At 63.9% G+C, this 64624-nt stretch overlaps 16 non-coding genes and 1 pseudogene across 16 annotated transcripts; all 17 read right to left on the bottom strand.

Annotated features, from left to right (window-relative positions):
• Window positions 1–2472: 2472 nt before the first annotated feature.
• On the bottom strand, window positions 2473–2591 carry LOC142872712 (5S ribosomal RNA). Its single transcript, XR_012920855.1, has one exon. It is a non-coding gene; the product is annotated as a 5S ribosomal RNA (ribosomal RNA).
• Window positions 2592–6130: 3539 nt separating this feature from the next.
• LOC142872701 (5S ribosomal RNA) lies at window positions 6131–6249 on the bottom strand. Its single transcript, XR_012920854.1, has one exon. It is a non-coding gene; the product is annotated as a 5S ribosomal RNA (ribosomal RNA).
• A 3543-nt stretch (window positions 6250–9792) lies between these two features.
• LOC142872690 (5S ribosomal RNA) lies at window positions 9793–9911 on the bottom strand. The gene has a single exon (XR_012920853.1). It is a non-coding gene; the product is annotated as a 5S ribosomal RNA (ribosomal RNA).
• Window positions 9912–13453: 3542 nt separating this feature from the next.
• LOC142872678 (5S ribosomal RNA) lies at window positions 13454–13572 on the bottom strand. The gene has a single exon (XR_012920851.1). It is a non-coding gene; the product is annotated as a 5S ribosomal RNA (ribosomal RNA).
• Window positions 13573–17098: 3526 nt separating this feature from the next.
• LOC142872667 (5S ribosomal RNA) lies at window positions 17099–17217 on the bottom strand. The gene has a single exon (XR_012920850.1). It is a non-coding gene; the product is annotated as a 5S ribosomal RNA (ribosomal RNA).
• Window positions 17218–20742: 3525 nt separating this feature from the next.
• LOC142872656 (5S ribosomal RNA) lies at window positions 20743–20861 on the bottom strand. The gene has a single exon (XR_012920849.1). It is a non-coding gene; the product is annotated as a 5S ribosomal RNA (ribosomal RNA).
• A 3531-nt stretch (window positions 20862–24392) lies between these two features.
• On the bottom strand, window positions 24393–24511 carry LOC142872505 (5S ribosomal RNA). The gene has a single exon (XR_012920762.1). It is a non-coding gene; the product is annotated as a 5S ribosomal RNA (ribosomal RNA).
• Window positions 24512–28052: 3541 nt separating this feature from the next.
• On the bottom strand, window positions 28053–28171 carry LOC142872645 (5S ribosomal RNA). The gene has a single exon (XR_012920848.1). It is a non-coding gene; the product is annotated as a 5S ribosomal RNA (ribosomal RNA).
• A 3523-nt stretch (window positions 28172–31694) lies between these two features.
• Window positions 31695–31813, bottom strand: LOC142872634 (5S ribosomal RNA). The gene has a single exon (XR_012920847.1). It is a non-coding gene; the product is annotated as a 5S ribosomal RNA (ribosomal RNA).
• Window positions 31814–35340: 3527 nt separating this feature from the next.
• LOC142872730 (uncharacterized) lies at window positions 35341–35441 on the bottom strand (annotated as a pseudogene).
• A 3527-nt stretch (window positions 35442–38968) lies between these two features.
• LOC142872623 (5S ribosomal RNA) lies at window positions 38969–39087 on the bottom strand. The gene has a single exon (XR_012920846.1). It is a non-coding gene; the product is annotated as a 5S ribosomal RNA (ribosomal RNA).
• Window positions 39088–42604: 3517 nt separating this feature from the next.
• On the bottom strand, window positions 42605–42723 carry LOC142872612 (5S ribosomal RNA). The gene has a single exon (XR_012920845.1). It is a non-coding gene; the product is annotated as a 5S ribosomal RNA (ribosomal RNA).
• Window positions 42724–46249: 3526 nt separating this feature from the next.
• LOC142872601 (5S ribosomal RNA) lies at window positions 46250–46368 on the bottom strand. Its single transcript, XR_012920844.1, has one exon. It is a non-coding gene; the product is annotated as a 5S ribosomal RNA (ribosomal RNA).
• A 3527-nt stretch (window positions 46369–49895) lies between these two features.
• Window positions 49896–50014, bottom strand: LOC142872590 (5S ribosomal RNA). The gene has a single exon (XR_012920843.1). It is a non-coding gene; the product is annotated as a 5S ribosomal RNA (ribosomal RNA).
• Window positions 50015–53615: 3601 nt separating this feature from the next.
• On the bottom strand, window positions 53616–53734 carry LOC142872579 (5S ribosomal RNA). The gene has a single exon (XR_012920836.1). It is a non-coding gene; the product is annotated as a 5S ribosomal RNA (ribosomal RNA).
• Window positions 53735–57261: 3527 nt separating this feature from the next.
• LOC142872567 (5S ribosomal RNA) lies at window positions 57262–57380 on the bottom strand. Its single transcript, XR_012920824.1, has one exon. It is a non-coding gene; the product is annotated as a 5S ribosomal RNA (ribosomal RNA).
• A 3601-nt stretch (window positions 57381–60981) lies between these two features.
• Window positions 60982–61100, bottom strand: LOC142872556 (5S ribosomal RNA). The gene has a single exon (XR_012920813.1). It is a non-coding gene; the product is annotated as a 5S ribosomal RNA (ribosomal RNA).
• Window positions 61101–64624: the final 3524 nt, after the last annotated feature.

Below are 64624 nucleotides of genomic sequence, written 5' to 3'. Positions count from 1 at the left end.
AGTACCCTGACCAGGTTCACCCGTGGGTGGGTGGCGAGCTAGCGGCATTCAGAAGAGCGAGGCCCGCAGTCTGTGCAGAAGACACCTGCACTCGGGTGTGTGTGGCGGCACGATTCACAAGCAGCTCCAGATGTTAAGCCAAGGAGAAGCCAGGGAGTTCCCAACGCCCCAGGTGTCCTCAGCCCACGACTGGCTGCTGGGGGAATGCGAAGCCCGGCTCCTTGTCTCAGAGCGGGACAACCAGGAGGTGTGACGTACACCCCGGGGTTCCCAGGAGGATCAGGCTGAAGCTGGGACTTGGCCTGAAAGTGTCCCCTCGCACGGCCACCCCCTTCCCCTTCCTGCTCCTCTACTCCTGGTGCCCCTCCATCCAGGGGCCAGACCTTAAAGAGTCACCCGCAAGAGAATCCTGGTCCCAAAGGAGCCTTCTGGGGGACCCGTGCTGAGAGAGGTTGTGGGCATGGCCCGCTGGGGCTCTGCCCGACCCAGGGCTGAGAGATGCAACCTCCCAGCTCTGGGTCCCTGCAGGGGAAGCGTTGGCAAGCACAGGGCCAGTCCTCCAAAGGCCCAGGTGCAGGGAGCCCAGGCCAAGCAGCCTGTGGAAGAAGCCACCCCGGGAACACGACTGCAGGCCACGGCCCTTCCCACCTCCTCCTCCTCCTCCTCCTCCTGCTCCTCCACCCCCCCCCGACCTCCCACCCCCACCCCCGACATGGCGCAGGGCTCAGAGACACCTCAGACACTTGCTACCCAAAGTGCAAAGGGCATCAGTTGCTCCTCCAAACCCCCCCCCCCCCGCCCAGCAGACCGCGTTGTCCAGCCAGCCCCCGGGCCTCCCTGGGGTGCCCAGCACAAAAGTGCAGACAACCACCGGACCCTCAATCTCAGTTTTCGGATGTTTTTGCCACTCTAAGGACCCGCAGGCCAGCTGGGCCTTCTGGCAGGACAGAGAGCCCCGGAATCCGACGTGGAGAGCTGGGTGTACGTCCCCACGAGGAGGCGGTCCCCACCTCCGCGGCTCTCCCCTTGCGGGGGGGAAAAGCAGCCACGGGGCCTCAGAGAAGACACCAGGCTGGGCGCCCGCCCCACAGTGGGGGCACGTCCCCCGCAGGCCACTTAGCGACGGCCGCCGGCCGGCGGACGGTTGGGTGGCGCGAGACGCTGCGGCCGCCCTGCTACCGGGTTCCTGGGAGGGCGTCCTGGAACCAGCGTCCACACCAAGCCCTTGGAAGGCCCAGGCGACGGAGGAGCCCCGTCAGGCAGGGGCCGAGGACGGTGACGGCCCGGGCGGGGAGGAGCGTGTCAGGCAGGGGCAGAGGACGGTGACAGGTGACAGGCCGGGCGGGAAGGAGTCAGTCAGGCAGGGGCCGAGGAGGAGACGGGGCTGGGTAAGGGTTAGGGTTAGAGTCAGGGCACAAGTCACAATCGCAAAGACCTGGAAGCGACCCGAGTGCCCATCGACCCACGAGTGCGTAAATGAAATGTGGCGCGTGGACACCACGGAGTGCTATTCAGCTAGGAGGAGCAGCGGTGAGAGGGCACCTCTCGTGGTTCTCCTGGCCAGAGCTGGAACCCGTTCCAGTAAGCCAGGTAGCCCAAGAATGGACACACGAGCACCACGTGCTCGCGCTCACCAGCAAATGGGTACGAACCGACGGACACCCAAGTGGACACAGAGGAATCACCTTCATCGGGTGGGTGTCGGGCGGGTGGGGGGAGGGGATGGGCATACACCTCCATTAGGAATGGGGTGGGTGCGCACCGACTGGGGGATGGGCGCACTTGAGGCTCTGACCCGAGGGGGGAGGCTGGGAGAGGGCAACGTACCCGACCTTAACATTGGTACCCCCACAATACGCTGGAACAACATCAGAGGTTAATGAATAAGAACACAGGGGGGAGGGGGGCACGGGCAACACATGTCACCTTAATACTTGGACTCCCATCATCTGCTTGAAAAGAGAGAGAAAAGAAAATGCAATCATAGAGATAAGAGACACTTTTTAAACATAATGAATCCGAAGAGAAAAGTAAAAGGAGGCCTGTGGAGCAGGTCTGGGTGTGACTCCGGATCCCCCAACATCAGGTGCCACCACCAAAGATTCCTACGTGTAGCCCATAGAACCCCAAAAGCAACGGGACGAGTTCTGGTCACATACTCCCTCAAAATGACATCCTGGCCTTCTTCTGGAACTCCCTCCCCTCTCAGACTCTCAAGGTTTCCTCCAGCGTGTCGGTTCCCACAGAGCAGACCTTTGGTCTGAGACCTGACAGTCCAGAAGCCACGCATGCTGCCGCGTGACGGCGGTGTCGCGGCTTGGGACAAGAGGAGGCCCCACGGTGCGGGCTGGGGCGCCAGGCACCGCGGCGGGCGCTGAGGGTGGGGGAGACCCCCGCCCCGGGCCGCCGCCTCGCTCCCAGAGAGGGGACAGAACAAGAGGCAAAACAAAACAAAAAAAAAAAAAAAAAAGAAGCCTACGGCACCCGGTATTCCCAGGCGGTCTCCCATCCAAGTACTAACCAGGCCCGACCCTGCTTAGCTTCCGAGACCAGACGAGATCGGGCGCGTTCAGGGTGGTGTGGCCCTAGACGGCGGAGGGCGCCCCTGCCCCGCTCAAGAAGCCGAGCCTCTCTGCGCTTCCCCGCCGCCTCCTCCCGCCCCAGGCCCCGCGCCGGCGCTGACCCGCACCGGGCGGGCCTGTTGAGTTCACCGGCCGGGTCCGGCGGGCTCCGAGGGACGGGGGTGACAGGCGGGGCGGGGCGGGGCGGGCAGGGAGCGGCGGGCCGGGGTGGGGGGCTGTCTCTCTATACACACACACACACACACACACACACACTCACACTCACTCACTCACACTCACACAAGATGCGCCTCCACGGCTGGACTCGCCAAGGTGGAGACCTTCCAGCCCCCTTCCTCTCCTCGCCTGGCCCACCCCCAGCTCGTGGCCGCCCCCGCCGCCGCCGCCGCCGCCGCCGCCGCCGCCGCCGCCGCCGCCGATTGCGCACGCGCGGGTCGCCCGCCCTTTGACCCCAGGCAGGGGCCGCCCTCCCCGACAACCCCTCTCAGCTGCGCCCCCCACCCTGTGGGTGGGCTGCCGCCTATTCCCCCGGGCCCGGGCTGGGGCACAGCGCATGGGGGAGGGGAGCGAGTGTATGGGGCGTCTCTCTCTCTCTCTCTTGGGATGTGTCCCATGGGTGGGGTGGCGTGGTTAGTGGGGCGCTGAAGAAATCAGTCCCCTCCATCTCCTACCTCTGGAAAACGCCCAAGCCCTTGGAGAACTGCCGGCAACGCGACCGTGGGGGCCGGGACCCTCCTCTGTGTCCTCCTGTGGCCCAGTCCTAGGGGCCTGGGCCTGGCCGGGGCTGCATTGGACCCCGACCCCCCTGGCGTGTGGACTCGCTAAAAATCGGCGATTAGATATTGGATTCCAGCTTCATTGAGGTCATTTCACTAATGAGTGCACCGGAAAGAGTTTCCTAATCCATCTGTGAGGGTGGCAACTGAAAGAGAATTTTAAAGCTGACAGAATAGGCGAGGAAAGGCATAGGAGATTTCCACACCCAGTAAGGAAGCCTTTCCCGAAATGGAAGAAAGAAAGGAGCAAACAGAGACACCGGTAGCCCGCCAGGATCAGAGTCTGCCCCCGAGAGAAAGTACCCTGACCAGGTTCACCCGTGGGTGGGTGGCGAGCTAGCGGCATTCAGAAGAGCGAGGCCCGCAGTCTGTGCAGAAGACACCTGCACTCGGGTGTGTGTGGCGGCACGATTCACAAGCAGCTCCAGATGTTAAGCCAAGGAGAAGCCAGGGAGTTCCCAACGCCCCAGGTGTCCTCAGCCCACGACTGGCTGCTGGGGGAATGCGAAGCCCGGCTCCTTGTCTCAGAGCGGGACAACCAGGAGGTGTGACGTACACCCCGGGGTTCCCAGGAGGATCAGGCTGAAGCTGGGACTTGGCCTGAAAGTGTCCCCTCGCACGGCCACCCCCTTCCCCTTCCTGCTCCTCTACTCCTGGTGCCCCTCCATCCAGGGGCCAGACCTTAAAGAGTCACCCGCAAGAGAATCCTGGTCCCAAAGGAGCCTTCTGGGGGACCCGTGCTGAGAGAGGTTGTGGGCATGGCCCGCTGGGGCTCTGCCCGACCCAGGGCTGAGAGATGCAACCTCCCAGCTCTGGGTCCCTGCAGGGGAAGCGTTGGCAAGCACAGGGCCAGTCCTCCAAAGGCCCAGGTGCAGGGAGCCCAGGCCAAGCAGCCTGTGGAAGAAGCCACCCCGGGAACACGACTGCAGGCCACGGCCCTTCCCACCTCCTCCTCCTCCTCCTCCTCCTGCTCCTCCACCCCCCCCCCGACCTCCCACCCCCACCCCCGACATGGCGCAGGGCTCAGAGACACCTCAGACACTTGCTACCCAAAGTGCAAAGGGCATCAGTTGCTCCTCCAAACCCCCCCCCCCCCCGCCCAGCAGACCGCGTTGTCCAGCCAGCCCCCGGGCCTCCCTGGGGTGCCCAGCACAAAAGTGCAGACAACCACCGGACCCTCAATCTCAGTTTTCGGATGTTTTTGCCACTCTAAGGACCCGCAGGCCAGCTGGGCCTTCTGGCAGGACAGAGAGCCCCGGAATCCGACGTGGAGAGCTGGGTGTACGTCCCCACGAGGAGGCGGTCCCCACCTCCGCGGCTCTCCCCTTGCGGGGGGGAAAAGCAGCCACGGGGCCTCAGAGAAGACACCAGGCTGGGCGCCCGCCCCACAGTGGGGGCACGTCCCCCGCAGGCCACTTAGCGACGGCCGCCGGCCGGCGGACGGTTGGGTGGCGCGAGACGCTGCGGCCGCCCTGCTACCGGGTTCCTGGGAGGGCGTCCTGGAACCAGCGTCCACACCAAGCCCTTGGAAGGCCCAGGCGACGGAGGAGCCCCGTCAGGCAGGGGCCGAGGACGGTGACGGCCCGGGCGGGGAGGAGCGTGTCAGGCAGGGGCAGAGGACGGTGACAGGTGACAGGCCGGGCGGGAAGGAGTCAGTCAGGCAGGGGCCGAGGAGGAGACGGGGCTGGGTAAGGGTTAGGGTTAGAGTCAGGGCACAAGTCACAATCGCAAAGACCTGGAAGCGACCCGAGTGCCCATCGACCCACGAGTGCGTAAATGAAATGTGGCGCGTGGACACCACGGAGTGCTATTCAGCTAGGAGGAGCAGCGGTGAGAGGGCACCTCTCGTGGTTCTCCTGGCCAGAGCTGGAACCCGTTCCAGTAAGCCAGGTAGCCCAAGAATGGACACACGAGCACCACGTGCTCGCGCTCACCAGCAAATGGGTACGAACCGACGGACACCCAAGTGGACACAGAGGAATCACCTTCATCGGGTGGGTGTCGGGCGGGTGGGGGGAGGGGATGGGCATACACCTCCATTAGGAATGGGGTGGGTGCGCACCGACTGGGGGATGGGCGCACTTGAGGCTCTGACCCGAGGGGGGAGGCTGGGAGAGGGCAACGTACCCGACCTTAACATTGGTACCCCCACAATACGCTGGAACAACATCAGAGGTTAATGAATAAGAACACAGGGGGGAGGGGGGCACGGGCAACACATGTCACCTTAATACTTGGACTCCCATCATCTGCTTGAAAAGAGAGAGAAAAGAAAATGCAATCATAGAGATAAGAGACACTTTTTAAACATAATGAATCCGAAGAGAAAAGTAAAAGGAGGCCTGTGGAGCAGGTCTGGGTGTGACTCCGGATCCCCCAACATCAGGTGCCACCACCAAAGATTCCTACGTGTAGCCCATAGAACCCCAAAAGCAACGGGACGAGTTCTGGTCACATACTCCCTCAAAATGACATCCTGGCCTTCTTCTGGAACTCCCTCCCCTCTCAGACTCTCAAGGTTTCCTCCAGCGTGTCGGTTCCCACAGAGCAGACCTTTGGTCTGAGACCTGACAGTCCAGAAGCCACGCATGCTGCCGCGTGACGGCGGTGTCGCGGCTTGGGACAAGAGGAGGCCCCACGGTGCGGGCTGGGGCGCCAGGCACCGCGGCGGGCGCTGAGGGTGGGGGAGACCCCCGCCCCGGGCCGCCGCCTCGCTCCCAGAGAGGGGACAGAACAAGAGGCAAAACAAAACAAAAAAAAAAAAAAAAAAGAAGCCTACGGCACCCGGTATTCCCAGGCGGTCTCCCATCCAAGTACTAACCAGGCCCGACCCTGCTTAGCTTCCGAGACCAGACGAGATCGGGCGCGTTCAGGGTGGTGTGGCCCTAGACGGCGGAGGGCGCCCCTGCCCCGCTCAAGAAGCCGAGCCTCTCTGCGCTTCCCCGCCGCCTCCTCCCGCCCCAGGCCCCGCGCCGGCGCTGACCCGCACCGGGCGGGCCTGTTGAGTTCACCGGCCGGGTCCGGCGGGCTCCGAGGGACGGGGGTGACAGGCGGGGCGGGGCGGGGCGGGCAGGGAGCGGCGGGCCGGGGTGGGGGGCTGTCTCTCTATACACACACACACACACACACACACACACTCACACTCACTCACTCACACTCACACAAGATGCGCCTCCACGGCTGGACTCGCCAAGGTGGAGACCTTCCAGCCCCCTTCCTCTCCTCGCCTGGCCCACCCCCAGCTCGTGGCCGCCCCCGCCGCCGCCGCCGCCGCCGCCGCCGCCGCCGCCGCCGCCGCCGCCGCCGATTGCGCACGCGCGGGTCGCCCGCCCTTTGACCCCAGGCAGGGGCCGCCCTCCCCGACAACCCCTTTCAGCTGCGCCCCCCACCCTGTGGGTGGGCTGCCGCCTATTCCCCCGGGCCCGGGCTGGGGCACAGCGCATGGGGGAGGGGAGCGAGTGTATGGGGCGTCTCTCTCTCTCTCTCTTGGGATGTGTCCCATGGGTGGGGTGGCGTGGTTAGTGGGGCGCTGAAGAAATCAGTCCCCTCCATCTCCTACCTCTGGAAAACGCCCAAGCCCTTGGAGAACTGCCGGCAACGCGACCGTGGGGGCCGGGACCCTCCTCTGTGTCCTCCTGTGGCCCAGTCCTAGGGGCCTGGGCCTGGCCGGGGCTGCATTGGACCCCGACCCCCCTGGCGTGTGGACTCGCTAAAAATCGGCGATTAGATATTGGATTCCAGCTTCATTGAGGTCATTTCACTAATGAGTGCACCGGAAAGAGTTTCCTAATCCATCTGTGAGGGTGGCAACTGAAAGAGAATTTTAAAGCTGACAGAATAGGCGAGGAAAGGCATAGGAGATTTCCACACCCAGTAAGGAAGCCTTTCCCGAAATGGAAGAAAGAAAGGAGCAAACAGAGACACCGGTAGCCCGCCAGGATCAGAGTCTGCCCCCGAGAGAAAGTACCCTGACCAGGTTCACCCGTGGGTGGGTGGCGAGCTAGCGGCATTCAGAAGAGCGAGGCCCGCAGTCTGTGCAGAAGACACCTGCACTCGGGTGTGTGTGGCGGCACGATTCACAAGCAGCTCCAGATGTTAAGCCAAGGAGAAGCCAGGGAGTTCCCAACGCCCCAGGTGTCCTCAGCCCACGACTGGCTGCTGGGGGAATGCGAAGCCCGGCTCCTTGTCTCAGAGCGGGACAACCAGGAGGTGTGACGTACACCCCGGGGTTCCCAGGAGGATCAGGCTGAAGCTGGGACTTGGCCTGAAAGTGTCCCCTCGCACGGCCACCCCCTTCCCCTTCCTGCTCCTCTACTCCTGGTGCCCCTCCATCCAGGGGCCAGACCTTAAAGAGTCACCCGCAAGAGAATCCTGGTCCCAAAGGAGCCTTCTGGGGGACCCGTGCTGAGAGAGGTTGTGGGCATGGCCCGCTGGGGCTCTGCCCGACCCAGGGCTGAGAGATGCAACCTCCCAGCTCTGGGTCCCTGCAGGGGAAGCGTTGGCAAGCACAGGGCCAGTCCTCCAAAGGCCCAGGTGCAGGGAGCCCAGGCCAAGCAGCCTGTGGAAGAAGCCACCCCGGGAACACGACTGCAGGCCACGGCCCTTCCCACCTCCTCCTCCTCCTCCTCCTCCTGCTCCTCCACCCCCCCCTGACCTCCCACCCCCACCCCCGACATGGCGCAGGGCTCAGAGACACCTCAGACACTTGCTACCCAAAGTGCAAAGGGCATCAGTTGCTCCTCCAAACCCCCCCCCCCCCGCCCAGCAGACCGCGTTGTCCAGCCAGCCCCCGGGCCTCCCTGGGGTGCCCAGCACAAAAGTGCAGACAACCACCGGACCCTCAATCTCAGTTTTCGGATGTTTTTGCCACTCTAAGGACCCGCAGGCCAGCTGGGCCTTCTGGCAGGACAGAGAGCCCCGGAATCCGACGTGGAGAGCTGGGTGTACGTCCCCACGAGGAGGCGGTCCCCACCTCCGCGGCTCTCCCCTTGCGGGGGGGAAAAGCAGCCACGGGGCCTCAGAGAAGACACCAGGCTGGGCGCCCGCCCCACAGTGGGGGCACGTCCCCCGCAGGCCACTTAGCGACGGCCGCCGGCCGGCGGACGGTTGGGTGGCGCGAGACGCTGCGGCCGCCCTGCTACCGGGTTCCTGGGAGGGCGTCCTGGAACCAGCGTCCACACCAAGCCCTTGGAAGGCCCAGGCGACGGAGGAGCCCCGTCAGGCAGGGGCCGAGGACGGTGACGGCCCGGGCGGGGAGGAGCGTGTCAGGCAGGGGCAGAGGACGGTGACAGGTGACAGGCCGGGCGGGAAGGAGTCAGTCAGGCAGGGGCCGAGGAGGAGACGGGGCTGGGTAAGGGTTAGGGTTAGAGTCAGGGCACAAGTCACAATCGCAAAGACCTGGAAGCGACCCGAGTGCCCATCGACCCACGAGTGCGTAAATGAAATGTGGCGCGTGGACACCACGGAGTGCTATTCAGCTAGGAGGAGCAGCGGTGAGAGGGCACCTCTCGTGGTTCTCCTGGCCAGAGCTGGAACCCGTTCCAGTAAGCCAGGTAGCCCAAGAATGGACACACGAGCACCACGTGCTCGCGCTCACCAGCAAATGGGTACGAACCGACGGACACCCAAGTGGACACAGAGGAATCACCTTCATCGGGTGGGTGTCGGGCGGGTGGGGGGAGGGGATGGGCATACACCTCCATTAGGAATGGGGTGGGTGCGCACCGACTGGGGGATGGGCGCACTTGAGGCTCTGACCCGAGGGGGGAGGCTGGGAGAGGGCAACGTACCCGACCTTAACATTGGTACCCCCACAATACGCTGGAACAACATCAGAGGTTAATGAATAAGAACACAGGGGGGAGGGGGGCACGGGCAACACATGTCACCTTAATACTTGGACTCCCATCATCTGCTTGAAAAGAGAGAGAAAAGAAAATGCAATCATAGAGATAAGAGACACTTTTTAAACATAATGAATCCGAAGAGAAAAGTAAAAGGAGGCCTGTGGAGCAGGTCTGGGTGTGACTCCGGATCCCCCAACATCAGGTGCCACCACCAAAGATTCCTACGTGTAGCCCATAGAACCCCAAAAGCAACGGGACGAGTTCTGGTCACATACTCCCTCAAAATGACATCCTGGCCTTCTTCTGGAACTCCCTCCCCTCTCAGACTCTCAAGGTTTCCTCCAGCGTGTCGGTTCCCACAGAGCAGACCTTTGGTCTGAGACCTGACAGTCCAGAAGCCACGCATGCTGCCGCGTGACGGCGGTGTCGCGGCTTGGGACAAGAGGAGGCCCCACGGTGCGGGCTGGGGCGCCAGGCACCGCGGCGGGCGCTGAGGGTGGGGGTGACCCCCGCCCCGGGCCGCCGCCTCGCTCCCAGAGAGGGGACAGAACAAGAGGCAAAACAAAACAAAAAAAAAAAAAAAAAAGAAGCCTACGGCACCCGGTATTCCCAGGCGGTCTCCCATCCAAGTACTAACCAGGCCCGACCCTGCTTAGCTTCCGAGACCAGACGAGATCGGGCGCGTTCAGGGTGGTGTGGCCCTAGACGGCGGAGGGCGCCCCTGCCCCGCTCAAGAAGCCGAGCCTCTCTGCGCTTCCCCGCCGCCTCCTCCCGCCCCAGGCCCCGCGCCGGCGCTGACCCGCACCGGGCGGGCCTGTTGAGTTCACCGGCCGGGTCCGGCGGGCTCCGAGGGACGGGGGTGACAGGCGGGGCGGGGCGGGGCGGGCAGGGAGCGGCGGGCCGGGGTGGGGGGCTGTCTCTCTATACACACACACACACACACACACACACTCACACTCACTCACTCACACTCACACAAGATGCGCCTCCACGGCTGGACTCGCCAAGGTGGAGACCTTCCAGCCCCCTTCCTCTCCTCGCCTGGCCCACCCCCAGCTCGTGGCCGCCCCCGCCGCCGCCGCCGCCGCCGCCGCCGCCGCCGCCGCCGCCGCCGCCGCCGCCGATTGCGCACGCGCGGGTCGCCCGCCCTTTGACCCCAGGCAGGGGCCGCCCTCCCCGACAACCCCTTTCAGCTGCGCCCCCCACCCTGTGGGTGGGCTGCCGCCTATTCCCCCGGGCCCGGGCTGGGGCACAGCGCATGGGGGAGGGGAGCGAGTGTATGGGGCGTCTCTCTCTCTCTCTTGGGATGTGTCCCATGGGTGGGGTGGCGTGGTTAGTGGGGCGCTGAAGAAATCAGTCCCCTCCATCTCCTACCTCCGGAAAACGCCCAAGCCCTTGGAGAACTGCCGGCAACGCGACCGTGGGGGCCGGGACCCTCCTCTGTGTCCTCCTGTGGCCCAGTCCAAGGGGCCTGGGCCTGGCCGGGGCTGCATTGGACCCCGACCCCCCTGGCGTGTGGACTCGCTAAAAATCGGCGATTAGATATTGGATTCCAGCTTCATTGAGGTCATTTCACTAATGAGTGCACCGGAAAGAGTTTCCTAATCCATCTGTGAGGGTGGCAACTGAAAGAGAATTTTAAAGCTGACAGAATAGGCGAGGAAAGGCATAGGAGATTTCCACACCCAGTAAGGAAGCCTTTCCCGAAATGGAAGAAAGAAACGAGCAAACAGAGACACCGGTAGCCCGCCAGGATCAGAGTCTGCCCCCGAGAGAAAGTACCCTGACCAGGTTCACCCGTGGGTGGGTGGCGAGCTAGCGGCATTCAGAAGAGCGAGGCCCGCAGTCTGTGCAGAAGACACCTGCACTCGGGTGTGTGTGGCGGCACGATTCACAAGCAGCTCCAGATGTTAAGCCAAGGAGAAGCCAGGGAGTTCCCAACGCCCCAGGTGTCCTCAGCCCACGACTGGCTGCTGGGGGAATGCGAAGCCCGGCTCCTTGTCTCAGAGCGGGACAACCAGGAGGTGTGACGTACACCCCGGGGTTCCCAGGAGGATCAGGCTGAAGCTGGGACTTGGCCTGAAAGTGTCCCCTCGCACGGCCACCCCCTTCCCCTTCCTGCTCCTCTACTCCTGGTGCCCCTCCATCCAGGGGCCAGACCTTAAAGAGTCACCCGCAAGAGAATCCTGGTCCCAAAGGAGCCTTCTGGGGGACCCGTGCTGAGAGAGGTTGTGGGCATGGCCCGCTGGGGCTCTGCCCGACCCAGGGCTGAGAGATGCAACCTCCCAGCTCTGGGTCCCTGCAGGGGAAGCGTTGGCAAGCACAGGGCCAGTCCTCCAAAGGCCCAGGTGCAGGGAGCCCAGGCCAAGCAGCCTGTGGAAGAAGCCACCCCGGGAACACGACTGCAGGCCACGGCCCTTCCCACCTCCTCCTCCTCCTCCTCCTCCTGCTCCTCCACCCCCCCCTGACCTCCCACCCCCACCCCCGACATGGCGCAGGGCTCAGAGACACCTCAGACACTTGCTACCCAAAGTGCAAAGGGCATCAGTTGCTCCTCCAAACCCCCCCCCCCCCGCCCAGCAGACCGCGTTGTCCAGCCAGCCCCCGGGCCTCCCTGGGGTGCCCAGCACAAAAGTGCAGACAACCACCGGACCCTCAATCTCAGTTTTCGGATGTTTTTGCCACTCTAAGGACCCGCAGGCCAGCTGGGCCTTCTGGCAGGACAGAGAGCCTCGGAATCCGACGTGGAGAGCTGGGTGTACGTCCCCACGAGGAGGCGGTCCCCACCTCCGCGGCTCTCCCCTTGCGGGGGGGAAAAGCAGCCACGGGGCCTCAGAGAAGACACCAGGCTGGGCGCCCGCCCCACAGTGGGGGCACGTCCCCCGCAGGCCACTTAGCGACGGCCGCCGGCCGGCGGACGGTTGGGTGGCGCGAGACGCTGCGGCCGCCCTGCTACCGGGTTCCTGGGAGGGCGTCCTGGAACCAGCGTCCACACCAAGCCCTTGGAAGGCCCAGGCGACGGAGGAGCCCCGTCAGGCAGGGGCCGAGGACGGTGACGGCCCGGGCGGGGAGGAGCGTGTCAGGCAGGGGCAGAGGACGGTGACAGGTGACAGGCCGGGCGGGAAGGAGTCAGTCAGGCAGGGGCCGAGGAGGAGACGGGGCTGGGTAAGGGTTAGGGTTAGAGTCAGGGCACAAGTCACAATCGCAAAGACCTGGAAGCGACCCGAGTGCCCATCGACCCACGAGTGCGTAAATGAAATGTGGCGCGTGGACACCACGGAGTGCTATTCAGCTAGGAGGAGCAGCGGTGAGAGGGCACCTCTCGTGGTTCTCCTGGCCAGAGCTGGAACCCGTTCCAGTAAGCCAGGTAGCCCAAGAATGGACACACGAGCACCACGTGCTCGCGCTCACCAGCAAATGGGTACGAACCGACGGACACCCAAGTGGACACAGAGGAATCACCTTCATCGGGTGGGTGTCGGGCGGGTGGGGGGAGGGGATGGGCATACACCTCCATTAGGAATGGGGTGGGTGCGCACCGACTGGGGGATGGGCGCACTTGAGGCTCTGACCCGAGGGGGGAGGCTGGGAGAGGGCAACGTACCCGACCTTAACATTGGTACCCCCACAATACGCTGGAACAACATCAGAGGTTAATGAATAAGAACACAGGGGGGAGGGGGGCACGGGCAACACATGTCACCTTAATACTTGGACTCCCATCATCTGCTTGAAAAGAGAGAGAAAAGAAAATGCAATCATAGAGATAAGAGACACTTTTTAAACATAATGAATCCGAAGAGAAAAGTAAAAGGAGGCCTGTGGAGCAGGTCTGGGTGTGACTCCGGATCCCCCAACATCAGGTGCCACCACCAAAGATTCCTACGTGTAGCCCATAGAACCCCAAAAGCAACGGGACGAGTTCTGGTCACATACTCCCTCAAAATGACATCCTGGCCTTCTTCTGGAACTCCCTCCCCTCTCAGACTCTCAAGGTTTCCTCCAGCGTGTCGGTTCCCACAGAGCAGACCTTTGGTCTGAGACCTGACAGTCCAGAAGCCACGCATGCTGCCGCGTGACGGCGGTGTCGCGGCTTGGGACAAGAGGAGGCCCCACGGTGCGGGCTGGGGCGCCAGGCACCGCGGCGGGCGCTGAGGGTGGGGGAGACCCCCGCCCCGGGCCGCCGCCTCGCTCCCAGAGAGGGGACAGAACAAGAGGCAAAACAAAACAAAAAAAAAAAAAAAAAAGAAGCCTACGGCACCCGGTATTCCCAGGCGGTCTCCCATCCAAGTACTAACCAGGCCCGACCCTGCTTAGCTTCCGAGACCAGACGAGATCGGGCGCGTTCAGGGTGGTGTGGCCCTAGACGGCGGAGGGCGCCCCTGCCCCGCTCAAGAAGCCGAGCCTCTCTGCGCTTCCCCGCCGCCTCCTCCCGCCCCAGGCCCCGCGCCGGCGCTGACCCGCACCGGGCGGGCCTGTTGAGTTCACCGGCCGGGTCCGGCGGGCTCCGAGGGACGGGGGTGACAGGCGGGGCGGGGCGGGCAGGGAGCGGCGGGCCGGGGTGGGGGGCTGTCTCTCTATACACACACACACACACACACACACACACTCACACTCACTCACTCACACTCACACAAGATGCGCCTCCACGGCTGGACTCGCCAAGGTGGAGACCTTCCAGCCCCCTTCCTCTCCTCGCCTGGCCCACCCCCAGCTCGTGGCCGCCCCCGCCGCCGCCGCCGCCGCCGCCGCCGCCGCCGCCGCCGATTGCGCACGCGCGGGTCGCCCGCCCTTTGACCCCAGGCAGGGGCCGCCCTCCCCGACAACCCCTTTCAGCTGCGCCCCCCACCCTGTGGGTGGGCTGCCGCCTATTCCCCCGGGCCCGGGCTGGGGCACAGCGCATGGGGGAGGGGAGCGAGTGTATGGGGCGTCTCTCTCTCTCTCTCTTGGGATGTGTCCCATGGGTGGGGTGGCGTGGTTAGTGGGGCGCTGAAGAAATCAGTCCCCTCCATCTCCTACCTCTGGAAAACGCCCAAGCCCTTGGAGAACTGCCGGCAACGCGACCGTGGGGGCCGGGACCCTCCTCTGTGTCCTCCTGTGGCCCAGTCCTAGGGGCCTGGGCCTGGCCGGGGCTGCATTGGACCCCGACCCCCCTGGCGTGTGGACTCGCTAAAAATCGGCGATTAGATATTGGATTCCAGCTTCATTGAGGTCATTTCACTAATGAGTGCACCGGAAAGAGTTTCCTAATCCATCTGTGAGGGTGGCAACTGAAAGAGAATTTTAAAGCTGACAGAATAGGCGAGGAAAGGCATAGGAGATTTCCACACCCAGTAAGGAAGCCTTTCCCGAAATGGAAGAAAGAAACGAGCAAACAGAAACACCGGTAGCCCGCCAGGATCAGAGTCTGCCCCCGAGAGAAAGTACCCTGACCAGGTTCACCCGTGGGTGGGTGGCGAGCTAGCGGCATTCAGAAGAGCGAGGCCCGCAGTCTGTGCAGAAGACACCTGCACTCGGGTGTGTGTGGCGGCACGATTCACAAGCAGCTCCAGATGTTAAGCCAAGGAGAAGCCAGGGAGTTCCCAACGCCCCAGGTGTCCTCAGCCCACGACTGGCTGCTGGGGGAATGCGAAGCCCGGCTCCTTGTCTCAGAGCGGGACAACCAGGAGGTGTGACGTACACCCCGGGGTTCCCAGGAGGATCAGGCTGAAGCTGGGACTTGGCCTGAAAGTGTCCCCTCGCACGGCCACCCCCTTCCCCTTCCTGCTCCTCTACTCCTGGTGCCCCTCCATCCAGGGGCCAGACCTTAAAGAGTCACCCGCAAGAGAATCCTGGTCCCAAAGGAGCCTTCTGGGGGACCCGTGCTGAGAGAGGTTGTGGGCATGGCCCGCTGGGGCTCTGCCCGACCCAGGGCTGAGAGATGCAACCTCCCAGCTCTGGGTCCCTGCAGGGGAAGCGTTGGCAAGCACAGGGCCAGTCCTCCAAAGGCCCAGGTGCAGGGAGCCCAGGCCAAGCAGCCTGTGGAAGAAGCCACCCCGGGAACACGACTGCAGGCCACGGCCCTTCCCACCTCCTCCTCCTCCTCCTCCTCCTGCTCCTCCACCCCCCCCCCCGACCTCCCACCCCCACCCCCGACATGGCGCAGGGCTCAGAGACACCTCAGACACTTGCTACCCAAAGTGCAAAGGGCATCAGTTGCTCCTCCAAACCCCCCCCCCCGCCCAGCAGACCGCGTTGTCCAGCCAGCCCCCGGGCCTCCCTGGGGTGCCCAGCACAAAAGTGCAGACAACCACCGGACCCTCAATCTCAGTTTTCGGATGTTTTTGCCACTCTAAGGACCCGCAGGCCAGCTGGGCCTTCTGGCAGGACAGAGAGCCCCGGAATCCGACGTGGAGAGCTGGGTGTACGTCCCCACGAGGAGGCGGTCCCCACCTCCGCGGCTCTCCCCTTGCGGGGGGGAAAAGCAGCCACGGGGCCTCAGAGAAGACACCAGGCTGGGCGCCCGCCCCACAGTGGGGGCACGTCCCCCGCAGGCCACTTAGCGACGGCCGCCGGCCGGCGGACGGTTGGGTGGCGCGAGACGCTGCGGCCGCCCTGCTACCGGGTTCCTGGGAGGGCGTCCTGGAACCAGCGTCCACACCAAGCCCTTGGAAGGCCCAGGCGACGGAGGAGCCCCGTCAGGCAGGGGCCGAGGACGGTGACGGCCCGGGCGGGGAGGAGCGTGTCAGGCAGGGGCAGAGGACGGTGACAGGTGACAGGCCGGGCGGGAAGGAGTCAGTCAGGCAGGGGCCGAGGAGGAGACGGGGCTGGGTAAGGGTTAGGGTTAGAGTCAGGGCACAAGTCACAATCGCAAAGACCTGGAAGCGACCCGAGTGCCCATCGACCCACGAGTGCGTAAATGAAATGTGGCGCGTGGACACCACGGAGTGCTATTCAGCTAGGAGGAGCAGCGGTGAGAGGGCACCTCTCGTGGTTCTCCTGGCCAGAGCTGGAACCCGTTCCAGTAAGCCAGGTAGCCCAAGAATGGACACACGAGCACCACGTGCTCGCGCTCACCAGCAAATGGGTACGAACCGACGGACACCCAAGTGGACACAGAGGAATCACCTTCATCGGGTGGGTGTCGGGCGGGTGGGGGGAGGGGATGGGCATACACCTCCATTAGGAATGGGGTGGGTGCGCACCGACTGGGGGATGGGCGCACTTGAGGCTCTGACCCGAGGGGGGAGGCTGGGAGAGGGCAACGTACCCGACCTTAACATTGGTACCCCCACAATACGCTGGAACAACATCAGAGGTTAATGAATAAGAACACAGGGGGGAGGGGGGCACGGGCAACACATGTCACCTTAATACTTGGACTCCCATCATCTGCTTGAAAAGAGAGAGAAAAGAAAATGCAATCATAGAGATAAGAGACACTTTTTAAACATAATGAATCCGAAGAGAAAAGTAAAAGGAGGCCTGTGGAGCAGGTCTGGGTGTGACTCCGGATCCCCCAACATCAGGTGCCACCACCAAAGATTCCTACGTGTAGCCCATAGAACCCCAAAAGCAACGGGACGAGTTCTGGTCACATACTCCCTCAAAATGACATCCTGGCCTTCTTCTGGAACTCCCTCCCCTCTCAGACTCTCAAGGTTTCCTCCAGCGTGTCGGTTCCCACAGAGCAGACCTTTGGTCTGAGACCTGACAGTCCAGAAGCCACGCATGCTGCCGCGTGACGGCGGTGTCGCGGCTTGGGACAAGAGGAGGCCCCACGGTGCGGGCTGGGGCGCCAGGCACCGCGGCGGGCGCTGAGGGTGGGGGAGACCCCCGCCCCGGGCCGCCGCCTCGCTCCCAGAGAGGGGACAGAACAAGAGGCAAAACAAAACAAAAAAAAAAAAAAAAAAGAAGCCTACGGCACCCGGTATTCCCAGGCGGTCTCCCATCCAAGTACTAACCAGGCCCGACCCTGCTTAGCTTCCGAGACCAGACGAGATCGGGCGCGTTCAGGGTGGTGTGGCCCTAGACGGCGGAGGGCGCCCCTGCCCCGCTCAAGAAGCCGAGCCTCTCTGCGCTTCCCCGCCGCCTCCTCCCGCCCCAGGCCCCGCGCCGGCGCTGACCCGCACCGGGCGGGCCTGTTGAGTTCACCGGCCGGGTCCGGCGGGCTCCGAGGGACGGGGGTGACAGGCGGGGCGGGGCGGGCAGGGAGCGGCGGGCCGGGGTGGGGGGCTGTCTCTCTATACACACACACACACACACACACACACACTCACACTCACTCACTCACACTCACACAAGATGCGCCTCCACGGCTGGACTCGCCAAGGTGGAGACCTTCCAGCCCCCTTCCTCTCCTCGCCTGGCCCACCCCCAGCTCGTGGCCGCCCCCGCCGCCCCCGCCGCCGCCGCCGCCGCCGCCGCCGCCGATTGCGCACGCGCGGGTCGCCCGCCCTTTGACCCCAGGCAGGGGCCGCCCTCCCCGACAACCCCTTTCAGCTGCGCCCCCCACCCTGTGGGTGGGCTGCCGCCTATTCCCCCGGGCCCGGGCTGGGGCACAGCGCATGGGGGAGGGGAGCGAGTGTATGGGGCGTCTCTCTCTCTCTCTCTTGGGATGTGTCCCATGGGTGGGGTGGCGTGGTTAGTGGGGCGCTGAAGAAATCAGTCCCCTCCATCTCCTACCTCTGGAAAACGCCCAAGCCCTTGGAGAACTGCCGGCAACGCGACCGTGGGGGCCGGGACCCTCCTCTGTGTCCTCCTGTGGCCCAGTCCTAGGGGCCTGGGCCTGGCCGGGGCTGCATTGGACCCCGACCCCCCTGGCGTGTGGACTCGCTAAAAATCGGCGATTAGATATTGGATTCCAGCTTCATTGAGGTCATTTCACTAATGAGAGCACCGGAAAGAGTTTCCTAATCCATCTGTGAGGGTGGCAACTGAAAGAGAATTTTAAAGCTGACAGAATAGGCGAGGAAAGGCATAGGAGATTTCCACACCCAGTAAGGAAGCCTTTCCCGAAATGGAAGAAAGAAACGAGCAAACAGAGACACCGGTAGCCCGCCAGGATCAGAGTCTGCCCCCGAGAGAAAGTACCCTGACCAGGTTCACCCGTGGGTGGGTGGCGAGCTAGCGGCATTCAGAAGAGCGAGGCCCGCAGTCTGTGCAGAAGACACCTGCACTCGGGTGTGTGTGGCGGCACGATTCACAAGCAGCTCCAGATGTTAAGCCAAGGAGAAGCCAGGGAGTTCCCAACGCCCCAGGTGTCCTCAGCCCACGACTGGCTGCTGGGGGAATGCGAAGCCCGGCTCCTTGTCTCAGAGCGGGACAACCAGGAGGTGTGACGTACACCCCGGGGTTCCCAGGAGGATCAGGCTGAAGCTGGGACTTGGCCTGAAAGTGTCCCCTCGCACGGCCACCCCCTTCCCCTTCCTGCTCCTCTACTCCTGGTGCCCCTCCATCCAGGGGCCAGACCTTAAAGAGTCACCCGCAAGAGAATCCTGGTCCCAAAGGAGCCTTCTGGGGGACCCGTGCTGAGAGAGGTTGTGGGCATGGCCCGCTGGGGCTCTGCCCGACCCAGGGCTGAGAGATGCAACCTCCCAGCTCTGGGTCCCTGCAGGGGAAGCGTTGGCAAGCACAGGGCCAGTCCTCCAAAGGCCCAGGTGCAGGGAGCCCAGGCCAAGCAGCCTGTGGAAGAAGCCACCCCGGGAACACGACTGCAGGCCACGGCCCTTCCCACCTCCTCCTCCTCCTCCTCCTCCTGCTCCTCCACCCCCCCCTGACCTCCCACCCCCACCCCCGACATGGCGCAGGGCTCAGAGACACCTCAGACACTTGCTACCCAAAGTGCAAAGGGCATCAGTTGCTCCTCCAAACCCCCCCCCCCCGCCCAGCAGACCGCGTTGTCCAGCCAGCCCCCGGGCCTCCCTGGGGTGCCCAGCACAAAAGTGCAGACAACCACCGGACCCTCAATCTCAGTTTTCGGATGTTTTTGCCACTCTAAGGACCCGCAGGCCAGCTGGGCCTTCTGGCAGGACAGAGAGCCCCGGAATCCGACGTGGAGAGCTGGGTGTACGTCCCCACGAGGAGGCGGTCCCCACCTCCGCGGCTCTCCCCTTGCGGGGGGGAAAAGCAGCCACGGGGCCTCAGAGAAGACACCAGGCTGGGCGCCCGCCCCACAGTGGGGGCACGTCCCCCGCAGGCCACTTAGCGACGGCCGCCGGCCGGCGGACGGTTGGGTGGCGCGAGACGCTGCGGCCGCCCTGCTACCGGGTTCCTGGGAGGGCGTCCTGGAACCAGCGTCCACACCAAGCCCTTGGAAGGCCCAGGCGACGGAGGAGCCCCGTCAGGCAGGGGCCGAGGACGGTGACGGCCCGGGCGGGGAGGAGCGTGTCAGGCAGGGGCAGAGGACGGTGACAGGTGACAGGCCGGGCGGGAAGGAGTCAGTCAGGCAGGGGCCGAGGAGGAGACGGGGCTGGGTAAGGGTTAGGGTTAGAGTCAGGGCACAAGTCACAATCGCAAAGACCTGGAAGCGACCCGAGTGCCCATCGACCCACGAGTGCGTAAATGAAATGTGGCGCGTGGACACCACGGAGTGCTATTCAGCTAGGAGGAGCAGCGGTGAGAGGGCACCTCTCGTGGTTCTCCTGGCCAGAGCTGGAACCCGTTCCAGTAAGCCAGGTAGCCCAAGAATGGACACACGAGCACCACGTGCTCGCGCTCACCAGCAAATGGGTACGAACCGACGGACACCCAAGTGGACACAGAGGAATCACCTTCATCGGGTGGGTGTCGGGCGGGTGGGGGGAGGGGATGGGCATACACCTCCATTAGGAATGGGGTGGGTGCGCACCGACTGGGGGATGGGCGCACTTGAGGCTCTGACCCGAGGGGGGAGGCTGGGAGAGGGCAACGTACCCGACCTTAACATTGGTACCCCCACAATACGCTGGAACAACATCAGAGGTTAATGAATAAGAACACAGGGGGGAGGGGGGCACGGGCAACACATGTCACCTTAATACTTGGACTCCCATCATCTGCTTGAAAAGAGAGAGAAAAGAAAATGCAATCATAGAGATAAGAGACACTTTTTAAACATAATGAATCCGAAGAGAAAAGTAAAAGGAGGCCTGTGGAGCAGGTCTGGGTGTGACTCCGGATCCCCCAACATCAGGTGCCACCACCAAAGATTCCTACGTGTAGCCCATAGAACCCCAAAAGCAACGGGACGAGTTCTGGTCACATACTCCCTCAAAATGACATCCTGGCCTTCTTCTGGAACTCCCTCCCCTCTCAGACTCTCAAGGTTTCCTCCAGCGTGTCGGTTCCCACAGAGCAGACCTTTGGTCTGAGACCTGACAGTCCAGAAGCCACGCATGCTGCCGCGTGACGGCGGTGTCGCGGCTTGGGACAAGAGGAGGCCCCACGGTGCGGGCTGGGGCGCCAGGCACCGCGGCGGGCGCTGAGGGTGGGGGAGACCCCCGCCCCGGGCCGCCGCCTCGCTCCCAGAGAGGGGACAGAACAAGAGGCAAAACAAAACAAAAAAAAAAAAAAAAAAGAAGCCTACGGCACCCGGTATTCCCAGGCGGTCTCCCATCCAAGTACTAACCAGGCCCGACCCTGCTTAGCTTCCGAGACCAGACGAGATCGGGCGCGTTCAGGGTGGTGTGGCCCTAGACGGCGGAGGGCGCCCCTGCCCCGCTCAAGAAGCCGAGCCTCTCTGCGCTTCCCCGCCGCCTCCTCCCGCCCCAGGCCCCGCGCCGGCGCTGACCCGCACCGGGCGGGCCTGTTGAGTTCACCGGCCGGGTCCGGCGGGCTCCGAGGGACGGGGGTGACAGGCGGGGCGGGGCGGGGCGGGCAGGGAGCGGCGGGCCGGGGTGGGGGGCTGTCTCTCTATACACACACACACACACACACACACACACTCACACTCACTCACTCACACTCACACAAGATGCGCCTCCACGGCTGGACTCGCCAAGGTGGAGACCTTCCAGCCCCCTTCCTCTCCTCGCCTGGCCCACCCCCAGCTCGTGGCCGCCCCCGCCGCCCCCGCCGCCGCCGCCGCCGCCGCCGCCGCCGATTGCGCACGCGCGGGTCGCCCGCCCTTTGACCCCAGGCAGGGGCCGCCCTCCCCGACAACCCCTTTCAGCTGCGCCCCCCACCCTGTGGGTGGGCTGCCGCCTATTCCCCCGGGCCCGGGCTGGGGCACAGCGCATGGGGGAGGGGAGCGAGTGTATGGGGCGTCTCTCTCTCTCTCTCTTGGGATGTGTCCCATGGGTGGGGTGGCGTGGTTAGTGGGGCGCTGAAGAAATCAGTCCCCTCCATCTCCTACCTCTGGAAAACGCCCAAGCCCTTGGAGAACTGCCGGCAACGCGACCGTGGGGGCCGGGACCCTCCTCTGTGTCCTCCTGTGGCCCAGTCCTAGGGGCCTGGGCCTGGCCGGGGCTGCATTGGACCCCGACCCCCCTGGCGTGTGGACTCGCTAAAAATCGGCGATTAGATATTGGATTCCAGCTTCATTGAGGTCATTTCACTAATGAGTGCACCGGAAAGAGTTTCCTAATCCATCTGTGAGGGTGGCAACTGAAAGAGAATTTTAAAGCTGACAGAATAGGCGAGGAAAGGCATAGGAGATTTCCACACCCAGTAAGGAAGCCTTTCCCGAAATGGAAGAAAGAAACGAGCAAACAGAGACACCGGTAGCCCGCCAGGATCAGAGTCTGCCCCCGAGAGAAAGTACCCTGACCAGGTTCACCCGTGGGTGGGTGGCGAGCTAGCGGCATTCAGAAGAGCGAGGCCCGCAGTCTGTGCAGAAGACACCTGCACTCGGGTGTGTGTGGCGGCACGATTCACAAGCAGCTCCAGATGTTAAGCCAAGGAGAAGCCAGGGAGTTCCCAACGCCCCAGGTGTCCTCAGCCCACGACTGGCTGCTGGGGGAATGCGAAGCCCGGCTCCTTGTCTCAGAGCGGGACAACCAGGAGGTGTGACGTACACCCCGGGGTTCCCAGGAGGATCAGGCTGAAGCTGGGACTTGGCCTGAAAGTGTCCCCTCGCACGGCCACCCCCTTCCCCTTCCTGCTCCTCTACTCCTGGTGCCCCTCCATCCAGGGGCCAGACCTTAAAGAGTCACCCGCAAGAGAATCCTGGTCCCAAAGGAGCCTTCTGGGGGACCCGTGCTGAGAGAGGTTGTGGGCATGGCCCGCTGGGGCTCTGCCCGACCCAGGGCTGAGAGATGCAACCTCCCAGCTCTGGGTCCCTGCAGGGGAAGCGTTGGCAAGCACAGGGCCAGTCCTCCAAAGGCCCAGGTGCAGGGAGCCCAGGCCAAGCAGCCTGTGGAAGAAGCCACCCCGGGAACACGACTGCAGGCCACGGCCCTTCCCACCTCCTCCTCCTCCTCCTCCTCCTGCTCCTCCACCCCCCCCCCCGACCTCCCACCCCCACCCCCGACATGGCGCAGGGCTCAGAGACACCTCAGACACTTGCTACCCAAAGTGCAAAGGGCATCAGTTGCTCCTCCAAACCCCCCCCCCGCCCAGCAGACCGCGTTGTCCAGCCAGCCCCCGGGCCTCCCTGGGGTGCCCAGCACAAAAGTGCAGACAACCACCGGACCCTCAATCTCAGTTTTCGGATGTTTTTGCCACTCTAAGGACCCGCAGGCCAGCTGGGCCTTCTGGCAGGACAGAGAGCCCCGGAATCCGACGTGGAGAGCTGGGTGTACGTCCCCACGAGGAGGCGGTCCCCACCTCCGCGGCTCTCCCCTTGCGGGGGGGAAAAGCAGCCACGGGGCCTCAGAGAAGACACCAGGCTGGGCGCCCGCCCCACAGTGGGGGCACGTCCCCCGCAGGCCACTTAGCGACGGCCGCCGGCCGGCGGACGGTTGGGTGGCGCGAGACGCTGCGGCCGCCCTGCTACCGGGTTCCTGGGAGGGCGTCCTGGAACCAGCGTCCACACCAAGCCCTTGGAAGGCCCAGGCGACGGAGGAGCCCCGTCAGGCAGGGGCCGAGGACGGTGACGGCCCGGGCGGGGAGGAGCGTGTCAGGCAGGGGCAGAGGACGGTGACAGGTGACAGGCCGGGCGGGAAGGAGTCAGTCAGGCAGGGGCCGAGGAGGAGACGGGGCTGGGTAAGGGTTAGGGTTAGAGTCAGGGCACAAGTCACAATCGCAAAGACCTGGAAGCGACCCGAGTGCCCATCGACCCACGAGTGCGTAAATGAAATGTGGCGCGTGGACACCACGGAGTGCTATTCAGCTAGGAGGAGCAGCGGTGAGAGGGCACCTCTCGTGGTTCTCCTGGCCAGAGCTGGAACCCGTTCCAGTAAGCCAGGTAGCCCAAGAATGGACACACGAGCACCACGTGCTCGCGCTCACCAGCAAATGGGTACGAACCGACGGACACCCAAGTGGACACAGAGGAATCACCTTCATCGGGTGGGTGTCGGGCGGGTGGGGGGAGGGGATGGGCATACACCTCCATTAGGAATGGGGTGGGTGCGCACCGACTGGGGGATGGGCGCACTTGAGGCTCTGACCCGAGGGGGGAGGCTGGGAGAGGGCAACGTACCCGACCTTAACATTGGTACCCCCACAATACGCTGGAACAACATCAGAGGTTAATGAATAAGAACACAGGGGGGAGGGGGGCACGGGCAACACATGTCACCTTAATACTTGGACTCCCATCATCTGCTTGAAAAGAGAGAGAAAAGAAAATGCAATCATAGAGATAAGAGACACTTTTTAAACATAATGAATCCGAAGAGAAAAGTAAAAGGAGGCCTGTGGAGCAGGTCTGGGTGTGACTCCGGATCCCCCAACATCAGGTGCCACCACCAAAGATTCCTACGTGTAGCCCATAGAACCCCAAAAGCAACGGGACGAGTTCTGGTCACATACTCCCTCAAAATGACATCCTGGCCTTCTTCTGGAACTCCCTCCCCTCTCAGACTCTCAAGGTTTCCTCCAGCGTGTCGGTTCCCACAGAGCAGACCTTTGGTCTGAGACCTGACAGTCCAGAAGCCACGCATGCTGCCGCGTGACGGCGGTGTCGCGGCTTGGGACAAGAGGAGGCCCCACGGTGCGGGCTGGGGCGCCAGGCACCGCGGCGGGCGCTGAGGGTGGGGGAGACCCCCGCCCCGGGCCGCCGCCTCGCTCCCAGAGAGGGGACAGAACAAGAGGCAAAACAAAACAAAAAAAAAAAAAAAAAAAGAAGCCTACGGCACCCGGTATTCCCAGGCGGTCTCCCATCCAAGTACTAACCAGGCCCGACCCTGCTTAGCTTCCGAGACCAGACGAGATCGGGGGCGTTCAGGGTGGTGTGGCCCTAGACGGCGGCGGAGGGCGCCCCTGCCCCGCTCAAGAAGCCGAGCCTCTCTGCGCTTCCCCGCCGCCTCCTCCCGCCCCAGGCCCCGCGCCGGCGCTGACCCGCACCGGGCGGGCCTGTTGAGTTCACCGGCCGGGTCCGGCGGGCTCCGAGGGACGGGGGTGACAGGCGGGGCGGGGCGGGGCGGGCAGGGAGCGGCGGGCCGGGGTGGGGGGCTGTCTCTCTATACACACACACACACACACACACACACACTCACACTCACTCACTCACACTCACACAAGATGCGCCTCCACGGCTGGACTCGCCAAGGTGGAGACCTTCCAGCCCCCTTCCTCTCCTCGCCTGGCCCACCCCCAGCTCGTGGCCGCCCCCGCCGCCCCCGCCGCCGCCGCCGCCGCCGCCGCCGCCGCCGCCGATTGCGCACGCGCGGGTCGCCCGCCCTTTGACCCCAGGCAGGGGCCGCCCTCCCCGACAACCCCTTTCAGCTGCGCCCCCCACCCTGTGGGTGGGCTGCCGCCTATTCCCCCGGGCCCGGGCTGGGGCACAGCGCATGGGGGAGGGGAGCGAGTGTATGGGGCGTCTCTCTCTCTCTCTCTTGGGATGTGTCCCATGGGTGGGGTGGCGTGGTTAGTGGGGCGCTGAAGAAATCAGTCCCCTCCATCTCCTACCTCTGGAAAACGCCCAAGCCCTTGGAGAACTGCCGGCAACGCGACCGTGGGGGCCGGGACCCTCCTCTGTGTCCTCCTGTGGCCCAGTCCTAGGGGCCTGGGCCTGGCCGGGGCTGCATTGGACCCCGACCCCCCTGGCGTGTGGACTCGCTAAAAATCGGCGATTAGATATTGGATTCCAGCTTCATTGAGGTCATTTCACTAATGAGTGCACCGGAAAGAGTTTCCTAATCCATCTGTGAGGGTGGCAACTGAAAGAGAATTTTAAAGCTGACAGAATAGGCGAGGAAAGGCATAGGAGATTTCCACACCCAGTAAGGAAGCCTTTCCCGAAATGGAAGAAAGAAACGAGCAAACAGAGACACCGGTAGCCCGCCAGGATCAGAGTCTGCCCCCGAGAGAAAGTACCCTGACCAGGTTCACCCGTGGGTGGGTGGCGAGCTAGCGGCATTCAGAAGAGCGAGGCCCGCAGTCTGTGCAGAAGACACCTGCACTCGGGTGTGTGTGGCGGCACGATTCACAAGCAGCTCCAGATGTTAAGCCAAGGAGAAGCCAGGGAGTTCCCAACGCCCCAGGTGTCCTCAGCCCACGACTGGCTGCTGGGGGAATGCGAAGCCCGGCTCCTTGTCTCAGAGCGGGACAACCAGGAGGTGTGACGTACACCCCGGGGTTCCCAGGAGGATCAGGCTGAAGCTGGGACTTGGCCTGAAAGTGTCCCCTCGCACGGCCACCCCCTTCCCCTTCCTGCTCCTCTACTCCTGGTGCCCCTCCATCCAGGGGCCAGACCTTAAAGAGTCACCCGCAAGAGAATCCTGGTCCCAAAGGAGCCTTCTGGGGGACCCGTGCTGAGAGAGGTTGTGGGCATGGCCCGCTGGGGCTCTGCCCGACCCAGGGCTGAGAGATGCAACCTCCCAGCTCTGGGTCCCTGCAGGGGAAGCGTTGGCAAGCACAGGGCCAGTCCTCCAAAGGCCCAGGTGCAGGGAGCCCAGGCCAAGCAGCCTGTGGAAGAAGCCACCCCGGGAACACGACTGCAGGCCACGGCCCTTCCCACCTCCTCCTCCTCCTCCTCCTCCTGCTCCTCCACCCCCCCCCCGACCTCCCACCCCCACCCCCGACATGGCGCAGGGCTCAGAGACACCTCAGACACTTGCTACCCAAAGTGCAAAGGGCATCAGTTGCTCCTCCAAACCCCCCCCCCCCCGCCCAGCAGACCGCGTTGTCCAGCCAGCCCCCGGGCCTCCCTGGGGTGCCCAGCACAAAAGTGCAGACAACCACCGGACCCTCAATCTCAGTTTTCGGATGTTTTTGCCACTCTAAGGACCCGCAGGCCAGCTGGGCCTTCTGGCAGGACAGAGAGCCCCGGAATCCGACGTGGAGAGCTGGGTGTACGTCCCCACGAGGAGGCGGTCCCCACCTCCGCGGCTCTCCCCTTGCGGGGGGGAAAAGCAGCCACGGGGCCTCAGAGAAGACACCAGGCTGGGCGCCCGCCCCACAGTGGGGGCACGTCCCCCGCAGGCCACTTAGCGACGGCCGCCGGCCGGCGGACGGTTGGGTGGCGCGAGACGCTGCGGCCGCCCTGCTACCGGGTTCCTGGGAGGGCGTCCTGGAACCAGCGTCCACACCAAGCCCTTGGAAGGCCCAGGCGACGGAGGAGCCCCGTCAGGCAGGGGCCGAGGACGGTGACGGCCCGGGCGGGGAGGAGCGTGTCAGGCAGGGGCAGAGGACGGTGACAGGTGACAGGCCGGGCGGGAAGGAGTCAGTCAGGCAGGGGCCGAGGAGGAGACGGGGCTGGGTAAGGGTTAGGGTTAGAGTCAGGGCACAAGTCACAATCGCAAAGACCTGGAAGCGACCCGAGTGCCCATCGACCCACGAGTGCGTAAATGAAATGTGGCGCGTGGACACCACGGAGTGCTATTCAGCTAGGAGGAGCAGCGGTGAGAGGGCACCTCTCGTGGTTCTCCTGGCCAGAGCTGGAACCCGTTCCAGTAAGCCAGGTAGCCCAAGAATGGACACACGAGCACCACGTGCTCGCGCTCACCAGCAAATGGGTACGAACCGACGGACACCCAAGTGGACACAGAGGAATCACCTTCATCGGGTGGGTGTCGGGCGGGTGGGGGGAGGGGATGGGCATACACCTCCATTAGGAATGGGGTGGGTGCGCACCGACTGGGGGATGGGCGCACTTGAGGCTCTGACCCGAGGGGGGAGGCTGGGAGAGGGCAACGTACCCGACCTTAACATTGGTACCCCCACAATACGCTGGAACAACATCAGAGGTTAATGAATAAGAACACAGGGGGGAGGGGGGCACGGGCAACACATGTCACCTTAATACTTGGACTCCCATCATCTGCTTGAAAAGAGAGAGAAAAGAAAATGCAATCATAGAGATAAGAGACACTTTTTAAACATAATGAATCCGAAGAGAAAAGTAAAAGGAGGCCTGTGGAGCAGGTCTGGGTGTGACTCCGGATCCCCCAACATCAGGTGCCACCACCAAAGATTCCTACGTGTAGCCCATAGAACCCCAAAAGCAACGGGACGAGTTCTGGTCACATACTCCCTCAAAATGACATCCTGGCCTTCTTCTGGAACTCCCTCCCCTCTCAGACTCTCAAGGTTTCCTCCAGCGTGTCGGTTCCCACAGAGCAGACCTTTGGTCTGAGACCTGACAGTCCAGAAGCCACGCATGCTGCCGCGTGACGGCGGTGTCGCGGCTTGGGACAAGAGGAGGCCCCACGGTGCGGGCTGGGGCGCCAGGCACCGCGGCGGGCGCTGAGGGTGGGGGAGACCCCCGCCCCGGGCCGCCGCCTCGCTCCCAGAGAGGGGACAGAACAAGAGGCAAAACAAAACAAAAAAAAAAAAAAAGAAGAAGCCTACGGCACCCGGTATTCCCAGGCGGTCTCCCATCCAAGTACTAACCAGGCCCGACCCTGCTTAGCTTCCGAGACCAGACGAGATCGGGCGCGTTCAGGGTGGTGTGGCCCTAGACGGCGGAGGGCGCCCCTGCCCCGCTCAAGAAGCCGAGCCTCTCTGCGCTTCCCCGCCGCCTCCTCCCGCCCCAGGCCCCGCGCCGGCGCTGACCCGCACCGGGCGGGCCTGTTGAGTTCACCGGCCGGGTCCGGCGGGCTCCGAGGGACGGGGGTGACAGGCGGGGCGGGGCGGGCAGGGAGCGGCGGGCCGGGGTGGGGGGCTGTCTCTCTATACACACACACACACACACACACACACACTCACACTCACTCACTCACACTCACACAAGATGCGCCTCCACGGCTGGACTCGCCAAGGTGGAGACCTTCCAGCCCCCTTCCTCTCCTCGCCTGGCCCACCCCCAGCTCGTGGCCGCCCCCGCCGCCGCCGCCGCCGCCGCCGCCGCCGCCGCCGATTGCGCACGCGCGGGTCGCCCGCCCTTTGACCCCAGGCAGGGGCCGCCCTCCCCGACAACCCCTTTCAGCTGCGCCCCCCACCCTGTGGGTGGGCTGCCGCCTATTCCCCCGGGCCCGGGCTGGGGCACAGCGCATGGGGGAGGGGAGCGAGTGTATGGGGCGTCTCTCTCTCTCTCTTGGGATGTGTCCCATGGGTGGGGTGGCGTGGTTAGTGGGGCGCTGAAGAAATCAGTCCCCTCCATCTCCTACCTCCGGAAAACGCCCAAGCCCTTGGAGAACTGCCGGCAACGCGACCGTGGGGGCCGGGACCCTCCTCTGTGTCCTCCTGTGGCCCAGTCCAAGGGGCCTGGGCCTGGCCGGGGCTGCATTGGACCCCGACCCCCCTGGCGTGTGGACTCGGTAAAAATCGGCGATTAGATATTGGATTCCAGCTTCATTGAGGTCATTTCACTAATGAGTGCACCGGAAAGAGTTTCCTAATCCATCTGTGAGGGTGGCAACTGAAAGAGAATTTTAAAGCTGACAGAATAGGCGAGGAAAGGCATAGGAGATTTCCACACCCAGTAAGGAAGCCTTTCCCGAAATGGAAGAAAGAAACGAGCAAACAGAGACACCGGTAGCCCGCCAGGATCAGAGTCTGCCCCCGAGAGAAAGTACCCTGACCAGGTTCACCCGTGGGTGGGTGGCGAGCTAGCGGCATTCAGAAGAGCGAGGCCCGCAGTCTGTGCAGAAGACACCTGCACTCGGGTGTGTGTGGCGGCACGATTCACAAGCAGCTCCAGATGTTAAGCCAAGGAGAAGCCAGGGAGTTCCCAACGCCCCAGGTGTCCTCAGCCCACGACTGGCTGCTGGGGGAATGCGAAGCCCGGCTCCTTGTCTCAGAGCGGGACAACCAGGAGGTGTGACGTACACCCCGGGGTTCCCAGGAGGATCAGGCTGAAGCTGGGACTTGGCCTGAAAGTGTCCCCTCGCACGGCCACCCCCTTCCCCTTCCTGCTCCTCTACTCCTGGTGCCCCTCCATCCAGGGGCCAGACCTTAAAGAGTCACCCGCAAGAGAATCCTGGTCCCAAAGGAGCCTTCTGGGGGACCCGTGCTGAGAGAGGTTGTGGGCATGGCCCGCTGGGGCTCTGCCCGACCCAGGGCTGAGAGATGCAACCTCCCAGCTCTGGGTCCCTGCAGGGGAAGCGTTGGCAAGCACAGGGCCAGTCCTCCAAAGGCCCAGGTGCAGGGAGCCCAGGCCAAGCAGCCTGTGGAAGAAGCCACCCCGGGAACACGACTGCAGGCCACGGCCCTTCCCACCTCCTCCTCCTCCTCCTCCTCCTGCTCCTCCACCCCCCCCCCCGACCTCCCACCCCCACCCCCGACATGGCGCAGGGCTCAGAGACACCTCAGACACTTGCTACCCAAAGTGCAAAGGGCATCAGTTGCTCCTCCAAACCCCCCCCCCCCCGCCCAGCAGACCGCGTTGTCCAGCCAGCCCCCGGGCCTCCCTGGGGTGCCCAGCACAAAAGTGCAGACAACCACCGGACCCTCAATCTCAGTTTTCGGATGTTTTTGCCACTCTAAGGACCCGCAGGCCAGCTGGGCCTTCTGGCAGGACAGAGAGCCCCGGAATCCGACGTGGAGAGCTGGGTGTACGTCCCCACGAGGAGGCGGTCCCCACCTCCGCGGCTCTCCCCTTGCGGGGGGGAAAAGCAGCCACGGGGCCTCAGAGAAGACACCAGGCTGGGCGCCCGCCCCACAGTGGGGGCACGTCCCCCGCAGGCCACTTAGCGACGGCCGCCGGCCGGCGGACGGTTGGGTGGCGCGAGACGCTGCGGCCGCCCTGCTACCGGGTTCCTGGGAGGGCGTCCTGGAACCAGCGTCCACACCAAGCCCTTGGAAGGCCCAGGCGACGGAGGAGCCCCGTCAGGCAGGGGCCGAGGACGGTGACGGCCCGGGCGGGGAGGAGCGTGTCAGGCAGGGGCAGAGGACGGTGACAGGTGACAGGCCGGGCGGGAAGGAGTCAGTCAGGCAGGGGCCGAGGAGGAGACGGGGCTGGGTAAGGGTTAGGGTTAGAGTCAGGGCACAAGTCACAATCGCAAAGACCTGGAAGCGACCCGAGTGCCCATCGACCCACGAGTGCGTAAATGAAATGTGGCGCGTGGACACCACGGAGTGCTATTCAGCTAGGAGGAGCAGCGGTGAGAGGGCACCTCTCGTGGTTCTCCTGGCCAGAGCTGGAACCCGTTCCAGTAAGCCAGGTAGCCCAAGAATGGACACACGAGCACCACGTGCTCGCGCTCACCAGCAAATGGGTACGAACCGACGGACACCCAAGTGGACACAGAGGAATCACCTTCATCGGGTGGGTGTCGGGCGGGTGGGGGGAGGGGATGGGCATACACCTCCATTAGGAATGGGGTGGGTGCGCACCGACTGGGGGATGGGCGCACTTGAGGCTCTGACCCGAGGGGGGAGGCTGGGAGAGGGCAACGTACCCGACCTTAACATTGGTACCCCCACAATACGCTGGAACAACATCAGAGGTTAATGAATAAGAACACAGGGGGGAGGGGGGCACGGGCAACACATGTCACCTTAATACTTGGACTCCCATCATCTGCTTGAAAAGAGAGAGAAAAGAAAATGCAATCATAGAGATAAGAGACACTTTTTAAACATAATGAATCCGAAGAGAAAAGTAAAAGGAGGCCTGTGGAGCAGGTCTGGGTGTGACTCCGGATCCCCCAACATCAGGTGCCACCACCAAAGATTCCTACGTGTAGCCCATAGAACCCCAAAAGCAACGGGACGAGTTCTGGTCACATACTCCCTCAAAATGACATCCTGGCCTTCTTCTGGAACTCCCTCCCCTCTCAGACTCTCAAGGTTTCCTCCAGCGTGTCGGTTCCCACAGAGCAGACCTTTGGTCTGAGACCTGACAGTCCAGAAGCCACGCATGCTGCCGCGTGACGGCGGTGTCGCGGCTTGGGACAAGAGGAGGCCCCACGGTGCGGGCTGGGGCGCCAGGCACCGCGGCGGGCGCTGAGGGTGGGGGTGACCCCCGCCCCGGGCCGCCGCCTCGCTCCCAGAGAGGGGACAGAACAAGAGGCAAAACAAAACAAAAAAAAAAAAAAAAAAGAAGCCTACGGCACCCGGTATTCCCAGGCGGTCTCCCATCCAAGTACTAACCAGGCCCGACCCTGCTTAGCTTCCGAGACCAGACGAGATCGGGCGCGTTCAGGGTGGTGTGGCCCTAGACGGCGGAGGGCGCCCCTGCCCCGCTCAAGAAGCCGAGCCTCTCTGCGCTTCCCCGCCGCCTCCTCCCGCCCCAGGCCCCGCGCCGGCGCTGACCCGCACCGGGCGGGCCTGTTGAGTTCACCGGCCGGGTCCGGCGGGCTCCGAGGGACGGGGGTGACAGGCGGGGCGGGGCGGGGCGGGCAGGGAGCGGCGGGCCGGGGTGGGGGGCTGTCTCTCTATACACACACACACACACACACACACACACTCACACTCACTCACTCACACTCACACAAGATGCGCCTCCACGGCTGGACTCGCCAAGGTGGAGACCTTCCAGCCCCCTTCCTCTCCTCGCCTGGCCCACCCCCAGCTCGTGGCCGCCCCCGCCGCCGCCGCCGCCGCCGCCGCCGCCGCCGCCGATTGCGCACGCGCGGGTCGCCCGCCCTTTGACCCCAGGCAGGGGCCGCCCTCCCCGACAACCCCTTTCAGCTGCGCCCCCCACCCTGTGGGTGGGCTGCCGCCTATTCCCCCGGGCCCGGGCTGGGGCACAGCGCATGGGGGAGGGGAGCGAGTGTATGGGGCGTCTCTCTCTCTCTCTTGGGATGTGTCCCATGGGTGGGGTGGCGTGGTTAGTGGGGCGCTGAAGAAATCAGTCCCCTCCATCTCCTACCTCCGGAAAACGCCCAAGCCCTTGGAGAACTGCCGGCAACGCGACCGTGGGGGCCGGGACCCTCCTCTGTGTCCTCCTGTGGCCCAGTCCAAGGGGCCTGGGCCTGGCCGGGGCTGCATTGGACCCCGACCCCCCTGGCGTGTGGACTCGGTAAAAATCGGCGATTAGATATTGGATTCCAGCTTCATTGAGGTCATTTCACTAATGAGTGCACCGGAAAGAGTTTCCTAATCCATCTGTGAGGGTGGCAACTGAAAGAGAATTTTAAAGCTGACAGAATAGGCGAGGAAAGGCATAGGAGATTTCCACACCCAGTAAGGAAGCCTTTCCCGAAATGGAAGAAAGAAACGAGCAAACAGAGACACCGGTAGCCCGCCAGGATCAGAGTCTGCCCCCGAGAGAAAGTACCCTGACCAGGTTCACCCGTGGGTGGGTGGCGAGCTAGCGGCATTCAGAAGAGCGAGGCCCGCAGTCTGTGCAGAAGACACCTGCACTCGGGTGTGTGTGGCGGCACGATTCACAAGCAGCTCCAGATGTTAAGCCAAGGAGAAGCCAGGGAGTTCCCAACGCCCCAGGTGTCCTCAGCCCACGACTGGCTGCTGGGGGAATGCGAAGCCCGGCTCCTTGTCTCAGAGCGGGACAACCAGGAGGTGTGACGTACACCCCGGGGTTCCCAGGAGGATCAGGCTGAAGCTGGGACTTGGCCTGAAAGTGTCCCCTCGCACGGCCACCCCCTTCCCCTTCCTGCTCCTCTACTCCTGGTGCCCCTCCATCCAGGGGCCAGACCTTAAAGAGTCACCCGCAAGAGAATCCTGGTCCCAAAGGAGCCTTCTGGGGGACCCGTGCTGAGAGAGGTTGTGGGCATGGCCCGCTGGGGCTCTGCCCGACCCAGGGCTGAGAGATGCAACCTCCCAGCTCTGGGTCCCTGCAGGGGAAGCGTTGGCAAGCACAGGGCCAGTCCTCCAAAGGCCCAGGTGCAGGGAGCCCAGGCCAAGCAGCCTGTGGAAGAAGCCACCCCGGGAACACGACTGCAGGCCACGGCCCTTCCCACCTCCTCCTCCTCCTCCTCCTCCTGCTCCTCCACCCCCCCCCCCGACCTCCCACCCCCACCCCCGACATGGCGCAGGGCTCAGAGACACCTCAGACACTTGCTACCCAAAGTGCAAAGGGCATCAGTTGCTCCTCCAAACCCCCCCCCCCCGCCCAGCAGACCGCGTTGTCCAGCCAGCCCCCGGGCCTCCCTGGGGTGCCCAGCACAAAAGTGCAGACAACCACCGGACCCTCAATCTCAGTTTTCGGATGTTTTTGCCACTCTAAGGACCCGCAGGCCAGCTGGGCCTTCTGGCAGGACAGAGAGCCCCGGAATCCGACGTGGAGAGCTGGGTGTACGTCCCCACGAGGAGGCGGTCCCCACCTCCGCGGCTCTCCCCTTGCGGGGGGGAAAAGCAGCCACGGGGCCTCAGAGAAGACACCAGGCTGGGCGCCCGCCCCACAGTGGGGGCACGTCCCCCGCAGGCCACTTAGCGACGGCCGCCGGCCGGCGGACGGTTGGGTGGCGCGAGACGCTGCGGCCGCCCTGCTACCGGGTTCCTGGGAGGGCGTCCTGGAACCAGCGTCCACACCAAGCCCTTGGAAGGCCCAGGCGACGGAGGAGCCCCGTCAGGCAGGGGCCGAGGACGGTGACGGCCCGGGCGGGGAGGAGCGTGTCAGGCAGGGGCAGAGGACGGTGACAGGTGACAGGCCGGGCGGGAAGGAGTCAGTCAGGCAGGGGCCGAGGAGGAGACGGGGCTGGGTAAGGGTTAGGGTTAGAGTCAGGGCACAAGTCACAATCGCAAAGACCTGGAAGCGACCCGAGTGCCCATCGACCCACGAGTGCGTAAATGAAATGTGGCGCGTGGACACCACGGAGTGCTATTCAGCTAGGAGGAGCAGCGGTGAGAGGGCACCTCTCGTGGTTCTCCTGGCCAGAGCTGGAACCCGTTCCAGTAAGCCAGGTAGCCCAAGAATGGACACACGAGCACCACGTGCTCGCGCTCACCAGCAAATGGGTACGAACCGACGGACACCCAAGTGGACACAGAGGAATCACCTTCATCGGGTGGGTGTCGGGCGGGTGGGGGGAGGGGATGGGCATACACCTCCATTAGGAATGGGGTGGGTGCGCACCGACTGGGGGATGGGCGCACTTGAGGCTCTGACCCGAGGGGGGAGGCTGGGAGAGGGCAACGTACCCGACCTTAACATTGGTACCCCCACAATACGCTGGAACAACATCAGAGGTTAATGAATAAGAACACAGGGGGGAGGGGGGCACGGGCAACACATGTCACCTTAATACTTGGACTCCCATCATCTGCTTGAAAAGAGAGAGAAAAGAAAATGCAATCATAGAGATAAGAGACACTTTTTAAACATAATGAATCCGAAGAGAAAAGTAAAAGGAGGCCTGTGGAGCAGGTCTGGGTGTGACTCCGGATCCCCCAACATCAGGTGCCACCACCAAAGATTCCTACGTGTAGCCCATAGAACCCCAAAAGCAACGGGACGAGTTCTGGTCACATACTCCCTCAAAATGACATCCTGGCCTTCTTCTGGAACTCCCTCCCCTCTCAGACTCTCAAGGTTTCCTCCAGCGTGTCGGTTCCCACAGAGCAGACCTTTGGTCTGAGACCTGACAGTCCAGAAGCCACGCATGCTGCCGCGTGACGGCGGTGTCGCGGCTTGGGACAAGAGGAGGCCCCACGGTGCGGGCTGGGGCGCCAGGCACCGCGGCGGGCGCTGAGGGTGGGGGTGACCCCCGCCCCGGGCCGCCGCCTCGCTCCCAGAGAGGGGACAGAACAAGAGGCAAAACAAAACAAAAAAAAAAAAAAAAAAGAAGCCTACGGCACCCGGTATTCCAGTACTAACCAGGCCCGACCCTGCTTAGCTTCCGAGACCAGACGAGATCGGGCGCGTTCAGGGTGGTGTGGCCCTAGACGGCGGAGGGCGCCCCTGCCCCGCTCAAGAAGCCGAGCCTCTCTGCGCTTCCCCGCCGCCTCCTCCCGCCCCAGGCCCCGCGCCGGCGCTGACCCGCACCGGGCGGGCCTGTTGAGTTCACCGGCCGGGTCCGGCGGGCTCCGAGGGACGGGGGTGACAGGCGGGGCGGGGCGGGGCGGGCAGGGAGCGGCGGGCCGGGGTGGGGGGCTGTCTCTCTATACACACACACACACACACACACACACTCACACTCACTCACTCACACTCACACAAGATGCGCCTCCACGGCTGGACTCGCCAAGGTGGAGACCTTCCAGCCCCCTTCCTCTCCTCGCCTGGCCCACCCCCAGCTCGTGGCCGCCCCCGCCGCCGCCGCCGCCGCCGCCGCCGCCGCCGCCGATTGCGCACGCGCGGGTCGCCCGCCCTTTGACCCCAGGCAGGGGCCGCCCTCCCCGACAACCCCTTTCAGCTGCGCCCCCCACCCTGTGGGTGGGCTGCCGCCTATTCCCCCGGGCCCGGGCTGGGGCACAGCGCATGGGGGAGGGGAGCGAGTGTATGGGGCGTCTCTCTCTCTCTCTCTTGGGATGTGTCCCATGGGTGGGGTGGCGTGGTTAGTGGGGCGCTGAAGAAATCAGTCCCCTCCATCTCCTACCTCTGGAAAACGCCCAAGCCCTTGGAGAACTGCCGGCAACGCGACCGTGGGGGCCGGGACCCTCCTCTGTGTCCTCCTGTGGCCCAGTCCTAGGGGCCTGGGCCTGGCCGGGGCTGCATTGGACCCCGACCCCCCTGGCGTGTGGACTCGCTAAAAATCGGCGATTAGATATTGGATTCCAGCTTCATTGAGGTCATTTCACTAATGAGTGCACCGGAAAGAGTTTCCTAATCCATCTGTGAGGGTGGCAACTGAAAGAGAATTTTAAAGCTGACAGAATAGGCGAGGAAAGGCATAGGAGATTTCCACACCCAGTAAGGAAGCCTTTCCCGAAATGGAAGAAAGAAAGGAGCAAACAGAGACACCGGTAGCCCGCCAGGATCAGAGTCTGCCCCCGAGAGAAAGTACCCTGACCAGGTTCACCCGTGGGTGGGTGGCGAGCTAGCGGCATTCAGAAGAGCGAGGCCCGCAGTCTGTGCAGAAGACACCTGCACTCGGGTGTGTGTGGCGGCACGATTCACAAGCAGCTCCAGATGTTAAGCCAAGGAGAAGCCAGGGAGTTCCCAACGCCCCAGGTGTCCTCAGCCCACGACTGGCTGCTGGGGGAATGCGAAGCCCGGCTCCTTGTCTCAGAGCGGGACAACCAGGAGGTGTGACGTACACCCCGGGGTTCCCAGGAGGATCAGGCTGAAGCTGGGACTTGGCCTGAAAGTGTCCCCTCGCACGGCCACCCCCTTCCCCTTCCTGCTCCTCTACTCCTGGTGCCCCTCCATCCAGGGGCCAGACCTTAAAGAGTCACCCGCAAGAGAATCCTGGTCCCAAAGGAGCCTTCTGGGGGACCCGTGCTGAGAGAGGTTGTGGGCATGGCCCGCTGGGGCTCTGCCCGACCCAGGGCTGAGAGATGCAACCTCCCAGCTCTGGGTCCCTGCAGGGGAAGCGTTGGCAAGCACAGGGCCAGTCCTCCAAAGGCCCAGGTGCAGGGAGCCCAGGCCAAGCAGCCTGTGGAAGAAGCCACCCCGGGAACACGACTGCAGGCCACGGCCCTTCCCACCTCCTCCTCCTCCTCCTCCTCCTGCTCCTCCACCCCCCCCCGACCTCCCACCCCCACCCCCGACATGGCGCAGGGCTCAGAGACACCTCAGACACTTGCTACCCAAAGTGCAAAGGGCATCAGTTGCTCCTCCAAACCCCCCCCCCCCCCGCCCAGCAGACCGCGTTGTCCAGCCAGCCCCCGGGCCTCCCTGGGGTGCCCAGCACAAAAGTGCAGACAACCACCGGACCCTCAATCTCAGTTTTCGGATGTTTTTGCCACTCTAAGGACCCGCAGGCCAGCTGGGCCTTCTGGCAGGACAGAGAGCCCCGGAATCCGACGTGGAGAGCTGGGTGTACGTCCCCACGAGGAGGCGGTCCCCACCTCCGCGGCTCTCCCCTTGCGGGGGGGAAAAGCAGCCACGGGGCCTCAGAGAAGACACCAGGCTGGGCGCCCGCCCCACAGTGGGGGCACGTCCCCCGCAGGCCACTTAGCGACGGCCGCCGGCCGGCGGACGGTTGGGTGGCGCGAGACGCTGCGGCCGCCCTGCTACCGGGTTCCTGGGAGGGCGTCCTGGAACCAGCGTCCACACCAAGCCCTTGGAAGGCCCAGGCGACGGAGGAGCCCCGTCAGGCAGGGGCCGAGGACGGTGACGGCCCGGGCGGGGAGGAGCGTGTCAGGCAGGGGCAGAGGACGGTGACAGGTGACAGGCCGGGCGGGAAGGAGTCAGTCAGGCAGGGGCCGAGGAGGAGACGGGGCTGGGTAAGGGTTAGGGTTAGAGTCAGGGCACAAGTCACAATCGCAAAGACCTGGAAGCGACCCGAGTGCCCATCGACCCACGAGTGCGTAAATGAAATGTGGCGCGTGGACACCACGGAGTGCTATTCAGCTAGGAGGAGCAGCGGTGAGAGGGCACCTCTCGTGGTTCTCCTGGCCAGAGCTGGAACCCGTTCCAGTAAGCCAGGTAGCCCAAGAATGGACACACGAGCACCACGTGCTCGCGCTCACCAGCAAATGGGTACGAACCGACGGACACCCAAGTGGACACAGAGGAATCACCTTCATCGGGTGGGTGTCGGGCGGGTGGGGGGAGGGGATGGGCATACACCTCCATTAGGAATGGGGTGGGTGCGCACCGACTGGGGGATGGGCGCACTTGAGGCTCTGACCCGAGGGGGGAGGCTGGGAGAGGGCAACGTACCCGACCTTAACATTGGTACCCCCACAATACGCTGGAACAACATCAGAGGTTAATGAATAAGAACACAGGGGGGAGGGGGGCACGGGCAACACATGTCACCTTAATACTTGGACTCCCATCATCTGCTTGAAAAGAGAGAGAAAAGAAAATGCAATCATAGAGATAAGAGACACTTTTTAAACATAATGAATCCGAAGAGAAAAGTAAAAGGAGGCCTGTGGAGCAGGTCTGGGTGTGACTCCGGATCCCCCAACATCAGGTGCCACCACCAAAGATTCCTACGTGTAGCCCATAGAACCCCAAAAGCAACGGGACGAGTTCTGGTCACATACTCCCTCAAAATGACATCCTGGCCTTCTTCTGGAACTCCCTCCCCTCTCAGACTCTCAAGGTTTCCTCCAGCGTGTCGGTTCCCACAGAGCAGACCTTTGGTCTGAGACCTGACAGTCCAGAAGCCACGCATGCTGCCGCGTGACGGCGGTGTCGCGGCTTGGGACAAGAGGAGGCCCCACGGTGCGGGCTGGGGCGCCAGGCACCGCGGCGGGCGCTGAGGGTGGGGGTGACCCCCGCCCCGGGCCGCCGCCTCGCTCCCAGAGAGGGGACAGAACAAGAGGCAAAACAAAACAAAAAAAAAAAAAAAAAAGAAGCCTACGGCACCCGGTATTCCCAGGCGGTCTCCCATCCAAGTACTAACCAGGCCCGACCCTGCTTAGCTTCCGAGACCAGACGAGATCGGGCGCGTTCAGGGTGGTGTGGCCCTAGACGGCGGAGGGCGCCCCTGCCCCGCTCAAGAAGCCGAGCCTCTCTGCGCTTCCCCGCCGCCTCCTCCCGCCCCAGGCCCCGCGCCGGCGCTGACCCGCACCGGGCGGGCCTGTTGAGTTCACCGGCCGGGTCCGGCGGGCTCCGAGGGACGGGGGTGACAGGCGGGGCGGGGCGGGGCGGGCAGGGAGCGGCGGGCCGGGGTGGGGGGCTGTCTCTCTATACACACACACACACACACACACACACACTCACACTCACTCACTCACACTCACACAAGATGCGCCTCCACGGCTGGACTCGCCAAGGTGGAGACCTTCCAGCCCCCTTCCTCTCCTCGCCTGGCCCACCCCCAGCTCGTGGCCGCCCCCGCCGCCGCCGCCGCCGCCGCCGCCGCCGCCGCCGCCGATTGCGCACGCGCGGGTCGCCCGCCCTTTGACCCCAGGCAGGGGCCGCCCTCCCCGACAACCCCTTTCAGCTGCGCCCCCCACCCTGTGGGTGGGCTGCCGCCTATTCCCCCGGGCCCGGGCTGGGGCACAGCGCATGGGGGAGGGGAGCGAGTGTATGGGGCGTCTCTCTCTCTCTCTCTTGGGATGTGTCCCATGGGTGGGGTGGCGTGGTTAGTGGGGCGCTGAAGAAATCAGTCCCCTCCATCTCCTACCTCTGGAAAACGCCCAAGCCCTTGGAGAACTGCCGGCAACGCGACCGTGGGGGCCGGGACCCTCCTCTGTGTCCTCCTGTGGCCCAGTCCTAGGGGCCTGGGCCTGGCCGGGGCTGCATTGGACCCCGACCCCCCTGGCGTGTGGACTCGCTAAAAATCGGCGATTAGATATTGGATTCCAGCTTCATTGAGGTCATTTCACTAATGAGTGCACCGGAAAGAGTTTCCTAATCCATCTGTGAGGGTGGCAACTGAAAGAGAATTTTAAAGCTGACAGAATAGGCGAGGAAAGGCATAGGAGATTTCCACACCCAGTAAGGAAGCCTTTCCCGAAATGGAAGAAAGAAAGGAGCAAACAGAGACACCGGTAGCCCGCCAGGATCAGAGTCTGCCCCCGAGAGAAAGTACCCTGACCAGGTTCACCCGTGGGTGGGTGGCGAGCTAGCGGCATTCAGAAGAGCGAGGCCCGCAGTCTGTGCAGAAGACACCTGCACTCGGGTGTGTGTGGCGGCACGATTCACAAGCAGCTCCAGATGTTAAGCCAAGGAGAAGCCAGGGAGTTCCCAACGCCCCAGGTGTCCTCAGCCCACGACTGGCTGCTGGGGGAATGCGAAGCCCGGCTCCTTGTCTCAGAGCGGGACAACCAGGAGGTGTGACGTACACCCCGGGGTTCCCAGGAGGATCAGGCTGAAGCTGGGACTTGGCCTGAAAGTGTCCCCTCGCACGGCCACCCCCTTCCCCTTCCTGCTCCTCTACTCCTGGTGCCCCTCCATCCAGGGGCCAGACCTTAAAGAGTCACCCGCAAGAGAATCCTGGTCCCAAAGGAGCCTTCTGGGGGACCCGTGCTGAGAGAGGTTGTGGGCATGGCCCGCTGGGGCTCTGCCCGACCCAGGGCTGAGAGATGCAACCTCCCAGCTCTGGGTCCCTGCAGGGGAAGCGTTGGCAAGCACAGGGCCAGTCCTCCAAAGGCCCAGGTGCAGGGAGCCCAGGCCAAGCAGCCTGTGGAAGAAGCCACCCCGGGAACACGACTGCAGGCCACGGCCCTTCCCACCTCCTCCTGCTCCTCCACCCCCCCCCCGACCTCCCACCCCCACCCCCGACATGGCGCAGGGCTCAGAGACACCTCAGACACTTGCTACCCAAAGTGCAAAGGGCATCAGTTGCTCCTCCAAACCCCCCCCCCCCCGCCCAGCAGACCGCGTTGTCCAGCCAGCCCCCGGGCCTCCCTGGGGTGCCCAGCACAAAAGTGCAGACAACCACCGGACCCTCAATCTCAGTTTTCGGATGTTTTTGCCACTCTAAGGACCCGCAGGCCAGCTGGGCCTTCTGGCAGGACAGAGAGCCCCGGAATCCGACGTGGAGAGCTGGGTGTACGTCCCCACGAGGAGGCGGTCCCCACCTCCGCGGCTCTCCCCTTGCGGGGGGGAAAAGCAGCCACGGGGCCTCAGAGAAGACACCAGGCTGGGCGCCCGCCCCACAGTGGGGGCACGTCCCCCGCAGGCCACTTAGCGACGGCCGCCGGCCGGCGGACGGTTGGGTGGCGCGAGACGCTGCGGCCGCCCTGCTACCGGGTTCCTGGGAGGGCGTCCTGGAACCAGCGTCCACACCAAGCCCTTGGAAGGCCCAGGCGACGGAGGAGCCCCGTCAGGCAGGGGCCGAGGACGGTGACGGCCCGGGCGGGGAGGAGCGTGTCAGGCAGGGGCAGAGGACGGTGACAGGTGACAGGCCGGGCGGGAAGGAGTCAGTCAGGCAGGGGCCGAGGAGGAGACGGGGCTGGGTAAGGGTTAGGGTTAGAGTCAGGGCACAAGTCACAATCGCAAAGACCTGGAAGCGACCCGAGTGCCCATCGACCCACGAGTGCGTAAATGAAATGTGGCGCGTGGACACCACGGAGTGCTATTCAGCTAGGAGGAGCAGCGGTGAGAGGGCACCTCTCGTGGTTCTCCTGGCCAGAGCTGGAACCCGTTCCAGTAAGCCAGGTAGCCCAAGAATGGACACACGAGCACCACGTGCTCGCGCTCACCAGCAAATGGGTACGAACCGACGGACACCCAAGTGGACACAGAGGAATCACCTTCATCGGGTGGGTGTCGGGCGGGTGGGGGGAGGGGATGGGCATACACCTCCATTAGGAATGGGGTGGGTGCGCACCGACTGGGGGATGGGCGCACTTGAGGCTCTGACCCGAGGGGGGAGGCTGGGAGAGGGCAACGTACCCGACCTTAACATTGGTACCCCCACAATACGCTGGAACAACATCAGAGGTTAATGAATAAGAACACAGGGGGGAGGGGGGCACGGGCAACACATGTCACCTTAATACTTGGACTCCCATCATCTGCTTGAAAAGAGAGAGAAAAGAAAATGCAATCATAGAGATAAGAGACACTTTTTAAACATAATGAATCCGAAGAGAAAAGTAAAAGGAGGCCTGTGGAGCAGGTCTGGGTGTGACTCCGGATCCCCCAACATCAGGTGCCACCACCAAAGATTCCTACGTGTAGCCCATAGAACCCCAAAAGCAACGGGACGAGTTCTGGTCACATACTCCCTCAAAATGACATCCTGGCCTTCTTCTGGAACTCCCTCCCCTCTCAGACTCTCAAGGTTTCCTCCAGCGTGTCGGTTCCCACAGAGCAGACCTTTGGTCTGAGACCTGACAGTCCAGAAGCCACGCATGCTGCCGCGTGACGGCGGTGTCGCGGCTTGGGACAAGAGGAGGCCCCACGGTGCGGGCTGGGGCGCCAGGCACCGCGGCGGGCGCTGAGGGTGGGGGTGACCCCCGCCCCGGGCCGCCGCCTCGCTCCCAGAGAGGGGACAGAACAAGAGGCAAAACAAAACAAAAAAAAAAAAAAAAAAGAAGCCTACGGCACCCGGTATTCCCAGGCGGTCTCCCATCCAAGTACTAACCAGGCCCGACCCTGCTTAGCTTCCGAGACCAGACGAGATCGGGCGCGTTCAGGGTGGTGTGGCCCTAGACGGCGGAGGGCGCCCCTGCCCCGCTCAAGAAGCCGAGCCTCTCTGCGCTTCCCCGCCGCCTCCTCCCGCCCCAGGCCCCGCGCCGGCGCTGACCCGCACCGGGCGGGCCTGTTGAGTTCACCGGCCGGGTCCGGCGGGCTCCGAGGGACGGGGGTGACAGGCGGGGCGGGGCGGGGCGGGCAGGGAGCGGCGGGCCGGGGTGGGGGGCTGTCTCTCTATACACACACACACACACACACACACACTCACACTCACTCACTCACACTCACACAAGATGCGCCTCCACGGCTGGACTCGCCAAGGTGGAGACCTTCCAGCCCCCTTCCTCTCCTCGCCTGGCCCACCCCCAGCTCGTGGCCGCCCCCGCCGCCGCCGCCGCCGCCGCCGCCGCCGCCGCCGATTGCGCACGCGCGGGTCGCCCGCCCTTTGACCCCAGGCAGGGGCCGCCCTCCCCGACAACCCCTTTCAGCTGCGCCCCCCACCCTGTGGGTGGGCTGCCGCCTATTCCCCCGGGCCCGGGCTGGGGCACAGCGCATGGGGGAGGGGAGCGAGTGTATGGGGCGTCTCTCTCTCTCTCTCTTGGGATGTGTCCCATGGGTGGGGTGGCGTGGTTAGTGGGGCGCTGAAGAAATCAGTCCCCTCCATCTCCTACCTCTGGAAAACGCCCAAGCCCTTGGAGAACTGCCGGCAACGCGACCGTGGGGGCCGGGACCCTCCTCTGTGTCCTCCTGTGGCCCAGTCCTAGGGGCCTGGGCCTGGCCGGGGCTGCATTGGACCCCGACCCCCCTGGCGTGTGGACTCGCTAAAAATCGGCGATTAGATATTGGATTCCAGCTTCATTGAGGTCATTTCACTAATGAGTGCACCGGAAAGAGTTTCCTAATCCATCTGTGAGGGTGGCAACTGAAAGAGAATTTTAAAGCTGACAGAATAGGCGAGGAAAGGCATAGGAGATTTCCACACCCAGTAAGGAAGCCTTTCCCGAAATGGAAGAAAGAAAGGAGCAAACAGAGACACCGGTAGCCCGCCAGGATCAGAGTCTGCCCCCGAGAGAAAGTACCCTGACCAGGTTCACCCGTGGGTGGGTGGCGAGCTAGCGGCATTCAGAAGAGCGAGGCCCGCAGTCTGTGCAGAAGACACCTGCACTCGGGTGTGTGTGGCGGCACGATTCACAAGCAGCTCCAGATGTTAAGCCAAGGAGAAGCCAGGGAGTTCCCAACGCCCCAGGTGTCCTCAGCCCACGACTGGCTGCTGGGGGAATGCGAAGCCCGGCTCCTTGTCTCAGAGCGGGACAACCAGGAGGTGTGACGTACACCCCGGGGTTCCCAGGAGGATCAGGCTGAAGCTGGGACTTGGCCTGAAAGTGTCCCCTCGCACGGCCACCCCCTTCCCCTTCCTGCTCCTCTACTCCTGGTGCCCCTCCATCCAGGGGCCAGACCTTAAAGAGTCACCCGCAAGAGAATCCTGGTCCCAAAGGAGCCTTCTGGGGGACCCGTGCTGAGAGAGGTTGTGGGCATGGCCCGCTGGGGCTCTGCCCGACCCAGGGCTGAGAGATGCAACCTCCCAGCTCTGGGTCCCTGCAGGGGAAGCGTTGGCAAGCACAGGGCCAGTCCTCCAAAGGCCCAGGTGCAGGGAGCCCAGGCCAAGCAGCCTGTGGAAGAAGCCACCCCGGGAACACGACTGCAGGCCACGGCCCTTCCCACCTCCTCCTCCTCCTCCTCCTCCTGCTCCTCCACCCCCCCCCGACCTCCCACCCCCACCCCCGACATGGCGCAGGGCTCAGAGACACCTCAGACACTTGCTACCCAAAGTGCAAAGGGCATCAGTTGCTCCTCCAAACCCCCCCCCCCCCGCCCAGCAGACCGCGTTGTCCAGCCAGCCCCCGGGCCTCCCTGGGGTGCCCAGCACAAAAGTGCAGACAACCACCGGACCCTCAATCTCAGTTTTCGGATGTTTTTGCCACTCTAAGGACCCGCAGGCCAGCTGGGCCTTCTGGCAGGACAGAGAGCCCCGGAATCCGACGTGGAGAGCTGGGTGTACGTCCCCACGAGGAGGCGGTCCCCACCTCCGCGGCTCTCCCCTTGCGGGGGGGAAAAGCAGCCACGGGGCCTCAGAGAAGACACCAGGCTGGGCGCCCGCCCCACAGTGGGGGCACGTCCCCCGCAGGCCACTTAGCGACGGCCGCCGGCCGGCGGACGGTTGGGTGGCGCGAGACGCTGCGGCCGCCCTGCTACCGGGTTCCTGGGAGGGCGTCCTGGAACCAGCGTCCACACCAAGCCCTTGGAAGGCCCAGGCGACGGAGGAGCCCCGTCAGGCAGGGGCCGAGGACGGTGACGGCCCGGGCGGGGAGGAGCGTGTCAGGCAGGGGCAGAGGACGGTGACAGGTGACAGGCCGGGCGGGAAGGAGTCAGTCAGGCAGGGGCCGAGGAGGAGACGGGGCTGGGTAAGGGTTAGGGTTAGAGTCAGGGCACAAGTCACAATCGCAAAGACCTGGAAGCGACCCGAGTGCCCATCGACCCACGAGTGCGTAAATGAAATGTGGCGCGTGGACACCACGGAGTGCTATTCAGCTAGGAGGAGCAGCGGTGAGAGGGCACCTCTCGTGGTTCTCCTGGCCAGAGCTGGAACCCGTTCCAGTAAGCCAGGTAGCCCAAGAATGGACACACGAGCACCACGTGCTCGCGCTCACCAGCAAATGGGTACGAACCGACGGACACCCAAGTGGACACAGAGGAATCACCTTCATCGGGTGGGTGTCGGGCGGGTGGGGGGAGGGGATGGGCATACACCTCCATTAGGAATGGGGTGGGTGCGCACCGACTGGGGGATGGGCGCACTTGAGGCTCTGACCCGAGGGGGGAGGCTGGGAGAGGGCAACGTACCCGACCTTAACATTGGTACCCCCACAATACGCTGGAACAACATCAGAGGTTAATGAATAAGAACACAGGGGGGAGGGGGGCACGGGCAACACATGTCACCTTAATACTTGGACTCCCATCATCTGCTTGAAAAGAGAGAGAAAAGAAAATGCAATCATAGAGATAAGAGACACTTTTTAAACATAATGAATCCGAAGAGAAAAGTAAAAGGAGGCCTGTGGAGCAGGTCTGGGTGTGACTCCGGATCCCCCAACATCAGGTGCCACCACCAAAGATTCCTACGTGTAGCCCATAGAACCCCAAAAGCAACGGGACGAGTTCTGGTCACATACTCCCTCAAAATGACATCCTGGCCTTCTTCTGGAACTCCCTCCCCTCTCAGACTCTCAAGGTTTCCTCCAGCGTGTCGGTTCCCACAGAGCAGACCTTTGGTCTGAGACCTGACAGTCCAGAAGCCACGCATGCTGCCGCGTGACGGCGGTGTCGCGGCTTGGGACAAGAGGAGGCCCCACGGTGCGGGCTGGGGCGCCAGGCACCGCGGCGGGCGCTGAGGGTGGGGGTGACCCCCGCCCCGGGCCGCCGCCTCGCTCCCAGAGAGGGGACAGAACAAGAGGCAAAACAAAACAAAAAAAAAAAAAAAAAAGAAGCCTACGGCACCCGGTATTCCCAGGCGGTCTCCCATCCAAGTACTAACCAGGCCCGACCCTGCTTAGCTTCCGAGACCAGACGAGATCGGGCGCGTTCAGGGTGGTGTGGCCCTAGACGGCGGAGGGCGCCCCTGCCCCGCTCAAGAAGCCGAGCCTCTCTGCGCTTCCCCGCCGCCTCCTCCCGCCCCAGGCCCCGCGCCGGCGCTGACCCGCACCGGGCGGGCCTGTTGAGTTCACCGGCCGGGTCCGGCGGGCTCCGAGGGACGGGGGTGACAGGCGGGGCGGGGCGGGGCGGGCAGGGAGCGGCGGGCCGGGGTGGGGGGCTGTCTCTCTATACACACACACACACACACACACACACACTCACACTCACTCACTCACACTCACACAAGATGCGCCTCCACGGCTGGACTCGCCAAGGTGGAGACCTTCCAGCCCCCTTCCTCTCCTCGCCTGGCCCACCCCCAGCTCGTGGCCGCCCCCGCCGCCGCCGCCGCCGCCGCCGCCGCCGCCGCCGATTGCGCACGCGCGGGTCGCCCGCCCTTTGACCCCAGGCAGGGGCCGCCCTCCCCGACAACCCCTTTCAGCTGCGCCCCCCACCCTGTGGGTGGGCTGCCGCCTATTCCCCCGGGCCCGGGCTGGGGCACAGCGCATGGGGGAGGGGAGCGAGTGTATGGGGCGTCTCTCTCTCTCTCTCTTGGGATGTGTCCCATGGGTGGGGTGGCGTGGTTAGTGGGGCGCTGAAGAAATCAGTCCCCTCCATCTCCTACCTCTGGAAAACGCCCAAGCCCTTGGAGAACTGCCGGCAACGCGACCGTGGGGGCCGGGACCCTCCTCTGTGTCCTCCTGTGGCCCAGTCCTAGGGGCCTGGGCCTGGCCGGGGCTGCATTGGACCCCGACCCCCCTGGCGTGTGGACTCGCTAAAAATCGGCGATTAGATATTGGATTCCAGCTTCATTGAGGTCATTTCACTAATGAGTGCACCGGAAAGAGTTTCCTAATCCATCTGTGAGGGTGGCAACTGAAAGAGAATTTTAAAGCTGACAGAATAGGCGAGGAAAGGCATAGGAGATTTCCACACCCAGTAAGGAAGCCTTTCCCGAAATGGAAGAAAGAAACGAGCAAACAGAGACACCGGTAGCCCGCCAGGATCAGAGTCTGCCCCCGAGAGAAAGTACCCTGACCAGGTTCACCCGTGGGTGGGTGGCGAGCTAGCGGCATTCAGAAGAGCGAGGCCCGCAGTCTGTGCAGAAGACACCTGCACTCGGGTGTGTGTGGCGGCACGATTCACAAGCAGCTCCAGATGTTAAGCCAAGGAGAAGCCAGGGAGTTCCCAACGCCCCAGGTGTCCTCAGCCCACGACTGGCTGCTGGGGGAATGCGAAGCCCGGCTCCTTGTCTCAGAGCGGGACAACCAGGAGGTGTGACGTACACCCCGGGGTTCCCAGGAGGATCAGGCTGAAGCTGGGACTTGGCCTGAAAGTGTCCCCTCGCACGGCCACCCCCTTCCCCTTCCTGCTCCTCTACTCCTGGTGCCCCTCCATCCAGGGGCCAGACCTTAAAGAGTCACCCGCAAGAGAATCCTGGTCCCAAAGGAGCCTTCTGGGGGACCCGTGCTGAGAGAGGTTGTGGGCATGGCCCGCTGGGGCTCTGCCCGACCCAGGGCTGAGAGATGCAACCTCCCAGCTCTGGGTCCCTGCAGGGGAAGCGTTGGCAAGCACAGGGCCAGTCCTCCAAAGGCCCAGGTGCAGGGAGCCCAGGCCAAGCAGCCTGTGGAAGAAGCCACCCCGGGAACACGACTGCAGGCCACGGCCCTTCCCACCTCCTCCTCCTCCTCCTCCTCCTGCTCCTCCACCCCCCCCCCGACCTCCCACCCCCACCCCCGACATGGCGCAGGGCTCAGAGACACCTCAGACACTTGCTACCCAAAGTGCAAAGGGCATCAGTTGCTCCTCCAAACCCCCCCCCCCGCCCAGCAGACCGCGTTGTCCAGCCAGCCCCCGGGCCTCCCTGGGGTGCCCAGCACAAAAGTGCAGACAACCACCGGACCCTCAATCTCAGTTTTCGGATGTTTTTGCCACTCTAAGGACCCGCAGGCCAGCTGGGCCTTCTGGCAGGACAGAGAGCCCCGGAATCCGACGTGGAGAACTGGGTGTACGTCCCCACGAGGAGGCGGTCCCCACCTCCGCGGCTCTCCCCTTGCGGGGGGGAAAAGCAGCCACGGGGCCTCAGAGAAGACACCAGGCTGGGCGCCCGCCCCACAGTGGGGGCACGTCCCCCGCAGGCCACTTAGCGACGGCCGCCGGCCGGCGGACGGTTGGGTGGCGCGAGACGCTGCGGCCGCCCTGCTACCGGGTTCCTGGGAGGGCGTCCTGGAACCAGCGTCCACACCAAGCCCTTGGAAGGCCCAGGCGACGGAGGAGCCCCGTCAGGCAGGGGCCGAGGACGGTGACGGCCCGGGCGGGGAGGAGCGTGTCAGGCAGGGGCAGAGGACGGTGACAGGTGACAGGCCGGGCGGGAAGGAGTCAGTCAGGCAGGGGCCGAGGAGGAGACGGGGCTGGGTAAGGGTTAGGGTTAGAGTCAGGGCACAAGTCACAATCGCAAAGACCTGGAAGCGACCCGAGTGCCCATCGACCCACGAGTGCGTAAATGAAATGTGGCGCGTGGACACCACGGAGTGCTATTCAGCTAGGAGGAGCAGCGGTGAGAGGGCACCTCTCGTGGTTCTCCTGGCCAGAGCTGGAACCCGTTCCAGTAAGCCAGGTAGCCCAAGAATGGACACACGAGCACCACGTGCTCGCGCTCACCAGCAAATGGGTACGAACCGACGGACACCCAAGTGGACACAGAGGAATCACCTTCATCGGGTGGGTGTCGGGCGGGTGGGGGGAGGGGATGGGCATACACCTCCATTAGGAATGGGGTGGGTGCGCACCGACTGGGGGATGGGCGCACTTGAGGCTCTGACCCGAGGGGGGAGGCTGGGAGAGGGCAACGTACCCGACCTTAACATTGGTACCCCCACAATACGCTGGAACAACATCAGAGGTTAATGAATAAGAACACAGGGGGGAGGGGGGCACGGGCAACACATGTCACCTTAATACTTGGACTCCCATCATCTGCTTGAAAAGAGAGAGAAAAGAAAATGCAATCATAGAGATAAGAGACACTTTTTAAACATAATGAATCCGAAGAGAAAAGTAAAAGGAGGCCTGTGGAGCAGGTCTGGGTGTGACTCCGGATCCCCCAACATCAGGTGCCACCACCAAAGATTCCTACGTGTAGCCCATAGAACCCCAAAAGCAACGGGACGAGTTCTGGTCACATACTCCCTCAAAATGACATCCTGGCCTTCTTCTGGAACTCCCTCCCCTCTCAGACTCTCAAGGTTTCCTCCAGCGTGTCGGTTCCCACAGAGCAGACCTTTGGTCTGAGACCTGACAGTCCAGAAGCCACGCATGCTGCCGCGTGACGGCGGTGTCGCGGCTTGGGACAAGAGGAGGCCCCACGGTGCGGGCTGGGGCGCCAGGCACCGCGGCGGGCGCTGAGGGTGGGGGTGACCCCCGCCCCGGGCCGCCGCCTCGCTCCCAGAGAGGGGACAGAACAAGAGGCAAAACAAAACAAAAAAAAAAAAAAAAAAGAAGCCTACGGCACCCGGTATTCCCAGGCGGTCTCCCATCCAAGTACTAACCAGGCCCGACCCTGCTTAGCTTCCGAGACCAGACGAGATCGGGCGCGTTCAGGGTGGTGTGGCCCTAGACGGCGGAGGGCGCCCCTGCCCCGCTCAAGAAGCCGAGCCTCTCTGCGCTTCCCCGCCGCCTCCTCCCGCCCCAGGCCCCGCGCCGGCGCTGACCCGCACCGGGCGGGCCTGTTGAGTTCACCGGCCGGGTCCGGCGGGCTCCGAGGGACGGGGGTGACAGGCGGGGCGGGGCGGGGCGGGCAGGGAGCGGCGGGCCGGGGTGGGGGGCTGTCTCTCTATACACACACACACACACACACACACACACTCACACTCACTCACTCACACTCACACAAGATGCGCCTCCACGGCTGGACTCGCCAAGGTGGAGACCTTCCAGCCCCCTTCCTCTCCTCGCCTGGCCCACCCCCAGCTCGTGGCCGCCCCCGCCGCCGCCGCCGCCGCCGCCGCCGCCGCCGCCGCCGCCGCCGCCGCCGCCGCCGCCGCCGCCGCCGCCGCCGCCGCCGCCGCCGCCGCCGCCGCCGCCGCCGCCGATTGCGCACGCGCGGGTCGCCCGCCCTTTGACCCCAGGCAGGGGCCGCCCTCCCCGACAACCCCTTTCAGCTGCGCCCCCCACCCTGTGGGTGGGCTGCCGCCTATTCCCCCGGGCCCGGGCTGGGGCACAGCGCATGGGGGAGGGGAGCGAGTGTATGGGGCGTCTCTCTCTCTCTCTCTTGGGATGTGTCCCATGGGTGGGGTGGCGTGGTTAGTGGGGCGCTGAAGAAATCAGTCCCCTCCATCTCCTACCTCCGGAAAACGCCCAAGCCCTTGGAGAACTGCCGGCAACGCGACCGTGGGGGCCGGGACCCTCCTCTGTGTCCTCCTGTGGCCCAGTCCTAGGGGCCTGGGCCTGGCCGGGGCTGCATTGGACCCCGACCCCCCTGGCGTGTGGACTCGCTAAAAATCGGCGATTAGATATTGGATTCCAGCTTCATTGAGGTCATTTCACTAATGAGTGCACCGGAAAGAGTTTCCTAATCCATCTGTGAGGGTGGCAACTGAAAGAGAATTTTAAAGCTGACAGAATAGGCGAGGAAAGGCATAGGAGATTTCCACACCCAGTAAGGAAGCCTTTCCCGAAATGGAAGAAAGAAAGGAGCAAACAGAGACACCGGTAGCCCGCCAGGATCAGAGTCTGCCCCCGAGAGAAAGTACCCTGACCAGGTTCACCCGTGGGTGGGTGGCGAGCTAGCGGCATTCAGAAGAGCGAGGCCCGCAGTCTGTGCAGAAGACACCTGCACTCGGGTGTGTGTGGCGGCACGATTCACAAGCAGCTCCAGATGTTAAGCCAAGGAGAAGCCAGGGAGTTCCCAACGCCCCAGGTGTCCTCAGCCCACGACTGGCTGCTGGGGGAATGCGAAGCCCGGCTCCTTGTCTCAGAGCGGGACAACCAGGAGGTGTGACGTACACCCCGGGGTTCCCAGGAGGATCAGGCTGAAGCTGGGACTTGGCCTGAAAGTGTCCCCTCGCACGGCCACCCCCTTCCCCTTCCTGCTCCTCTACTCCTGGTGCCCCTCCATCCAGGGGCCAGACCTTAAAGAGTCACCCGCAAGAGAATCCTGGTCCCAAAGGAGCCTTCTGGGGGACCCGTGCTGAGAGAGGTTGTGGGCATGGCCCGCTGGGGCTCTGCCCGACCCAGGGCTGAGAGATGCAACCTCCCAGCTCTGGGTCCCTGCAGGGGAAGCGTTGGCAAGCACAGGGCCAGTCCTCCAAAGGCCCAGGTGCAGGGAGCCCAGGCCAAGCAGCCTGTGGAAGAAGCCACCCCGGGAACACGACTGCAGGCCACGGCCCTTCCCACCTCCTCCTCCTCCTCCTCCTCCTGCTCCTCCACCCCCCCCCGACCTCCCACCCCCACCCCCGACATGGCGCAGGGCTCAGAGACACCTCAGACACTTGCTACCCAAAGTGCAAAGGGCATCAGTTGCTCCTCCAAACCCCCCCCCCCCCCGCCCAGCAGACCGCGTTGTCCAGCCAGCCCCCGGGCCTCCCTGGGGTGCCCAGCACAAAAGTGCAGACAACCACCGGACCCTCAATCTCAGTTTTCGGATGTTTTTGCCACTCTAAGGACCCGCAGGCCAGCTGGGCCTTCTGGCAGGACAGAGAGCCCCGGAATCCGACGTGGAGAGCTGGGTGTACGTCCCCACGAGGAGGCGGTCCCCACCTCCGCGGCTCTCCCCTTGCGGGGGGGAAAAGCAGCCACGGGGCCTCAGAGAAGACACCAGGCTGGGCGCCCGCCCCACAGTGGGGGCACGTCCCCCGCAGGCCACTTAGCGACGGCCGCCGGCCGGCGGACGGTTGGGTGGCGCGAGACGCTGCGGCCGCCCTGCTACCGGGTTCCTGGGAGGGCGTCCTGGAACCAGCGTCCACACCAAGCCCTTGGAAGGCCCAGGCGACGGAGGAGCCCCGTCAGGCAGGGGCCGAGGACGGTGACGGCCCGGGCGGGGAGGAGCGTGTCAGGCAGGGGCAGAGGACGGTGACAGGTGACAGGCCGGGCGGGAAGGAGTCAGTCAGGCAGGGGCCGAGGAGGAGACGGGGCTGGGTAAGGGTTAGGGTTAGAGTCAGGGCACAAGTCACAATCGCAAAGACCTGGAAGCGACCCGAGTGCCCATCGACCCACGAGTGCGTAAATGAAATGTGGCGCGTGGACACCACGGAGTGCTATTCAGCTAGGAGGAGCAGCGGTGAGAGGGCACCTCTCGTGGTTCTCCTGGCCAGAGCTGGAACCCGTTCCAGTAAGCCAGGTAGCCCAAGAATGGACACACGAGCACCACGTGCTCGCGCTCACCAGCAAATGGGTACGAACCGACGGACACCCAAGTGGACACAGAGGAATCACCTTCATCGGGTGGGTGTCGGGCGGGTGGGGGGAGGGGATGGGCATACACCTCCATTAGGAATGGGGTGGGTGCGCACCGACTGGGGGATGGGCGCACTTGAGGCTCTGACCCGAGGGGGGAGGCTGGGAGAGGGCAACGTACCCGACCTTAACATTGGTACCCCCACAATACGCTGGAACAACATCAGAGGTTAATGAATAAGAACACAGGGGGGAGGGGGGCACGGGCAACACATGTCACCTTAATACTTGGACTCCCATCATCTGCTTGAAAAGAGAGAGAAAAGAAAATGCAATCATAGAGATAAGAGACACTTTTTAAACATAATGAATCCGAAGAGAAAAGTAAAAGGAGGCCTGTGGAGCAGGTCTGGGTGTGACTCCGGATCCCCCAACATCAGGTGCCACCACCAAAGATTCCTACGTGTAGCCCATAGAACCCCAAAAGCAACGGGACGAGTTCTGGTCACATACTCCCTCAAAATGACATCCTGGCCTTCTTCTGGAACTCCCTCCCCTCTCAGACTCTCAAGGTTTCCTCCAGCGTGTCGGTTCCCACAGAGCAGACCTTTGGTCTGAGACCTGACAGTCCAGAAGCCACGCATGCTGCCGCGTGACGGCGGTGTCGCGGCTTGGGACAAGAGGAGGCCCCACGGTGCGGGCTGGGGCGCCAGGCACCGCGGCGGGCGCTGAGGGTGGGGGTGACCCCCGCCCCGGGCCGCCGCCTCGCTCCCAGAGAGGGGACAGAACAAGAGGCAAAACAAAACAAAAAAAAAAAAAAAAAAGAAGCCTACGGCACCCGGTATTCCCAGGCGGTCTCCCATCCAAGTACTAACCAGGCCCGACCCTGCTTAGCTTCCGAGACCAGACGAGATCGGGCGCGTTCAGGGTGGTGTGGCCCTAGACGGCGGAGGGCGCCCCTGCCCCGCTCAAGAAGCCGAGCCTCTCTGCGCTTCCCCGCCGCCTCCTCCCGCCCCAGGCCCCGCGCCGGCGCTGACCCGCACCGGGCGGGCCTGTTGAGTTCACCGGCCGGGTCCGGCGGGCTCCGAGGGACGGGGGTGACAGGCGGGGCGGGGCGGGGCGGGCAGGGAGCGGCGGGCCGGGGTGGGGGGCTGTCTCTCTATACACACACACACACACACACACACACACTCACACTCACTCACTCACACTCACACAAGATGCGCCTCCACGGCTGGACTCGCCAAGGTGGAGACCTTCCAGCCCCCTTCCTCTCCTCGCCTGGCCCACCCCCAGCTCGTGGCCGCCCCCGCCGCCGCCGCCGCCGCCGCCGCCGCCGCCGCCGATTGCGCACGCGCGGGTCGCCCGCCCTTTGACCCCAGGCAGGGGCCGCCCTCCCCGACAACCCCTTTCAGCTGCGCCCCCCACCCTGTGGGTGGGCTGCCGCCTATTCCCCCGGGCCCGGGCTGGGGCACAGCGCATGGGGGAGGGGAGCGAGTGTATGGGGCGTCTCTCTCTCTCTCTCTTGGGATGTGTCCCATGGGTGGGGTGGCGTGGTTAGTGGGGCGCTGAAGAAATCAGTCCCCTCCATCTCCTACCTCTGGAAAACGCCCAAGCCCTTGGAGAACTGCCGGCAACGCGACCGTGGGGGCCGGGACCCTCCTCTGTGTCCTCCTGTGGCCCAGTCCTAGGGGCCTGGGCCTGGCCGGGGCTGCATTGGACCCCGACCCCCCTGGCGTGTGGACTCGCTAAAAATCGGCGATTAGATATTGGATTCCAGCTTCATTGAGGTCATTTCACTAATGAGTGCACCGGAAAGAGTTTCCTAATCCATCTGTGAGGGTGGCAACTGAAAGAGAATTTTAAAGCTGACAGAATAGGCGAGGAAAGGCATAGGAGATTTCCACACCCAGTAAGGAAGCCTTTCCCGAAATGGAAGAAAGAAACGAGCAAACAGAGACACCGGTAGCCCGCCAGGATCAGAGTCTGCCCCCGAGAGAAAGTACCCTGACCAGGTTCACCCGTGGGTGGGTGGCGAGCTAGCGGCATTCAGAAGAGCGAGGCCCGCAGTCTGTGCAGAAGACACCTGCACTCGGGTGTGTGTGGCGGCACGATTCACAAGCAGCTCCAGATGTTAAGCCAAGGAGAAGCCAGGGAGTTCCCAACGCCCCAGGTGTCCTCAGCCCACGACTGGCTGCTGGGGGAATGCGAAGCCCGGCTCCTTGTCTCAGAGCGGGACAACCAGGAGGTGTGACGTACACCCCGGGGTTCCCAGGAGGATCAGGCTGAAGCTGGGACTTGGCCTGAAAGTGTCCCCTCGCACGGCCACCCCCTTCCCCTTCCTGCTCCTCTACTCCTGGTGCCCCTCCATCCAGGGGCCAGACCTTAAAGAGTCACCCGCAAGAGAATCCTGGTCCCAAAGGAGCCTTCTGGGGGACCCGTGCTGAGAGAGGTTGTGGGCATGGCCCGCTGGGGCTCTGCCCGACCCAGGGCTGAGAGATGCAACCTCCCAGCTCTGGGTCCCTGCAGGGGAAGCGTTGGCAAGCACAGGGCCAGTCCTCCAAAGGCCCAGGTGCAGGGAGCCCAGGCCAAGCAGCCTGTGGAAGAAGCCACCCCGGGAACACGACTGCAGGCCACGGCCCTTCCCACCTCCTCCTCCTCCTCCTCCTCCTGCTCCTCCACCCCCCCCCCGACCTCCCACCCCCACCCCCGACATGGCGCAGGGCTCAGAGACACCTCAGACACTTGCTACCCAAAGTGCAAAGGGCATCAGTTGCTCCTCCAAACCCCCCCCCCCGCCCAGCAGACCGCGTTGTCCAGCCAGCCCCCGGGCCTCCCTGGGGTGCCCAGCACAAAAGTGCAGACAACCACCGGACCCTCAATCTCAGTTTTCGGATGTTTTTGCCACTCTAAGGACCCGCAGGCCAGCTGGGCCTTCTGGCAGGACAGAGAGCCCCGGAATCCGACGTGGAGAACTGGGTGTACGTCCCCACGAGGAGGCGGTCCCCACCTCCGCGGCTCTCCCCTTGCGGGGGGGAAAAGCAGCCACGGGGCCTCAGAGAAGACACCAGGCTGGGCGCCCGCCCCACAGTGGGGGCACGTCCCCCGCAGGCCACTTAGCGACGGCCGCCGGCCGGCGGACGGTTGGGTGGCGCGAGACGCTGCGGCCGCCCTGCTACCGGGTTCCTGGGAGGGCGTCCTGGAACCAGCGTCCACACCAAGCCCTTGGAAGGCCCAGGCGACGGAGGAGCCCCGTCAGGCAGGGGCCGAGGACGGTGACGGCCCGGGCGGGGAGGAGCGTGTCAGGCAGGGGCAGAGGACGGTGACAGGTGACAGGCCGGGCGGGAAGGAGTCAGTCAGGCAGGGGCCGAGGAGGAGACGGGGCTGGGTAAGGGTTAGGGTTAGAGTCAGGGCACAAGTCACAATCGCAAAGACCTGGAAGCGACCCGAGTGCCCATCGACCCACGAGTGCGTAAATGAAATGTGGCGCGTGGACACCACGGAGTGCTATTCAGCTAGGAGGAGCAGCGGTGAGAGGGCACCTCTCGTGGTTCTCCTGGCCAGAGCTGGAACCCGTTCCAGTAAGCCAGGTAGCCCAAGAATGGACACACGAGCACCACGTGCTCGCGCTCACCAGCAAATGGGTACGAACCGACGGACACCCAAGTGGACACAGAGGAATCACCTTCATCGGGTGGGTGTCGGGCGGGTGGGGGGAGGGGATGGGCATACACCTCCATTAGGAATGGGGTGGGTGCGCACCGACTGGGGGATGGGCGCACTTGAGGCTCTGACCCGAGGGGGGAGGCTGGGAGAGGGCAACGTACCCGACCTTAACATTGGTACCCCCACAATACGCTGGAACAACATCAGAGGTTAATGAATAAGAACACAGGGGGGAGGGGGGCACGGGCAACACATGTCACCTTAATACTTGGACTCCCATCATCTGCTTGAAAAGAGAGAGAAAAGAAAATGCAATCATAGAGATAAGAGACACTTTTTAAACATAATGAATCCGAAGAGAAAAGTAAAAGGAGGCCTGTGGAGCAGGTCTGGGTGTGACTCCGGATCCCCCAACATCAGGTGCCACCACCAAAGATTCCTACGTGTAGCCCATAGAACCCCAAAAGCAACGGGACGAGTTCTGGTCACATACTCCCTCAAAATGACATCCTGGCCTTCTTCTGGAACTCCCTCCCCTCTCAGACTCTCAAGGTTTCCTCCAGCGTGTCGGTTCCCACAGAGCAGACCTTTGGTCTGAGACCTGACAGTCCAGAAGCCACGCATGCTGCCGCGTGACGGCGGTGTCGCGGCTTGGGACAAGAGGAGGCCCCACGGTGCGGGCTGGGGCGCCAGGCACCGCGGCGGGCGCTGAGGGTGGGGGTGACCCCCGCCCCGGGCCGCCGCCTCGCTCCCAGAGAGGGGACAGAACAAGAGGCAAAACAAAACAAAAAAAAAAAAAAAAAAGAAGCCTACGGCACCCGGTATTCCCAGGCGGTCTCCCATCCAAGTACTAACCAGGCCCGACCCTGCTTAGCTTCCGAGACCAGACGAGATCGGGCGCGTTCAGGGTGGTGTGGCCCTAGACGGCGGAGGGCGCCCCTGCCCCGCTCAAGAAGCCGAGCCTCTCTGCGCTTCCCCGCCGCCTCCTCCCGCCCCAGGCCCCGCGCCGGCGCTGACCCGCACCGGGCGGGCCTGTTGAGTTCACCGGCCGGGTCCGGCGGGCTCCGAGGGACGGGGGTGACAGGCGGGGCGGGGCGGGGCGGGCAGGGAGCGGCGGGCCGGGGTGGGGGGCTGTCTCTCTATACACACACACACACACACACACACACACTCACACTCACTCACTCACACTCACACAAGATGCGCCTCCACGGCTGGACTCGCCAAGGTGGAGACCTTCCAGCCCCCTTCCTCTCCTCGCCTGGCCCACCCCCAGCTCGTGGCCGCCCCCGCCGCCGCCGCCGCCGCCGCCGCCGCCGCCGCCGCCGCCGCCGCCGCCGCCGCCGCCGCCGCCGCCGCCGCCGCCGCCGCCGCCGCCGCCGCCGCCGCCGCCGCCGCCGATTGCGCACGCGCGGGTCGCCCGCCCTTTGACCCCAGGCAGGGGCCGCCCTCCCCGACAACCCCTTTCAGCTGCGCCCCCCACCCTGTGGGTGGGCTGCCGCCTATTCCCCCGGGCCCGGGCTGGGGCACAGCGCATGGGGGAGGGGAGCGAGTGTATGGGGCGTCTCTCTCTCTCTCTCTTGGGATGTGTCCCATGGGTGGGGTGGCGTGGTTAGTGGGGCGCTGAAGAAATCAGTCCCCTCCATCTCCTACCTCCGGAAAACGCCCAAGCCCTTGGAGAACTGCCGGCAACGCGACCGTGGGGGCCGGGACCCTCCTCTGTGTCCTCCTGTGGCCCAGTCCTAGGGGCCTGGGCCTGGCCGGGGCTGCATTGGACCCCGACCCCCCTGGCGTGTGGACTCGCTAAAAATCGGCGATTAGATATTGGATTCCAGCTTCATTGAGGTCATTTCACTAATGAGTGCACCGGAAAGAGTTTCCTAATCCATCTGTGAGGGTGGCAACTGAAAGAGAATTTTAAAGCTGACAGAATAGGCGAGGAAAGGCATAGGAGATTTCCACACCCAGTAAGGAAGCCTTTCCCGAAATGGAAGAAAGAAAGGAGCAAACAGAGACACCGGTAGCCCGCCAGGATCAGAGTCTGCCCCCGAGAGAAAGTACCCTGACCAGGTTCACCCGTGGGTGGGTGGCGAGCTAGCGGCATTCAGAAGAGCGAGGCCCGCAGTCTGTGCAGAAGACACCTGCACTCGGGTGTGTGTGGCGGCACGATTCACAAGCAGCTCCAGATGTTAAGCCAAGGAGAAGCCAGGGAGTTCCCAACGCCCCAGGTGTCCTCAGCCCACGACTGGCTGCTGGGGGAATGCGAAGCCCGGCTCCTTGTCTCAGAGCGGGACAACCAGGAGGTGTGACGTACACCCCGGGGTTCCCAGGAGGATCAGGCTGAAGCTGGGACTTGGCCTGAAAGTGTCCCCTCGCACGGCCACCCCCTTCCCCTTCCTGCTCCTCTACTCCTGGTGCCCCTCCATCCAGGGGCCAGACCTTAAAGAGTCACCCGCAAGAGAATCCTGGTCCCAAAGGAGCCTTCTGGGGGACCCGTGCTGAGAGAGGTTGTGGGCATGGCCCGCTGGGGCTCTGCCCGACCCAGGGCTGAGAGATGCAACCTCCCAGCTCTGGGTCCCTGCAGGGGAAGCGTTGGCAAGCACAGGGCCAGTCCTCCAAAGGCCCAGGTGCAGGGAGCCCAGGCCAAGCAGCCTGTGGAAGAAGCCACCCCGGGAACACGACTGCAGGCCACGGCCCTTCCCACCTCCTCCTCCTCCTCCTCCTCCTGCTCCTCCACCCCCCCCCCGACCTCCCACCCCCACCCCCGACATGGCGCAGGGCTCAGAGACACCTCAGACACTTGCTACCCAAAGTGCAAAGGGCATCAGTTGCTCCTCCAAACCCCCCCCCCCGCCCAGCAGACCGCGTTGTCCAGCCAGCCCCCGGGCCTCCCTGGGGTGCCCAGCACAAAAGTGCAGACAACCACCGGACCCTCAATCTCAGTTTTCGGATGTTTTTGCCACTCTAAGGACCCGCAGGCCAGCTGGGCCTTCTGGCAGGACAGAGAGCCCCGGAATCCGACGTGGAGAGCTGGGTGTACGTCCCCACGAGGAGGCGGTCCCCACCTCCGCGGCTCTCCCCTTGCGGGGGGGAAAAGCAGCCACGGGGCCTCAGAGAAGACACCAGGCTGGGCGCCCGCCCCACAGTGGGGGCACGTCCCCCGCAGGCCACTTAGCGACGGCCGCCGGCCGGCGGACGGTTGGGTGGCGCGAGACGCTGCGGCCGCCCTGCTACCGGGTTCCTGGGAGGGCGTCCTGGAACCAGCGTCCACACCAAGCCCTTGGAAGGCCCAGGCGACGGAGGAGCCCCGTCAGGCAGGGGCCGAGGACGGTGACGGCCCGGGCGGGGAGGAGCGTGTCAGGCAGGGGCAGAGGACGGTGACAGGTGACAGGCCGGGCGGGAAGGAGTCAGTCAGGCAGGGGCCGAGGAGGAGACGGGGCTGGGTAAGGGTTAGGGTTAGAGTCAGGGCACAAGTCACAATCGCAAAGACCTGGAAGCGACCCGAGTGCCCATCGACCCACGAGTGCGTAAATGAAATGTGGCGCGTGGACACCACGGAGTGCTATTCAGCTAGGAGGAGCAGCGGTGAGAGGGCACCTCTCGTGGTTCTCCTGGCCAGAGCTGGAACCCGTTCCAGTAAGCCAGGTAGCCCAAGAATGGACACACGAGCACCACGTGCTCGCGCTCACCAGCAAATGGGTACGAACCGACGGACACCCAAGTGGACACAGAGGAATCACCTTCATCGGGTGGGTGTCGGGCGGGTGGGGGGAGGGGATGGGCATACACCTCCATTAGGAATGGGGTGGGTGCGCACCGACTGGGGGATGGGCGCACTTGAGGCTCTGACCCGAGGGGGGAGGCTGGGAGAGGGCAACGTACCCGACCTTAACATTGGTACCCCCACAATACGCTGGAACAACATCAGAGGTTAATGAATAAGAACACAGGGGGGAGGGGGGCACGGGCAACACATGTCACCTTAATACTTGGACTCCCATCATCTGCTTGAAAAGAGAGAGAAAAGAAAATGCAATCATAGAGATAAGAGACACTTTTTAAACATAATGAATCCGAAGAGAAAAGTAAAAGGAGGCCTGTGGAGCAGGTCTGGGTGTGACTCCGGATCCCCCAACATCAGGTGCCACCACCAAAGATTCCTACGTGTAGCCCATAGAACCCCAAAAGCAACGGGACGAGTTCTGGTCACATACTCCCTCAAAATGACATCCTGGCCTTCTTCTGGAACTCCCTCCCCTCTCAGACTCTCAAGGTTTCCTCCAGCGTGTCGGTTCCCACAGAGCAGACCTTTGGTCTGAGACCTGACAGTCCAGAAGCCACGCATGCTGCCGCGTGACGGCGGTGTCGCGGCTTGGGACAAGAGGAGGCCCCACGGTGCGGGCTGGGGCGCCAGGCACCGCGGCGGGCGCTGAGGGTGGGGGTGACCCCCGCCCCGGGCCGCCGCCTCGCTCCCAGAGAGGGGACAGAACAAGAGGCAAAACAAAACAAAAAAAAAAAAAAAAAGAAGCCTACGGCACCCGGTATTCCCAGGCGGTCTCCCATCCAAGTACTAACCAGGCCCGACCCTGCTTAGCTTCCGAGACCAGACGAGATCGGGCGCGTTCAGGGTGGTGTGGCCCTAGACGGCGGAGGGCGCCCCTGCCCCGCTCAAGAAGCCGAGCCTCTCTGCGCTTCCCCGCCGCCTCCTCCCGCCCCAGGCCCCGCGCCGGCGCTGACCCGCACCGGGCGGGCCTGTTGAGTTCACCGGCCGGGTCCGGCGGGCTCCGAGGGACGGGGGTGACAGGCGGGGCGGGGCGGGGCGGGCAGGGAGCGGCGGGCCGGGGTGGGGGGCTGTCTCTCTATACACACACACACACACACACACACACACTCACACTCACTCACTCACACTCACACAAGATGCGCCTCCACGGCTGGACTCGCCAAGGTGGAGACCTTCCAGCCCCCTTCCTCTCCTCGCCTGGCCCACCCCCAGCTCGTGGCCGCCCCCGCCGCCGCCGCCGCCGCCGCCGCCGCCGCCGCCGCCGATTGCGCACGCGCGGGTCGCCCGCCCTTTGACCCCAGGCAGGGGCCGCCCTCCCCGACAACCCCTTTCAGCTGCGCCCCCCACCCTGTGGGTGGGCTGCCGCCTATTCCCCCGGGCCCGGGCTGGGGCACAGCGCATGGGGGAGGGGAGCGAGTGTATGGGGCGTCTCTCTCTCTCTCTCTTGGGATGTGTCCCATGGGTGGGGTGGCGTGGTTAGTGGGGCGCTGAAGAAATCAGTCCCCTCCATCTCCTACCTCCGGAAAACGCCCAAGCCCTTGGAGAACTGCCGGCAACGCGACCGTGGGGGCCGGGACCCTCCTCTGTGTCCTCCTGTGGCCCAGTCCTAGGGGCCTGGGCCTGGCCGGGGCTGCATTGGACCCCGACCCCCCTGGCGTGTGGACTCGCTAAAAATCGGCGATTAGATATTGGATTCCAGCTTCATTGAGGTCATTTCACTAATGAGTGCACCGGAAAGAGTTTCCTAATCCATCTGTGAGGGTGGCAACTGAAAGAGAATTTTAAAGCTGACAGAATAGGCGAGGAAAGGCATAGGAGATTTCCACACCCAGTAAGGAAGCCTTTCCCGAAATGGAAGAAAGAAACGAGCAAACAGAGACACCGGTAGCCCGCCAGGATCAGAGTCTGCCCCCGAGAGAAAGTACCCTGACCAGGTTCACCCGTGGGTGGGTGGCGAGCTAGCGGCATTCAGAAGAGCGAGGCCCGCAGTCTGTGCAGAAGACACCTGCACTCGGGTGTGTGTGGCGGCACGATTCACAAGCAGCTCCAGATGTTAAGCCAAGGAGAAGCCAGGGAGTTCCCAACGCCCCAGGTGTCCTCAGCCCACGACTGGCTGCTGGGGGAATGCGAAGCCCGGCTCCTTGTCTCAGAGCGGGACAACCAGGAGGTGTGACGTACACCCCGGGGTTCCCAGGAGGATCAGGCTGAAGCTGGGACTTGGCCTGAAAGTGTCCCCTCGCACGGCCACCCCCTTCCCCTTCCTGCTCCTCTACTCCTGGTGCCCCTCCATCCAGGGGCCAGACCTTAAAGAGTCACCCGCAAGAGAATCCTGGTCCCAAAGGAGCCTTCTGGGGGACCCGTGCTGAGAGAGGTTGTGGGCATGGCCCGCTGGGGCTCTGCCCGACCCAGGGCTGAGAGATGCAACCTCCCAGCTCTGGGTCCCTGCAGGGGAAGCGTTGGCAAGCACAGGGCCAGTCCTCCAAAGGCCCAGGTGCAGGGAGCCCAGGCCAAGCAGCCTGTGGAAGAAGCCACCCCGGGAACACGACTGCAGGCCACGGCCCTTCCCACCTCCTCCTCCTCCTCCTCCTCCTGCTCCTCCACCCCCCCCCCGACCTCCCACCCCCACCCCCGACATGGCGCAGGGCTCAGAGACACCTCAGACACTTGCTACCCAAAGTGCAAAGGGCATCAGTTGCTCCTCCAAACCCCCCCCCCCCCCCGCCCAGCAGACCGCGTTGTCCAGCCAGCCCCCGGGCCTCCCTGGGGTGCCCAGCACAAAAGTGCAGACAACCACCGGACCCTCAATCTCAGTTTTCGGATGTTTTTGCCACTCTAAGGACCCGCAGGCCAGCTGGGCCTTCTGGCAGGACAGAGAGCCCCGGAATCCGACGTGGAGAGCTGGGTGTACGTCCCCACGAGGAGGCGGTCCCCACCTCCGCGGCTCTCCCCTTGCGGGGGGGAAAAGCAGCCACGGGGCCTCAGAGAAGACACCAGGCTGGGCGCCCGCCCCACAGTGGGGGCACGTCCCCCGCAGGCCACTTAGCGACGGCCGCCGGCCGGCGGACGGTTGGGTGGCGCGAGACGCTGCGGCCGCCCTGCTACCGGGTTCCTGGGAGGGCGTCCTGGAACCAGCGTCCACACCAAGCCCTTGGAAGGCCCAGGCGACGGAGGAGCCCCGTCAGGCAGGGGCCGAGGACGGTGACGGCCCGGGCGGGGAGGAGCGTGTCAGGCAGGGGCAGAGGACGGTGACAGGTGACAGGCCGGGCGGGAAGGAGTCAGTCAGGCAGGGGCCGAGGAGGAGACGGGGCTGGGTAAGGGTTAGGGTTAGAGTCAGGGCACAAGTCACAATCGCAAAGACCTGGAAGCGACCCGAGTGCCCATCGACCCACGAGTGCGTAAATGAAATGTGGCGCGTGGACACCACGGAGTGCTATTCAGCTAGGAGGAGCAGCGGTGAGAGGGCACCTCTCGTGGTTCTCCTGGCCAGAGCTGGAACCCGTTCCAGTAAGCCAGGTAGCCCAAGAATGGACACACGAGCACCACGTGCTCGCGCTCACCAGCAAATGGGTACGAACCGACGGACACCCAAGTGGACACAGAGGAATCACCTTCATCGGGTGGGTGTCGGGCGGGTGGGGGGAGGGGATGGGCATACACCTCCATTAGGAATGGGGTGGGTGCGCACCGACTGGGGGATGGGCGCACTTGAGGCTCTGACCCGAGGGGGGAGGCTGGGAGAGGGCAACGTACCCGACCTTAACATTGGTACCCCCACAATACGCTGGAACAACATCAGAGGTTAATGAATAAGAACACAGGGGGGAGGGGGGCACGGGCAACACATGTCACCTTAATACTTGGACTCCCATCATCTGCTTGAAAAGAGAGAGAAAAGAAAATGCAATCATAGAGATAAGAGACACTTTTTAAACATAATGAATCCGAAGAGAAAAGTAAAAGGAGGCCTGTGGAGCAGGTCTGGGTGTGACTCCGGATCCCCCAACATCAGGTGCCACCACCAAAGATTCCTACGTGTAGCCCATAGAACCCCAAAAGCAACGGGACGAGTTCTGGTCACATACTCCCTCAAAATGACATCCTGGCCTTCTTCTGGAACTCCCTCCCCTCTCAGACTCTCAAGGTTTCCTCCAGCGTGTCGGTTCCCACAGAGCAGACCTTTGGTCTGAGACCTGACAGTCCAGAAGCCACGCATGCTGCCGCGTGACGGCGGTGTCGCGGCTTGGGACAAGAGGAGGCCCCACGGTGCGGGCTGGGGCGCCAGGCACCGCGGCGGGCGCTGAGGGTGGGGGTGACCCCCGCCCCGGGCCGCCGCCTCGCTCCCAGAGAGGGGACAGAACAAGAGGCAAAACAAAACAAAAAAAAAA

The sequence above is a fragment of the Microcebus murinus genome, chromosome 8 (assembly GCF_040939455.1).
Source record: "Microcebus murinus isolate Inina chromosome 8, M.murinus_Inina_mat1.0, whole genome shotgun sequence".
Lineage (NCBI taxonomy): Eukaryota > Metazoa > Chordata > Mammalia > Primates > Cheirogaleidae > Microcebus > Microcebus murinus.
This window is presented reverse-complemented; position numbering and strand designations above follow the sequence as displayed.